At 47.1% G+C, this 60948-nt stretch overlaps 22 protein-coding genes across 22 annotated transcripts; 10 read left to right on the forward strand and 12 right to left on the reverse strand.

Moving 5' to 3' along the window:
- Positions 1-4066: 4066 nt before the first annotated feature.
- Positions 4067-5530, reverse strand: N7500_009428 (uncharacterized protein; the record flags this gene model as incomplete). The annotated part of the gene is made up of 7 exons (XM_056680567.1): positions 4067-4162; positions 4556-4668; positions 4739-4815; positions 4849-5008; positions 5036-5164; positions 5234-5277; positions 5394-5530. Coding segments are annotated over 7 exons (756 nt in total), but the record flags the coding sequence as incomplete, so codon positions are not given.
- Positions 5531-5687: 157 nt separating this feature from the next.
- N7500_009429 (ankyrin repeat domain-containing protein) lies at positions 5688-7097 on the forward strand (the record flags this gene model as incomplete). The annotated part of the gene is made up of 3 exons (XM_056680568.1): positions 5688-6007; positions 6056-6473; positions 6549-7097. 3 exons carry the CDS (start codon positions 5688-5690, stop codon positions 7095-7097), a joined length of 1287 nt encoding a protein of 428 aa, XP_056527950.1.
- A 427-nt stretch (positions 7098-7524) lies between these two features.
- N7500_009430 (uncharacterized protein) lies at positions 7525-12383 on the forward strand (the record flags this gene model as incomplete). Its single annotated transcript, XM_056680569.1, has 4 exons — positions 7525-7589; positions 7811-8437; positions 8577-8668; positions 8719-12383. The coding sequence occupies 4 exons, from the start codon at positions 7525-7527 to the stop codon at positions 12381-12383; spliced, it is 4449 nt and encodes a 1482-aa protein (XP_056527951.1).
- A 196-nt stretch (positions 12384-12579) lies between these two features.
- Positions 12580-13815, reverse strand: N7500_009431 (uncharacterized protein; the record flags this gene model as incomplete). Its single annotated transcript, XM_056680570.1, has 3 exons — positions 12580-13329; positions 13406-13607; positions 13658-13815. Coding segments are annotated over 3 exons (1110 nt in total), but the record flags the coding sequence as incomplete, so codon positions are not given.
- Positions 13816-14746: 931 nt separating this feature from the next.
- On the reverse strand, positions 14747-18172 carry N7500_009432 (CHAT domain-containing protein; the record flags this gene model as incomplete). Its single annotated transcript, XM_056680571.1, has 1 exon — positions 14747-18172. One exon carries the CDS (start codon positions 18170-18172, stop codon positions 14747-14749), a length of 3426 nt encoding a protein of 1141 aa, XP_056527953.1.
- A 908-nt stretch (positions 18173-19080) lies between these two features.
- N7500_009433 (ceramidase) lies at positions 19081-20347 on the reverse strand (the record flags this gene model as incomplete). Its single annotated transcript, XM_056680572.1, has 6 exons — positions 19081-19240; positions 19301-19418; positions 19518-19799; positions 19869-20012; positions 20089-20168; positions 20298-20347. The coding sequence occupies 6 exons, from the start codon at positions 20345-20347 to the stop codon at positions 19081-19083; spliced, it is 834 nt and encodes a 277-aa protein (XP_056527954.1).
- A 981-nt stretch (positions 20348-21328) lies between these two features.
- N7500_009434 (uncharacterized protein) lies at positions 21329-22003 on the reverse strand (the record flags this gene model as incomplete). Its single annotated transcript, XM_056680573.1, has 2 exons — positions 21329-21577; positions 21635-22003. The coding sequence occupies 2 exons, from the start codon at positions 22001-22003 to the stop codon at positions 21329-21331; spliced, it is 618 nt and encodes a 205-aa protein (XP_056527955.1).
- Positions 22004-22455: 452 nt separating this feature from the next.
- On the forward strand, positions 22456-24372 carry N7500_009435 (caspase family protein; the record flags this gene model as incomplete). Its single annotated transcript, XM_056680574.1, has 1 exon — positions 22456-24372. The coding sequence occupies one exon, from the start codon at positions 22456-22458 to the stop codon at positions 24370-24372; it is 1917 nt and encodes a 638-aa protein (XP_056527956.1).
- Positions 24373-24584: 212 nt separating this feature from the next.
- On the reverse strand, positions 24585-25425 carry N7500_009436 (SDR family oxidoreductase; the record flags this gene model as incomplete). The annotated part of the gene is made up of 3 exons (XM_056680575.1): positions 24585-24756; positions 24810-25344; positions 25392-25425. The coding sequence occupies 3 exons, from the start codon at positions 25423-25425 to the stop codon at positions 24585-24587; spliced, it is 741 nt and encodes a 246-aa protein (XP_056527957.1).
- A 1133-nt stretch (positions 25426-26558) lies between these two features.
- On the reverse strand, positions 26559-27396 carry N7500_009437 (putative GPI anchored glycoprotein; the record flags this gene model as incomplete). The annotated part of the gene is made up of 3 exons (XM_056680576.1): positions 26559-27009; positions 27063-27193; positions 27280-27396. The coding sequence occupies 3 exons, from the start codon at positions 27394-27396 to the stop codon at positions 26559-26561; spliced, it is 699 nt and encodes a 232-aa protein (XP_056527958.1).
- Positions 27397-28421: 1025 nt separating this feature from the next.
- Positions 28422-30160, reverse strand: N7500_009438 (putative MFS transporter; the record flags this gene model as incomplete). The annotated part of the gene is made up of 2 exons (XM_056680577.1): positions 28422-29849; positions 29909-30160. The coding sequence occupies 2 exons, from the start codon at positions 30158-30160 to the stop codon at positions 28422-28424; spliced, it is 1680 nt and encodes a 559-aa protein (XP_056527959.1).
- A 528-nt stretch (positions 30161-30688) lies between these two features.
- On the forward strand, positions 30689-31557 carry N7500_009439 (uncharacterized protein; the record flags this gene model as incomplete). Its single annotated transcript, XM_056680578.1, has 3 exons — positions 30689-30712; positions 30769-30873; positions 30946-31557. 3 exons carry the CDS (start codon positions 30689-30691, stop codon positions 31555-31557), a joined length of 741 nt encoding a protein of 246 aa, XP_056527960.1.
- Positions 31558-31562: 5 nt separating this feature from the next.
- On the forward strand, positions 31563-33221 carry N7500_009440 (Zinc finger RING-type; the record flags this gene model as incomplete). The annotated part of the gene is made up of 1 exon (XM_056680579.1): positions 31563-33221. The coding sequence occupies one exon, from the start codon at positions 31563-31565 to the stop codon at positions 33219-33221; it is 1659 nt and encodes a 552-aa protein (XP_056527961.1).
- Positions 33222-34001: 780 nt separating this feature from the next.
- Positions 34002-35210, forward strand: N7500_009441 (DUF3431 domain-containing protein; the record flags this gene model as incomplete). The annotated part of the gene is made up of 1 exon (XM_056680580.1): positions 34002-35210. One exon carries the CDS (start codon positions 34002-34004, stop codon positions 35208-35210), a length of 1209 nt encoding a protein of 402 aa, XP_056527962.1.
- An 885-nt stretch (positions 35211-36095) lies between these two features.
- On the forward strand, positions 36096-38142 carry N7500_009442 (uncharacterized protein; the record flags this gene model as incomplete). Its single annotated transcript, XM_056680581.1, has 3 exons — positions 36096-36601; positions 36696-37580; positions 37635-38142. The coding sequence occupies 3 exons, from the start codon at positions 36096-36098 to the stop codon at positions 38140-38142; spliced, it is 1899 nt and encodes a 632-aa protein (XP_056527963.1).
- A 1345-nt stretch (positions 38143-39487) lies between these two features.
- On the reverse strand, positions 39488-40523 carry N7500_009443 (Tim17/Tim22/Tim23/Pmp24 family protein; the record flags this gene model as incomplete). Its single annotated transcript, XM_056680582.1, has 6 exons — positions 39488-39545; positions 39644-39867; positions 39965-40175; positions 40241-40249; positions 40337-40452; positions 40509-40523. 6 exons carry the CDS (start codon positions 40521-40523, stop codon positions 39488-39490), a joined length of 633 nt encoding a protein of 210 aa, XP_056527964.1.
- A 432-nt stretch (positions 40524-40955) lies between these two features.
- On the reverse strand, positions 40956-42077 carry N7500_009444 (rRNA-binding ribosome biosynthesis protein RPF2; the record flags this gene model as incomplete). Its single annotated transcript, XM_056680583.1, has 2 exons — positions 42021-42077; positions 40956-41964 (listed from the first exon to the last, which is right to left on the reverse strand). Exons 1-2 carry the CDS (start codon positions 42032-42034, stop codon positions 40956-40958), a joined length of 1023 nt encoding a protein of 340 aa, XP_056527965.1. The 5' UTR covers positions 42035-42077.
- A 1611-nt stretch (positions 42078-43688) lies between these two features.
- N7500_009445 (Major facilitator superfamily domain general substrate transporter) lies at positions 43689-45230 on the forward strand (the record flags this gene model as incomplete). The annotated part of the gene is made up of 1 exon (XM_056680584.1): positions 43689-45230. One exon carries the CDS (start codon positions 43689-43691, stop codon positions 45228-45230), a length of 1542 nt encoding a protein of 513 aa, XP_056527966.1.
- Positions 45231-45613: 383 nt separating this feature from the next.
- N7500_009446 (uncharacterized protein) lies at positions 45614-46461 on the reverse strand (the record flags this gene model as incomplete). The annotated part of the gene is made up of 4 exons (XM_056680585.1): positions 45614-45820; positions 45888-46013; positions 46072-46194; positions 46249-46461. Coding segments are annotated over 4 exons (669 nt in total), but the record flags the coding sequence as incomplete, so codon positions are not given.
- Positions 46462-47019: 558 nt separating this feature from the next.
- Positions 47020-54870, reverse strand: N7500_009447 (uncharacterized protein; the record flags this gene model as incomplete). Its single annotated transcript, XM_056680586.1, has 13 exons — positions 47020-47288; positions 47346-47706; positions 47761-48062; positions 48115-48265; positions 48320-48490; positions 48546-49674; positions 49720-49761; positions 49815-52030; positions 52089-52533; positions 52581-53947; positions 53994-54222; positions 54276-54451; positions 54508-54870. The coding sequence occupies 13 exons, from the start codon at positions 54868-54870 to the stop codon at positions 47020-47022; spliced, it is 7221 nt and encodes a 2406-aa protein (XP_056527968.1).
- A 932-nt stretch (positions 54871-55802) lies between these two features.
- On the forward strand, positions 55803-57851 carry N7500_009448 (alpha-amylase; the record flags this gene model as incomplete). Its single annotated transcript, XM_056680587.1, has 8 exons — positions 55803-56085; positions 56142-56245; positions 56298-56453; positions 56503-56611; positions 56669-56831; positions 56879-57044; positions 57102-57153; positions 57214-57851. The coding sequence occupies 8 exons, from the start codon at positions 55803-55805 to the stop codon at positions 57849-57851; spliced, it is 1671 nt and encodes a 556-aa protein (XP_056527969.1).
- A 936-nt stretch (positions 57852-58787) lies between these two features.
- On the forward strand, positions 58788-59661 carry N7500_009449 (GPI anchored serine-threonine rich family protein; the record flags this gene model as incomplete). The annotated part of the gene is made up of 3 exons (XM_056680588.1): positions 58788-59047; positions 59113-59315; positions 59468-59661. The coding sequence occupies 3 exons, from the start codon at positions 58788-58790 to the stop codon at positions 59659-59661; spliced, it is 657 nt and encodes a 218-aa protein (XP_056527970.1).
- Positions 59662-60948: the final 1287 nt, after the last annotated feature.

Genomic DNA, 60948 nt, shown 5'->3' on the forward strand with positions numbered 1-60948 from the left:
GAATGATTCAAGTTACTTAGTGGTACTCCAGTCAGAGTTATAGAATTCACATATATAAAATTGCAGAATAGATATATACTACAGAACTTAGACTTATAATAGTGTTCTTATACCAACTCCTCCTATATCTAACAATCTTGCCCTTAGTCTAATTTTCTAATCCGCCCCGCCTTAAGAACTCGAAATAAGACTAATATATACTAACACCACCAAATAGATAAACACACAAGCCCCTATTATATTGCACAGATTTGTTAATACGTTAGCATTCGCGAGAAGTAACCCAAAGGTCCCACTCCTACTTTACCCAAACAACACGTTCTTCAAATATAATTTAATCCTTCTTCTTATAGATAAACTCTCGCTAATCCTTCGATGATAGAAGGTTGGTTTCCTCTAAGCAATTTATGTATAGTGTATTAATATTGATACGCCGCTTAGCAGGGAGTAAATACGACCAAATACAAACAAAATAGGATCTAGGCTCGTTTCCTATAAATTTGATCTTTATACGATAGGAATCAATATCATGACAAGAGACGCAAAACCAGGTGACAATTCCCTTCATTCTAGGCGGTATTAGTATATATAGTATTTGTTAGATATTAACAAAACTTACGTTTAAGCCTAACAGACTTTGGGATACATAATCGAGGATTAATACAGAAGAATACCTACCTTTATATATCTAAGTCAGGCTGTAGACTAAAAAATCATCAAACTATACAAGTAATTTATAAAACAGCGCCAATACTTAAGTTTATAGTGCGACTCCTAGAGTAGTAACCCCAATCCACCTTAGCACCATACCACTAGATAGTACGTGTCACGACTCTACCTATCTATCTCGACAAAGCTATATATCAGGGGGTAGGGACACAAGCTAGCTTAGGAGCTAAAATTAAGTCAGGAATTAGTAGGACCTCGACTCAAAAAAGTGTGTCGCAGAGTATATCGCAAAGGGTGCCGCAAAGCGTACCGCAAAGTGTATTGCGCGCGTATTACCACGGTTTTTATCACAGTGTATCAAGAGACTTATAGACATTTAAATTCGTAGATATATATATACTGTACAAAATCGTCGCTTTTCACAATAGCTTAAGGCTGGAGATACCAATCTGTCTATCATCTTTCAATCCTTATAAATATTGGAAATATAACTTTCTCTATCTTCCTACTTCTCGCTAGTGTCTATATACACACCGCCTTAGGTGGTAGTCTCACGGTTATCGATTATAATCGCCAATACGTGATATAGTCTAACGATAACTATAGCTATATAGGATATTTATTATCTTTTAGTCTCCTTAATATAGACGATTGTTCTAGTACGTAATAGTGCCACCGATATACTATTAGTACTGACGAAACTCTAGATCTAAGCATGATTAAACATGGTATTCGTAAGGAGTACTCTAAGCTCGATATAGGTGTATACAGCAGCACAAAAGACAACATCCTACCTATTATATAGATAGATATAAACGAAAATAGGGTAGTTAAATTCTATAACCAAAATAGAGACAAGGCAGGGTATCGATTGGACAACAGATTTAAGGTTAGTAGCTTGTGTATTACTTCCGACCTATCTTCACTGTCTTTATCGGTATCTTCATCGCAATCATCTTTATCGGCACCGGAATCATCGGAATCTACACCTTCGATATCGGTATTATCTCTATCATCCGCTTTAGTATTATCAAGCGAAATATCTAGCTATACTAACTCTGGATAAGATAATTATAGGGTAGCTATATAAATAGCCTTATCCCTCAAAATATAATTTATAATATAGCTTATCCTCCCGCTCTTAGATTAAACGATTACACTCACTTTCTTTTTCTACTTAGATAGAACTGCGTTACCCGACCCTATAGTGTACAGAGAAAAGATCGATAGTATATAGATCTCTTTAGATATGGTTTTGCCTACTAGGTTTTCTATATCACTAGCGTGAATACAAAAGAGACTTCCTTTAAGTTTCGCTTCTCTATAAATATTATAGCATTCGAGCCTAGTGACCTCGTTTTATAAAACCGGGTTTTATAAGTAGATACGCTTGATTAGTGTAGGCTGTCGAACTAGTGATATAGGTGATACCAGGGCAATTACTTTACTCGCAAAATGCTAGATAGGATCAGAGCGAGATTAAGCACTAAGACCTATACTTCATATATCACTAATAGCCTACCTAGAACTAGTAAGTAAGCCTATAAAATATATACTCATAGAGCTATACTAAGGGGATATATATCTAAGGGTGTCCACGTACCTAGGGTTTGGTTAAGGAAAGTATATGAAGAAAGATATAAGTATCAACACTAAATCTATGCCTAACAAATATACTGTCAATCTAGCATCGTTTAATTATATACTAAGCACCTTCGTTTCTAGTAATAGTCATTATTAACGATAGAATCCTAGTCAATGCCCTACGCCTAGTCGTCATCCAAGCGTACAAATTCCATAAATAAATCATCTACGGGGGTTATATCCGAATCTTCAAAACTAGTTAGTAGAGTGCTAGTAAGAAAATAATCCTCTAAACTCGGCAATATTTCATCGCTTAAATTCCTAAAAGTAGTTTCTGCGGGCTCTAACTAAAGCTACCACTTTCTTTTTCGTTTAACATAGTTTGACCGGGGCTCTTCTATAGAATATATATCAAAGAAGTGCCACTAGAGATATAAGTTATTAATATACTTCCTTTCTTCGCAACACGGATAAGGGTAGAAGACTGCGGCTAAAGAGTCCGTTAACGCCAAGTGTTCGTCAATATAATTTAGAAGAGTTGATTTTACAACCTATTATTGGAATCTCTCGTCTAGTTTCTTGCTTTTATCGCCTAGGCAGAATAGACAGAACCCTAGCGTAATAAGTGTGGAGCGGAAAGTTAAAAGACCATATCGGGGGTTAAGGTTGTCGAGATGGTATTTGCAATGATTATCCTAGGAATCTTTATCAAGGAAGAGTTTAGCGTAAAGATAACAAAATTGAACAAAGCTACGCTATACGCGTCGATAGGCGCGCTTTTCGTTCCTATAGCGCTACTAGTATTGTACACTATTTAAGGATTTTCTTCGACACTATAGTATATACTTAGCTCTCCCTTATAGTGGAATACTATCTTCTTGTTAACTTTTTGATCTATAATACTCTTCGGGTACACTCACTCTAGTATAGACTTATTATATACTAGACAACGGCCTTCCTTAGGGGCTATACCGGGGTAGTAAATAGCATATTCTATCGATATATAAATAGTGACTATATCTTCTAGGCACTATCGACCAAGTTCACTATCTAGAGTAGCCTTATTTAATAAATTCTCGCTGAGATAGGAGCGCTCTAGTAGATATTTCTTATAGATATCGAAAAGAGGCGTTAGGTCGCGTTCGGAGAAGTCGTTCCCAGAGATATACTTAGTGTACGAAGTGTCCCACTAGTTTTTAATGAAATCTTTCTTCTAGGCGAGCAATCTCTTTACTTTCTTATTATAGAGACAATCCTATTCAAATACGAGATCCCTATTCTCTTCTAGTCTTCTAGCAATCTCCTACGTTAAGTAGGCAATTCTCTAATTGATCGTAACAATTTTATCGTTAGATTCGAATTATATAGTCGTAGCTATATTAAGTTTTAGCGGCACGTTCGAGTCTCGGTGATAAGATATACTTTGTTCTATATCGTGGTATTCGTGGTTAGGCTCTAAATCATAGAATAAGGCTTATATATCTAATACCTTAAGAGAAGACTAATATTTTAGATAGGTATTATGATTCTAGTGATCAAGAGCCTAGCTATAAGTAGCCTAAGAAGCCTTGGCTGAAATTCGTTAGTAAAATTGGGATATGATAGCATAAATATACTTACGGTCGATCTTATTTACAATACCTACTCGAATTCTATACACGCGTAACTAGTCTTTAAACCTATCCCGCTAGGCTAAGGTAGTGAAGTTATGCCGCAATAAGGAGAAGGTCAACGCCCTTATTGGGTTAGGTCCTTAAGTAGTGACCCTTCTAAAGAATAGTAAATCTTTTGTGGTTTTATTCTATTCTAAGGTCTATAACTCTCTTCTGTTAGGTGGCTTTGCGGTAAGAACCTTAGTCATAGTGGCAAGCCCTTTAAAGGCACTATCCGCTACCCTATAGACGATTACCTAGAAAACAAAACTTATCCTAAGCACCAGATACTCCCTAAACTAATTTTTTGGTCTAATTTTATTATATTAGCTATTTCTAGATATAATGATTATAGCTTATAAACTTATAAGGTAGTATCGTCGCGATAACGCTAGCCTTTCAAGAATTCGGGATCAATTATTACCTAATATATTAGAGATCCCCTTTCCTTGCTCTATTTAAGATAAAATAAAAGATACTAATAATTATCTATTAGTTTTGGTATAATTAGGAATTATAATTGTCAAGATACAAACCCTATAATATAAGTATTTATTTAATTTACGATAAGCACTTGATTCGACGATAGCCCCTACTCTTATACCTAAGCCAGTAAATAAAGAAAGAGAACTTATGGTCTACACACATACTCTCTTATATATATAATCGTGATAGTCATCCATAAATAGGTGTCGAAGTAGGTAAGCTATATCCTTTCTATTGACCAGGAACCACTCTCTAGGCTTTGTACAGAGCTTATAGTCTACTATGAGTTCGGTCCTAATATACTTTTGTTTTTGTTAGTAGCGAGCTCCTAAAAGGATAATTATTACCTCTTATATTAAGAACGTCGTCCTTGACTTCCTTGGGAAGGGATTGAGAAGTTTCTCGCTCCCACTTCGACGTAAAGCTGGTGAAGTGATTACAAGCTAACTATTAAGACGGAAGCTTTTTATATAATTTAATATAAAACTCTGCGAAAAGTTTCAAAAGTTCAGGAGTCGGAATAGGTAGGTTAGGAAAATTCGGGTCTATGGACTCGTTGCGGGAAATCCTCCATCTGCTGATAATTAGGAACCAAAATCGGTCAAATCCGAGCGAAGCTTATAGTGCCCAATTGTCAACTGTACGGTTATATTTTTCTAGCGTAGCAGGCGCTAGCTTAGGGTGGCATATAGTATTGCCCTTTTTTTCCTTCTCGTCTTGATAGTCACGTGTAAAGCCACGTGATATCGCACGTGCGAGACGCTCCTGGAGTGCTTTCGGGATATTCCGTTTAGGGAATATATTTTAGCTGGTAAAGAAATTCAAAGAAAATCATGGCAGACTAAGAGAAGCGCCTCGGGAGTAGGCTATTTGTATTTTTTTAGAACTGATATTGGTTTGGAGTGAGTTGGCCCCTATCACCTCAAGGGTGAGAATTGTCACCCCGTTCTCACCTCTCTCACCCCAGTCTCAAGACTTCTCACCCATATCACCCGCACTCACCCTAGAGTGCCGCTTGGGTGCTGAGGGCACATTGAGTATTGGCCGTGCAGAATATGTGGCTTAAGTACGGCTGAGCGGACGGGAAGCCCTGTTTTCCACACCCTATGGTCGTATGTGCTTATACAATATTGAAAGAACCTATATAGTCATTTTTGAAATGTTGATATTCAGGCGATACCAGGCGTTGGCCGCTGATATCTTAGTGGAGCTAATTCTACCGCTCCTACTCAAAAGTGGTGCTGCCGCTGACACGGAAGACGATTCTTTTGGCTGGACACCTTACATTTGGCTGCAATGAGTGGGCACGAAGCGATAGTCTGTACTCTACTGGACAAAGATGTTGAAGAAACGGCTAGATATACTGTTGGCGCGACCAAAGAAAATTACAACTGGACGCCACGACAATTCGCGGAAATCAATGGTCATACGGGGTCAGTCAACATCACTGATACGAGCGACGACAATGTCACCGACGCCATGTCTATTATTGAGGAATATTGGATAGCACTACACTGCAAATCAACCAACAAGGAACGGGGAATAGTGAAGCTCCTCGCCGACAACAGCATTGAAGTGTATTCTACTAGCAAGGATGAGAAGTGGGCACCACTTTAGTTTGCTGCAGACAACGAGCTTGGAACTGCAATCCAGCAACTACTCAGCAAGGGCATCAACTTCATGGCAAATGACAGTCAGCCCCAGCCGCATGGGCACGCCAGGTGCGGACATGACCTTGAAACTGCGATCAAGCGGCTACTTCAGAAAGACAGAAATCCCAGGGCAGGTTTTCTTGAAAATACCGCTATCCTGGGCCACACTGAAGGGCCTAAAGACGGTCACGCGGCAGCTACTGATCTCAGTGCCGGATTTGGGTCCCCACATAACGGGTCCCATGGAGAACCTCGACCACTACACTTGGCTGCTCACAGTGGGCACGAGGAAGTTGTAAGCCTGCTGATCGACGCGGGTGCTGATATAGATGCTGGATCCTGGTTGGATAAGACGCCGCTGCACTGCGCTGTCAAGCACGGCCAGGATACGATTATGTGGTCGTTACTCAACGCAGGCGCTAATGTAAAGGTTCGATGCCGGGATAGGTAGAACCCGCCGTCACACCATTCTGCTGAGCAGGGACACAAGATAATTATACGACAGCTACTCGACGCGCACGCGAAGCTTGAGGCTTTCAACAATCTTACTAGCGTCGTCGGAGGTAGAGTAGGAGCGACGTCGCTGCACCTTGCTGCTCTCGACGGGCACCCGGTAGTGGTACGGCAGCTGCTTGAAGCGGGCGCTGAAATTGAAGCTAAAACAAGAGGAGTCAATAGGGAGCATACACCACTACATCTCGCTGCCGAGAACAGACATCAGGAGGTCGTCAGGCACCGACTGACCGCAAAGGCCAATTTACATGCGACTACCACAGGACGCGGGATGCCGCTACATTTAGCTGCAACTGGTGGATATGAAGCGGTCGTGCAACAACTACTCGATGTGGGCGCCAATCCACATCTTGTAAACAAGAATACTCAGACGCCATATAATATCGCTGTAAAAGCGCGAAATTATAACGAGGCGGTCGTCAACCTACTACTCAATACAGGGCAACGGAAAACACCCCAGCAAACAATGACTGATTTGAAAAAAGGAGCAGTGCTACTTGAGGGATCCAGACATGAAGAACCCTCTCAATCAGGGATTTGAACCTTGAGCGCTATGCAACTGGGTGATGAGACGTTCTTTCATGATTATCCGGTTCTGAAAGATAATTCTTCCAATTGTTTCTAAAAGTGGTAGTAAGTACAAAGTTAACTAAAACAACAGGGGTATGTATCATGGAAAAGTGGTCGCTGAGATAAGCCAAGACCTAGGTAGCGGCGTAGTCGTTGTCAGACTGACCATCTCACCTTTTGTCCTAAACCTCCTTTGGATGCTGATCTGTATCCACTTCTATACGAGCAAAAGGCGCTAAAATTCGTGCTGTCTCTCTGACTACTAAGCCACGTAAGCTCTCTATCTCTATCCCCGCATGAATCTCACACCTCACTGTTGAATAAATAATCGGAACCCAATTGAGACATCATCGCTGAATACTGCTTCTTAAACCTTGTGCGGTCCTCTTCTGAAACACATGATGGGTACTGTAAGCCCTGTTGGGCTGACCGTATTGAGTGACCCACAAGATGTGGCAGCAGAGTGAGTTTCGGATCTTTTCTCTCTCGGGTTGTGCCGCACGCTACCTACCTTACTGACATATTCCACGACATCTCCAGCGTCATATTTGTGCACGGTCTCCAAGGACATCCCCAAAAAACTTGGACCTTTTACCCAAGCTCCTCGTCTCCACCAGATAGTCTATCGTCGGAGGTTGGCAAAAAAAGCAAATCTCGGGGACTAAGTCGACTACTGGGCCATAGTCGCAAGCGACAAGAGGAGGCTGCAAGTTCAGCGACACAGAATGAGGAAATCGGAGCAACAAGCGGCGTATTCTGGCCGGGAGATCTGCTCAAGGAGGACCTTCCTCAGGCTAGGATAATGACTTTTGGTTATAACACAAACGTTCAACAAGGATATCATGCGGTCAACCAGGGTAATATCTTCTCTCATGCCAGAAACCTCTTGTATGAGCTAGAAGCAAAGAGACGAAAGGCGCCAGATCGTCGTCTGATTTTCGTCGCCCATTCGCTGGGAGGAATCCTAGTGAAGGAGGCTCTGAGACGATCTGAACATGACCCTGATGAAGCTATACGGAAAATCTACAGCTCGACTATTGGAATTTTCTTCTTTGGAACGCCACATCGCGGTAGTAGGGAATGGGCATCCTTAGGGGAAGGGGTTGCGCGTGTTGCAGGCTGTCTTTTGGGAATGGATGTGAACTCTGAGGTCGTACATGCACTATTGCCGACCGGACCCGAGCTTGAACTCTGCCGCGAGTCCTTCGCTGTGCAATGGGAGCAGCGGAGAGCTGCTCTCGCTGTCCGTACTTTCCAGGAATCCAAGGGAATTTCTGGTATTCGATGGGGGGGGCCTGAATCAACTTGTGCGTATAGTAACGTCTACCCTCTTGTGACTTCAAATATTAACCGAGACCAAGATTGTCCCACCTGACTCTTCGACTCTTGACCATCCAAGTCAGCGTGCAAGAACCTTGGATGGAAATCATATGACTATGGTTAAATTCAGTGGGAGAAGCGACAAAGGCTACGAGATGGTGAAAGATGATCTTGAGGAGCTCATGACCAAGGCTATAGATATGGAGCTGACACCGAGCATTGGTACGCACTCTAGTCGGCTGGTAGATAGCAAGGACCTAAATCCATTCTAGAAACAACGAAGGACAGCCGTGAGTGTCTACAAATTCTACGAACTTCAGACTACGAGCAATACAAAGACCGAAATCCCGACAGGCTTGATGAGACTTGCGAGTGGTTTTTACACCACGAAAACTTTCACCATTGGCATAAAAGCGACTCTTCGACTCTACTTTGGGTTTCTGCAGACCCAGGATGTGGAAAATCGGTTCTGGCCAAGTATCTGGTTGATCATGAAACAGAACTAAAACCCACCGAATCCCGCGCTGTTTGCTATTTCTTTTTCAAGGATGATAATGAAGATCAGACCAGCGTTACTACGGCGTTGTCAGCCCTTCTGCATCAACTATTCTCGCAGCGAAACTCGCTCATTCAACACGCTATCAAGGATTACAGGGCAGAGGGCAATAAGCTCCCTCAGCTTTTCCAAAAGCTCTGGAATATCCTCCTCAAGGCGGCCTCTGACCCGAAGGCTGGAGAGATTGTCTGCATCCTGGACGGACTGGATGAATGCGCAGAGAAAGGGCGATACCAGATCATCGACCTACTCAGCACGTTCTACAAGCAAGCAATTTCCGAGGAGAGCAGTTCACGCCTTAAGTTTCTTGTCACCAGCCGTCCTTACTACGACATACAACGACGATTTGCAGATCTCACGCATAACTTCCCAACAATCCGACTAGCTGGGGAGCAAGAATCAGAAGCCATTGGCCGTGAGATAGACAAAGTGATCAAATGGAAGTTGTCGAAGTTAGCCTTGGAGCTAAAACTCAATGCCACGGAGCAAGGCACTCTTGAAACCGAGCTTATGTCCATGACACATCGCACGTATCTCTGGGCAACACTTGTGTTCGACATACTTTACAGAACAATCCGCCCCACAAGCAGGAAGCTGAAAGATATCGTCAGATCTCTTCCACCGACAGTCGACAAGGCATATGAAGCAATTCTTTCCAGAATAGATGATGCAGAAATACTACAGGCGCGGAAGCTGCTGTCCATTGTGGTTGCATCTAGCAGGCCGCTCACTCTGCAAGAGCTAAATGCTGCTCTCACGGTGGAACTCCAACACAAGTCATACGAGGACCTCAGAGCTGATCTTGATGACGAGGAAAGATTTGAGTCTACAGTACGAGACATGTGCGGTCTTTTTGTTACTATTCTGGATCAAAGGATATACTTGATTCACCAGACAGCAAAAGAGTTCCTCGTTGGAAGAGAGGATGTGCTTGATGGGTGGAAGCATTCTCTACACCCCGTGCAGTCAGAGCTAATTTTGGCAACGAGCTGCATTGTTCCGCTCACGTTCTCGGATTTCGATGACTACGGGATGCCGGATGAGGTCAGCCTCAGGGAATTACTTTCGAATTTTGAATTTCTTGGATATGCTGCGGTGTTTTGGATGGCCCATTTCCGGGAAGCTCAAAAGCAAGCGACAGAGGAGTTGTTGCAGCTGGTGCTGCAAATCTGCAATACTTCATCGCGAAGATTCAAGACATGGTCTCGTCTCTACGCGATGGCCGATCCATCCACTGCGATCCGCAGGTTTACAAATACTATGATCGTGGCATCTTATCTTGGACATGACACTATAGTCAATCAGCTTCTGAATGAAAGTGAACCTGATATTGACTCAAAGGACCTTGATCATGGTCGGACACCAATTGCCTGGGCCGCCCAACAGGGTCATATGTCTGTAGTAAGGTTGTTGATTGGGACTGGGAGAGCTGACGTCAATTCGAAAGATAATGAAAAGCAAACTCCACTATGGCTGGCTTGCAATACATGCCGAGAGGAGATCGCTTTGTTCCTCCTCGAACATGGAGCCGACCCCATGGATAAGACTGCTCGACCACGGTCCCCACTCCTTGAATCTGCCTTGCAGGGTTTGCCTAAAGTGGTTGACCACATTTTGCGATCTCTTTCAGATGGGGCACTACAGGGCATCATCGAGCATTACGACACTGATGGAAAGTCAATACTCAACCTAGCCCTCCTCGGCGACAATGGATCCCAGTATGCAATAGTCAAACTGGTAATTGATGCGCTAGGCCGGTTTCCAGACCAGAGGCGCAAATTACTATACCACCAGGATCATTCTCACTGCAGCGCCCTCTTCCATGCAGCTCTTAGAAACCACCCAGAGACTGTGAAACTACTAGCCCAAGTTGAGAAGGGGCTCCTGACCCAGAGGGGCTACTTTGACTGGAGGGATACTCCTCTACATGTCGCCACCCATTGGCAGAGCCTTAACGCTGTAAAAGCCCTCATGAATGCCGGTGCAGACCCAAATATACAACAACGCACCGGGCATACGCCTCTTCACATTGCCTCTCATAGGACAGACGGACCTGATGGCGCACAGATTCTAAAGATTTTACTTGGGCGCGCGGATCCCTTGATATTAGGCAATATGGGCGAGAATATCATTCACCTTGTTCTTGACTGGGATAGGGCGGTGCACTTTCAAATTATCGCAGACCAGATATCCTATTCTGATCTTCGTCAACTCTTGACCTCGAAGAACAAGGACGGTAATATACCACTCTTGCACGCTGCAGCGAGACTTAGCAATGCGGATCATGATTATGCATCCCGCTCTAAGACTTTCAAGGCCGTCTGCGAGGCAATGGTGAAAGTCGTGTCACATACAGATGCAGATGGCATCCTGAACTTGGTTACGGAAGGAGAGCGACCTAACGTTCTCCTTCGATTCATCGAAACCGGCTCTGCTGATCTTATGGCTGAGATAGTACCAAAAATAGCGGCATTCGACCATTCATTCCTTGAACCGACAGATATAAATGGCCAAACTTTGCTTATCAAGGCAGTCGACAGACGGCTGCTGCAAACAATACAGCTCTTAATTGAGAGTTCAATCAACGTCAACTCCCAAGACAAGCTCGGAAAGACAGCACTCCACTACGCCGCGGAGCGCGATATGCCAGAAATCGCCGAGCTCCTCGTTCGCGCAGATGCCGACTTGACCATAAAAGACAACTATGGCCGTATACCTGTCGATTGGTGCTCCAGCCGCAACAGTTGTATCTCAATTGTGCAGCCGACTAATGGCTCTACTATACCGCCCAGCCCGGTAGCAACCATCACTCCAAGCACTCGCTCAAGCCGGAGTTCATGGTCCATTACACTCGGTGCAGAGCTGAACTCATGCCACTGGAACCTCCACGGAGATACAGCCTGGTACTCTAACTCTGTGCCCAAGGTCGTGCGCGAAGACAGGTACTTGATCAGCGAGATAATCCCCGATACTATCAAGCTCCCTGTACCACGACTCCATGTGGTGATTGAAGGGCGCGACCAGGGATGGAGCGATGACCGCTGGTTTTCGGATCGACCGGAAGGCTCATTTACGAGTGACAGCTGGTTCGAACTTGCTATACTGCGGGACGGTGAGCTTGTCCTGCGTCGAGAGTGGGCACGGAACAAGCACCGCTCGAAAACAACACATCGGTTTGAATGTACCTGGTATGCGGACAGTCAGCGGAACCGCGAGCATCTTGACTTTGGTGGACGTAGGGCTGTCAGTGCAGATGATCAAGGGGAGTTTATGCGCAGGCTGACTGTTGGAGATCAAGTGGTGGTTTTGGCTTCGGCTGGCGGTGGTGGCTGGATGAATATTGTGAAAAGTGCTTCGATTGAGATATTCTTTGAAGACTGAGATTGGGTAGGTATTTACTCAAGTATATTATGATCTAAAAAACGGGATTCTGGTCCCAGATATTGAAAACTGATGCTTTGGTACGCTATAACTTGACTTGTGGACTCAACTATCACTTTTACCAATGAATCAAATATATACTCTCCAAGCATGACCTTCAGTAGTTCAACTACATAGCCATCTACAGGTCTTACCGGATATGACGCCAGTTTTCCTTCACCTTCTCTGCAAAACTGAAAAACTTCGCAACTCCCACCGCTTCTTCTATGTGCCCTTCAGGGTCTTGAACCAGCTGGGGGAATGCAATGCCGTTACCGTAAAGTCCAGTAACTCTCTCACTTCCGCCTCGAAGATGGAATCCAGAGGAATGCATGTCAAATTCAATCTCCGTTTCTTTCCGTTGACCGTTGATGTATATCTTCGGCAGTGATGACCGCTGATAGCCAATCGCATAGACGATGTGCGTGCATTTGGGAAGAAATTCTCGATAGACTGAGTCTTCGTTCTTCCCCAAATCAATCTCTTCGAGTCGGGTATGATCCAGCTGGTTCTCCATGACATTCTTTGCCCATTCTGCCGTCTTGCCTTTTAGACCAGAATTATCAAATATTATCCCATCCTTGGTGTATACAGCGTACGTGATAGGCCGTCTGCGGAAGTTGAAGGTTTTGACATCGCGTTGATCAGATTTGGAAATGTCGTACAAGTTCCAGCAGCACAAAATTCCAGAGTGGGAGTTTCCTACGACTGCCACAACTGACTTGGAGTCTTCTGGAAGCACCGACGGCAGTCTTGAGCGGCGCATACATTCGTCCACATCAAGGACGGTTAGATTGGGGTTGATTGCTTGATGTAGCGAGGCGGACTTTGGATGAGAACCGGTGCAGAGAAACACACGCTTACTCTTGACCTCGGCATCAGCCATTGAGACTGTCCAAGTCTCTTCCTGAGAATCCGTTAGTCAAGCCTAAACATGGGGTAGAAAAACTCGCATTCAGAGACATTTGTTCCACTTTGCCTACTTTCATCTCCACTTCTGGGCATTTGAGAAGCCCATCCCTTAGCATGCAAATCATATCACCGGCCAAACTGAGCTGACAAGTCGATTCTCTGTCCAAAGACTCCAGTTTTGTAATTGCATTGGATGCAGGGGTAGATTCAATGATTGAACGGCAGGTAGGCGAAGCGTAGATTGCGTCTAGGTAAATACCAATTTTGGTGTTACTGTGTTGATCAATTTAGCCTTTGCACAGAGTAATCAACATCTTACTCACGATGATATTTCCCGGTATAGTTCATTCAATCTCCCGCCTCCAAAAGTTCTATCCACCCAAAGGATGTTCCTGACTCCAATATCGAGCAGTGTTGCAAGTGTGGCTAGTCCGCCGGGCCCAGCTCCCACAACGACGCCTTCATAGGATGTAGCTTCCATTGCATTAAGATACCTTGATTTCGACCAGATTATGGGCCGGAGAAATAGGAGGTGAGAATTTTTAGAACCAGGTTGTGCGGGATATGAGGAGTGAAAGGGTACCTAAGCATGATGTCACTCTTAATTCACAAAGCCAGTAGGCTATCTCCCGTCAATAAGTAAGAGACTGATCAATCAAATAAAACTCGAGCCTCTTCAATTGGGATTGGAGCCCTTTTGTTGCGTCGCAAAAAGCAATCGAGTCAAAAAAGCAATCCTGACGGTGTGCTTCAGGCATCTTCATTTCTTTGCATATATAAATCTGGAGGGCGGAGACCCGCAAAGTGGTCAGAACCTTCAAAATACACACTATGATTACCCGAACTTTTACGCGATGTCTACTTGTTCTTCTTGGTCTACTTAACGATATAAGAAAATTTCAGAATGTGGAAAGGTAAGAGAAGGTGAATAATTCAATGAGCCAGCCACTTACCGAACTGACGTGAGAAATAGAAAAAAAGGAACACTTCCTGAAGCCTTTTGTCTTATCTAGTGATTCCTACGGTATTGAGATGGTAAGACACTTGAAGGTGATGAGGTATTCCAAGAAACCATCACAATGCTCTATGTAGTGGATATCATGGCACTATAAGGGAAAGGTGTCAGGACGTTTCTTAGAGCGCGGGCTAAAACTGTAGCATTACGATCTAGTACCGGAAAGAGCAAGTAGCAGCCGCTATAGAGGTCTCGTAGAAAGAGTCTTCCTATAGTCCGAAATTCATCGCTAATGCGGACAAAGATTGTACTCAGATGACGAATGCAAGGAGAGATTGGTACCATTAGATTCAACTTCTCGCCTCGGGCTCCAGGTCTTCGGCGAGTAGCACCCAGTCAGTTAGGTAGTGATGGTATCATGCACAGCTCATCATGAATGATCGTTCGATTGTTTGACTCAAGCTCCAAAGTGAACATATTGAGCCCACAGGTATGGATTTTCCAAATTCTCCTCGCGAACAGTCATCACAGCCGTATGCAACGCCGTCGCAACTGCCCGATTACCCTCTACCAACCCACCCTCGGTGATAAGTTCACGGTAAAAGATGGCAGCTACTTGTGCGCAAATCTCATCGTTCGATGGCCACATTGACCCAATTGTGTGTGCAAAGCCCGCAACTTGAAACCCACTCGCGAGATGGAGGGCTTCGTCTGCCAATTCGGACATTTGGTTCTCTGCCGTGGAGCAGGCCGAAAGGTATGCAAGCCACGCTTGTTTCATGTGAGACTCAGAGATCTTTTTGACAGTGAGACGATCAGTAATGGAATCGGACTCCCCTTGAAGGGCTAGGTAACTGTTCGAGGGATCGGTCATGTCGGACGATCCGTGGCACGCAAAATGAGCAATACTGCAATCTTGGAGGCCTTGGAGAACTGTTTCTGCACTAGGCTGAATCAGTGATTTCACTGTATGAGGTGTGGTGACTGCTTCCTGAATCGCTTGGCTCTCGGCCATTACGCCAGGAAGGTCGTCTTCACCAGGAGTTTTCGGCATTGTGACTAGTAACACCGACTGTGCGTCGAGGGTGACACGTGTCTTTTCCCTTGCAAATTGAAGCATTTTGATCGATGGCGTGTATGAGGATAGGACGCAACTTAGGGAGTTCTCGAGTGAGCCTGGAGAATGATCGCCTGCCGCGTGGAAGGGAAGGGAGGCAGCAAGGCCCGTGCCGATCCACCAAATGCGAGGGAGTGCACTATCGCTTGCAGGATAGAGAAACCCTAGCTCATCTAGCACCAGACGGACACAGTCGGACCACAAATCACGTAAAAACTGTTGAAAGGTATTTGGTCTGCCGGTTTCTCTCAGCTCAATCAGTCTCGATGCGCTGCGGTTCAGTCCCCAGGATCGATATTGATTAGCCTTCGATACATCAAAGTCCGGTAGTTGAATGTGTTTGATTCCAGAAGGCAGAATAATCAAGGCATCGCTACTGATGGATGTGACATTCACAACCACAATAGGACCGTCGGTGGCGTTTGCTTGTAAGGTCTCGAATGTAGGGGGAAGAAGGAATCGATCGAATCCCTCTAGATTCCGGATGCCCGCTAGGCAATCTTCCAAGCGTTCCACGGCTTCTTCGCGGTCTTCCAACAAATTTTGACGGGCCTCAAGCGGATCTTCTCGGCGAATAGGCATGAATGCCTTGTGACGAAGCTGATCGAATTCATTCGCTTGCTTGGGATATTTAGTGGACAGATCTGAGATATCACCCCGACTATCAATTAGGTATCCAATGATGAGACCTCTGCCGTGTTCCAGATACTCTAAAGCTCGAGCTGGATTATTGTCTGTTCGGAGGAGAAGAGAGGATGCATCCGCAGCTAGGCCCGACATTTGCTGAATGGCAAACTGCTGGTCCTCCCGGGTAAGGTAGCGACTGCATACTAGAGGTATGAGTTCCAGTGCTCTTCCGGCTAGTAAATGAGCTCTCTCAAAGTCACCATCCGGGACAAGAAGGTTGATTGCTCGACCGGCAGATTCGATACGATACCGTGGAGTTCCATTGTACGAATCGAAGGCTTGAGAGAAGTGCTTTAAAGCTGCAACCTTATCCTGCTGTTGATGTTTATGATCGTATCGGATTGAAAGGAAGATCCCTAGATTATTCAACCATCGTGCTAGATCGGGATGATGTTCTGGGGTGTTATCGACGGCATTTTCGGAAACTGAAATTGCCTCCTGTAAATCAATCGAATTTCCAGTTCGTTTATATCGTTTTGAGATGTAAATAGCTAGATTGTTCAAAAAATGTGGTAAGTCGGGGCTTTCTTTCGGTGTATTGTCGATGGTTCTTTGGGTAAGCCGGATCGCATTCTGTATATCCTCCAAGTCTGATGTTTGAGATCGATCAAATCGAGCTGCGAGGTTGCTAGCCAGATTCATTAATCGATCTGTTAGGTCGGGATAATTTTCTGGGGTAGTGGCGACGGCGTTTTCAGCCAGCCGGACTGCTTCCTGTAAATCCTCAAAGTTTCCGGTTCGATGATAGCGGCTTGAGAGAAAGGTTGATAGACTATGTAGCCAGTATTCTCTGTCAGGGTAGCTATCTGATATAGTACCGATGGCGGCTTTTGCTAGTCGAATTGCTTCTTGCAAATCATCGAGATCACCAGTTTGGTCATACCGGGTTGAGAGGCTACTAGCCAAAGAAATTGAGAAAAGTGCTACATCAGGGTGGTCGTGCGGAGTAACAGAGATAGCTTTTTTGGTCAAACGGACTGCTTGCTGTAAATCATTCAAATCCCCAGTCCGGTCATATCGAGTTGATAGATAGACCCCTAGCATGTTGAGACGTTTTGCTAGATTGGCGTGGTCTTTTGGGATAATATCGACAGATTGTTGCCCAAGGCGTATAGCTTCTTGCAAATCATCCAGGTTTCCATTTTGTTCATAACTGATAAAGAAGGTTCCCGCGAGATCGCTCAGCCGAAAAGCTAGACTCCAGAGGTCTTTCGGGGTAAGGTAAATAGCTCTTTGGCCCATCCGAATCGCCTCCTGTAAATCGTCTTCATTTTTCGATTCTTCATATCGGGTTGAAAGATAGGTACCCAGCAAACTTAATTGGGCCGCTACATCTGGGTGACTTTTTGGGGTAGCGTCGACAGCTGTTTTGCTCAGCCAAATTGCCTCGTTCAAATCCTCCACGTTGCCAGTCTGGCGGTATCTGGTTAAAAGATTGCTCGCCTGGGTACCTAGGCGATTTGGCAGATCGGTGTCGCCTTTATCGGTAACGTCGATTGATTTTTGACCAAGGCGAACAGCCTCCTCTAAATCCTCTTGATTTCCAAGTAGATCATATCTGCTTGCGAGGGTGAGGGATAGGTCGTTTAGCCAGTGTGCTAAATCCGGATCATCTTCCGGAGTAAGATCGATAGCGGTACGTGATTGTAAGATTGCCTCTTGCAAATCTTCCAAGTTCCCAATTCGATCATATTGGGCTGAAAGGGCGGTCGCAAAATTATTTGATCGCAACGCTAGATATTCGTCGTCTTTCGGAGTAGCATTCACAGATTTTCGCAAGAGGCTCACTGCATCTTGTAGGTCACTCAAATTTTCGGTGCGAAGGTATCGAGTCAACAGATGCGTCCCTAGTTCATTTATCCAATGTGGCAGATCGGGGTCGTTATCCGGGGTAGCGTCAACGGCTCTTTGTGCTAGCCGAATTGCCTCGTGCAAATCGTCCAGGTTTCCAGAACTGTTATATCTGGCTACGAGGGCATTCGCCAGCAAGGATAACCGTAACGCCAGATCTGGGTGGTGTTTCGGGGTAGCATCGAGGGCTGTTTGAGCAAGGCTGACGGCCTCTCCCAGATCATCCATTCTTTCTCGGACGCTACCAGCTCCCTGACTGCGTTAGTAATTTTCATTTGTCAGTTGTTCTTCTGTTGCTACAGACTGGTTTCCCCGAGTATTTCTTCCACACATAGCATCCGGGAAATTTTCTCTTACACGCAAAATTTGGACACCAAACTTACAGTTAAAGTCAAACCAAGATATCTCAGTCGATTCGGTGATTTATGATTCTAATCGTTCTGATCCAGGCCAATGCAGGTGAGCTTTATAGCCCTGGTATGGGACATAGCAAAGTGAGGAGTCGCCCTAACTATTTTCAATCATGACTGCTGACGTGGCTGACAGCGTGGATGTTTAGCCGTAATATATGCTTGGCTAAGTAGAAGATTCGTATTCCGGGGATCTCCGATGCTGTAGCGGGGCAACTAGATGACAATCAAATTATCAGCCTCAACGGGCGACTATTGAGACCAGCAATAACCCACTGAGTGTCCCTAATGGTTTTTGCTATGCGAAAGATGTCCTGGTCGGGTCGGACTGGTACGGCAACTGCACCATGAACTTCAACCCATTTTGGATAAGCCTCACAAACATCCTGGCAACGATCATTGCTGAAGCTAACAGATAGTCTGTCAGATAATAAGAGCGATCAGATTGTAGGGAGAGGAAGAAGAAGAAAAGATAGAAGGAACTAGATACAAGTGGTGCCGGAGTGATGACATGTGGCTAAGGCACCAACGCAATTGTACCAACCTTAGTGTATTACACCTTTTGCAAATACAGGATCCAGCAGTCAGGCCGGAATCTAAAACGTTAGTATAGGTCGGGATAGCTTGTACAATGGTTCCAAGCTTCTTGGACACCGTCGGCTGACAGTGCCCAAACTCTGCTCAAAAGGTTACAGGTCAAGTGCGTGCGTAAGACCGTGATCCTGCTTAATCCCCCTTCTTGGACACCGTTGACCCCATCGTCCTGGCGACAAGCGGAAGAGGCCAGACAAACTGGCCAGTCGGATCCTCATGTACCTCACCAGCAGTGAGCATGTCGATAACCACCACAGCAATGTATCCGCCAATGGCCGTGAAGACATGCCACCTATATCAATCGTTAGAGTGCGGAGCTCATAGGCAAGGAAGTGAATTCACATCGACTCACCATCCGTGGAATTCGAATAGGAAAGCCAAAGGAAGGCCGATGGAGTGTCGGATGGAGATCAGATATCTACAGGTGAACTCATCGACGAGCCAGATCATGTATCCAAAAATGAAGCTGACTGGATCTTGGGTATTAGTATGGATCCGTGGAGAATTGTTGTGGCAGGGTAAAAAGCTCAAGTACGTCCGCGGCGGTGATTGATAAGGGGGGCACCTACAAACTCCAAAACGAGTCACGTTCCTAACATTCTTTCGAACCACGACATTGGGAATTTGTCGCGAGATCAGTCTCGTTGTACAGATCACAATCAGAAGAACACTCGATCCAAAGGTCACCGCATGGAGAAGGAACTCGTCCAGTACCATATGAGCAACCATGACACAGGTAAACACGATGGAGAGGATGGTCCCCATGAGTCGGGTGTACTGCTTGCTCTTCTGGAAAGTGAGGACACGGTGCACGAGCGGCGTAGTCAGGAGGTGCATTGATAATTCATCCGCTGGAAAGATCACCCGAGAAAGGATGTCAACTTAGCGCCAGGCCCATATGGGAGCAAGCAAAAACGTACACATTTGCGTCTGATATTTCAGGGTCATGTGGTACCCAGCGGAGCAGACACCGACGCCCATCAAACCGAAGAAGGGAAGCGAACGACCCACTGTCGCTTGGCCATTTTTAATGATCCTCAACAGACCGTGAATACCCAGAACGACTAGTCAAGCGGGATAAGTTAGATGATATGAAGGCACGGCATTGTTTTTGGCATACCCGGTGGATTCCGAACGCACTGTATACAAGACTGCTGAGGGTGTTGATGAACTCCGCGACGTATCTGGTGATCACATAGTCCTTGAAGAGCCAATCCCATCTCAGATTAGCATTTGCAGGAGATAATTAGTCGGGAGGTTCCGAGACTATGCTGATATACCTCTTCACAGAAGCTAAGATAGGTGAGTTCACGGACAAGCATTAGGATGTGCGGCTGATCAAAACATACTTTAAATAGGATGTCTGGGGGCCCCAGAAGGGGTTTTTGGCAAGATCCATCATGAATGCCGGGTGGAATTATATACGTTCGGACGTAACACCCAATTGGAGCACAGAAGGAAAACACAATGACAGGAACAAAGACAGAAAATGAGCTTGATGAGTGGGGAGGTACAGGGTACTTTTGAATCAATCAACCCCTAGCCTCAAATCCCCCTTAACCCAAGTTGGCTTAGGGGCCCCCACAGGGTACGGCAGTCGGTAGCCGCCAGTGCGGCAGTGGCCTTTCTGCCCAACTTTGACCGCCCCCGGATTGTAATAACTCGCTTTTCGTTACCCTCCAATACCTAGCTTGGGAATCGTCTAGCTTTGAGCTCGAATTTTCATACCAAATCTATCAAGTGATTACTCTATTTCTGTAAAGAATTTGATAGCCAAGGAACAACTAAGAATCAGAGTAGATAAAAAACTAAGATCGACAATTAGAATAGTGAAATCAATAATATTAATATCCATCTGAAATATAATTTTGTACAATGTATACATACGTTATACGATGTATGATTCACGCAATCAATTAAGGAATCAAAGAAAATCAGAATTCAAGATAGCCTATTTTAAGGTGAAAATTCATAAACCACAGATATCAGATTGAAAGTCCAAGGAATTCCAGAAATTATAGTATCAACTCATAGTAGTGAATCCGAGTAATCTATAGTTATATCGGGGTCTAACTGGGTATTGGAAATTGAGGCATGGAGGACTCGATTATCAAGAATTAGATTATACAAGTATCGGAGTGATGCGACTTCTATAGAGCATTCGAGCGATACTGGTATATTAAATTGTACCAAATACGTAAATGCGTAATAGACTACTGGCAAAAAGTCCACTGGCGCACTTGCGACTATAGCCTGCCATAATGGCACCACGTACGCTAGGTATTATAAGTGTACTTGATCGTAATTTTAGCCGTAAGAAATCAAGTCTGTATATCTCTAGGGAATAGTGAATCAACAAAATCACTTTGAAACGCTCATGCTAATTCGCACTAGTCTCCGAAGCCGGCTGGTACTTCACGATGCGCAAATCTGGCTTGTTCGCAAAATAAACCGTCGCTCCAAGCGGCACCCTATCATTTTCGATGAACAAGATTTTTTCGGGGCCTTTGAACACGCTGATCACACCAAATCCTTCTGTGCGTGTCCATAATGGGAACACTGCGGTACTATTGTCACGACCCTGGTCTTGAGCTGCGAGTGTCTTCCGCGAGGCTGGTCCAACAAAGGTCTTCATAGATTGTCAGCCCTGGTTACATGAATATTAGGAGATAATCTTATACTATACCGTTGTCTCAAAGCTTATTCCTACTCCATTTGGTGAGGCACTTAGTCCCATGCCCGTTAGGAGGCGGTTTGGTTTATATTTCGAAACCACGACTGTGATTTCTTCCGAGTGTAGATTGACCACCCAAACACAAGGAGGGATATTTTTCAATTTACGGACTGCTGCGCCAAAGATTCCCTTGAGATGACATGAGCGACATTTTGATACAAAGAGAATTAGTGCCTTGCCTTTGGGGTTGGCTCCCTCCGTGGGGGGATAGCGGGGTACGTCTGCCATCATTTCCGGCTCTTTGAGATCCACGGCAGCAATTGAATCAAGAGATTGATCGCCATCCTCAGTGCTTATACTGGACTCGTGGGATTGATACATGGCTTGGAGTTCAGGCTGAAGAATCCAGGTTGAAGAAAAGGAAACGTCTCGTGAACGGTATATATACTGTGGTATGTTATCATCAAGGATCCACTGACGAATTGATCACTGTTTTTACCAGGTCGGTACGGCACTCAAGTTTCAAGATAGGCTATACTGGCAATTTCGGGCTAGCTTTCGAGCATCATTAGGTTAGTGTGTAGCACCCCCCCTCCTCTCTGCCTCATTATTGGCTGTGCTCCAAGTCAAAAGAAAGTTGCCGAGAAAACAATAGTATTGAAAATATAATTATGATAGTATTGTTCGTATATAATACCTATGCCGTAGTAATGCCACATAACACAAAAGGAGGGACTTCATGTTCGCTATCGAGCTTCCCTACCTACCTCGCCTGTCTATTAAATTATATCCCACCTTCCAAGCTTCCTTTCCGCCTACCGATCATATTAATCATGTCTTCCACCAAGCGTGCGCTACTGATTGCAAGTCCCTATGGGGATCTCGAGGGGCCAGAAAACGATGTTGAAATGATTTCCAAAGTCCTCCAAAAACGGGGATTCCAAATATATCAGTGTTGTGGCTCGGCAGCAACCCGCGATGGCATTTGCTCGGCTTGGCACGATCTCATATCCCGAATTTCACCTGATGATACAGTTGTCATCTACTATTCAGGACATGGCGGAGAAGCTCTTTTGGCAAAGAATGCAGATGAGCGAGATTCTGGTCAGCCATGGCGACTACAATTCATTGTTCCAATAGACTTCAAGGAGGTCTCTGGAGAGTTTCACGGGATATCAGAAGAGGAGCTGTCTCAATGGCTGCTTGATACTACAGACAAAACGCAGAATGTTACCGTCATCTTGGACTGTTGTCATTCTGGTCGTATGGTGCGTGATTCTCGCTATGTCAAAAATGCTAGACGGAGGAACCTCCCTTCGACTCTTTATCATGATATCGCTGGCCACATCCAGTCACTTCAAGATAATGGATTGCTTCGAGAGCGAATACAGCTGGGAGATAATCCTCACGCAGTGCGAATTGCCGCCGCAGCACCTTGGGAAAGTGCGTATGAATACGAAAATGATTCGGGGTTGCAACTCGGCGCATTGACTGAGGCTCTTGTTCGTGTGATCGAGGAAACAGATGATGATCACATTTCTTGGAGAACCGTCATGCTGCGTGTACAGGAATTAGTCAATATGTCCTTTCCACAGCAGCATCCACGAGTAGAAGGACCACACACTCGCTTTCTCTTCTCCCTGGATGGCCGAGCCTCCACTTCTTTTCCCATCAAACAAGAGGGTGACAGTACAGCTGTAATCAAAGCTGGCAGAGTTGCAGGAGTCCGAGAGAAAAATATATATGCGGTTATGCCGCCTGGATCGGAATATGTCGATTCACGCACTCAGATTGCCACTGCAATAGTCACAGATGCTAGCGGATTTGATGCTGTCGCAGCACTGACTTGGAGGGATGGGGTATCTCAATTGCCTGATGGGGGTGCACTGGCCTTTCTCGTTGAAGAAGCTCTCTACAAATGGCCAGTCTCTCTTACACCAGACATTGCAACGCTTCGAAAGCATATTGAGCAATCCAGGCTCATCAGGTGTTGCTACGATGACGAGGGGAGTCCTCTGGTTGAGATTCGTCAGCAACAAGGCAAACTCACCGTGACCAACAAGTATGGAGTGGAAATTTTCTCGCAGCGGTTTTATGGCAAAGAGCCTACGCCTTCTACGTACAAAGCAGCTGTTGATGTTGCAGACCGAGTGGCTCGCGCGCAACACTTCCTGGTTCAAACGTGTGACAGTGCAGAGCATTTACAGCATGATCTGGAAATCAAGATTGGCTTAGTGGACAACGGCCATCAAGGAAGAATCATCGATCCCACTGGCGAGGATTTCATCACTGAGAACTCCAATATCTTCATATCTTTGAAAAACCATGACGACCAAAATAGTCTGTTTGTGTCTGTTTTCGAAGTCGAGGTGAATGGTCAGATCAATGCAGTGACCGAAAATCCAGATGGAATCGATTTGCCCCCGGGATGGTCTCACACAATCGGTAGTACCAAGGCCAAGCTTGAAGGGCTCAAGGTTAAATGGCCACTCAATATTTCCAAACGACAGGCGGTCATCGATACCTTGGTTGTCGTGATTTCAAGCCGTCCTGTTAACTTGCAATTTTTGATTAACTCGGAAATCGCTACGCGACGGTCTGCCACAAATCAGTCATCTTTTGAGAGTCGCCTTCTCCGACTTGTGCATGGTGTAGGCCGTCTTATTGTGACTGAAAAAAACATGTCAAAAACCCGTTATGATATCGTTCAATTGCCTTTCCTATTGAAACCGGGTACTTCTAGTTCTTAGATTAGCCCATCATGTCCATGTAAATGTTAGCGGTGTTCAATTACCAATCATAATATCGTTAATTGAGTGTCATAGTGTGTCTTTTTATTGTCAATCGTGCTAGAGTAACTATCATTAGAGTACATCTAATTGGGACCAAACTCCATGGTGGTCATGAGAATTGTGGTACAAGTAGTCCCTTCCTTTCTCAGTCCCTCTGCGCTCGCCGGTGTCTACCAGGCAACAGTGGTATCATCGATGCTCCAAAGCTCCCCGGCACCGTTCTCCTTCGTCAACCCATCAATTTTGTTGACAATTGCGCTAACACTTTCCTCAATCTCTACGAAAGCCTCGCCAAAGCCTAATGTTCGACAAGCGTCATTCCCAGAATCCGTTTTGACCGACCTATAGAAAGATATTAGTCAACACATCGAGACAAACAATCCAAAACTCCATACCCAGGATTAACAGCCAACGTAGCGATCTGATCATGCTCAAAATTGATTTTCCGGACAAAAAAGTTTGCTGCAGCTTTACTAGCGCCGTAAGGCGCAGTAGTCCACGGGGCATCTTTCATATCGCCAATCGTTGCCATTAGAGTACTTATTAAGACGAAGCGAGCAGACGAGGATTTCTGAAGCAGAGGGAGAGTAGCCTGGAATAGACGGATAGGTCCGAGAGTGTTCACGTCTAGATGAGATTGAATCTGGGCAATGCTGGATTCGGCAACGGTGGTGAAAGCGGCTCGGTCGAAGATTCCTGCATTGGCGATGACGATGTCTAATGCCGACACTCCATGGCCAGACAATGATTCTACTGCGGCTTTGGCGTCGGTGTTGGAACTTGCGTCAATTTTAACAATGATTAACCGACTGCCTGTCCCCGTAGGGAGACTGGAGAGTGTTGGCTCCGATGAGCTTGGGTTGCGAACAGCAGCGATCACGGTGACATTATTGCGAGCTAGATATTTGCTAGCCAGAGCAAGGCCAATTCCTAGAATGGTCAATTTTAATTGAGAGGGAGGTCAAATATGCAGTTACCTTTGTTGGCGCCGGAAATCAAGATAGTAGACATGATGTGTGTTGAATACTTATATTCCGTATATGAAGATGACTCTTCCAGAAACTGATATAAATTATTTCCGAGACAACGTCTACTTTTTAGTACCCCGCTAAGTATTTATTAATAATACACCGTCCACCTACTCCGTACTAGCCTAGCTATTAGCATTGGTCATACGGAGTATAAAATGAGTAATACATTAACCACTAAGCCTATGGGATGGCTAGTTCATCTGTAACTTACGGTAAAAAGTGCAGAAGTCTCTACGGAGTATACTCTGTAGTACTTACACCTTTAGATATGGACGAAACTGAACCCCATATACCCATCCATGCCAGATAGCATGAGTGACAAAGGCCCCGAGAGATTCACCGGCCCGAGCGAACCGGCCCCGGTGGGGGCTTGGCGTGCTAAGTCATTTACTTCTGGTCCCCGAAGCCGGACGATGCGAGGCAACGCAAGGCAATGCAAGGCGATCAGCTGGTTTTTGGCTAAATGCTGTCTTGGAAGGAGTATAATGCAAGTGTTTTATTGTGTATATATTTTTCGGACACATACAAAAGGTATTTCAAAATTGGTACTCAAGCATACATAGATACATGTCGATATCAGACTATTGAATGAGGATCGTTTACAAAATATAGTGAAAACCGAGATAAAAATGACCGATGAGTACAAGTGCTTCTAACTTGCACGTACTCCGTATTTGAGTCAGCTTTGCATTACCGAGTACACAACAAAGCCAGGGACCAGGCTTGGCGGAGCACGGCAGTGCATATCCAAAAATGAGACAAAGAGAGACATGCGGGTATCTTGCAGGAGTGGATAAAATTTACAGGGTTACTCCTAGTCCGGGACATGAAAAAGAGACAAAGAAAAGATTCAGAGATTGAAGCGGCGGGAAAAGGTATATTCAATGACTGAAGATACAGGTGTAAAATAGACGCTAGATCGTAGTCTGTCGTGGAGAAAGGTATCAAATCATTAAAGAATAATAGATGGACACATATATGAGGATACATGAGTACATCCATAAGAAGCAACGTCAGAAACCCCGGAATTAATAAATTGACAAGCAAGAAGCTTGTCACTTCCACAACCAAAAAGCCGCACAGGTGAAAAGCGCACGAGATCACTCATCGGGCTTACGCGAAAGCGCAGGCAAGAGCCAGGAAGGCGCCACCGACAGTCCAGATGCTGCCTGCCAGCTGGCCGGCGGCGTTGAAGGGAGTCGACGAAGCGGCGGGGGCACCAGTTCCGCTAGGCGCCACTAGAGGGGTGGAGCTGGAGAGACTAGTGGACGAGATGAAAGCCGAGGAGGACTTCTTGGGGGTCGGGGTGATAAGAGTCGACGAAGAGGTGATGACCGGGGCGGTGGTGGTCACAGCAGTCGTGGTGGTGGTGCTGACGGTGGTGCTGGTGGTGGTGGGGGCCTGGGTTGTGGTGGTCGAGGTCGGGGTGTGGGTGGTGGAAATAGTCACGGGCATCCAGTTCAGATCATGTGGGCCCAGAGTGCCCGACGGGGTCGCGGTGCCGGCGGAAGCCTGGCAGGAGGCATAAGTGGTACCAGCAATGCTGCAGGAAACAGTTCCAACACTGTTTGAGATCAGAATCCGGTTCGCGCGTGGACAGTCGGTGCTAGTACTTACGTTCCCTGGAGGTTGATGTTCTTCAGCTGCATGGAGGTGGGAGCAGCAATTGCGGTCATGCCATCTCCGACAATACCGCAGGCATCAGCGGTCTTGGGGCAGGTGATTTTGTAGGTAGTCGCATCTCCGTTCTGTGGAAGGTTAGTCCAAATCTCACGGACAACAGAGTGCGTTGACGGAAGAACGCGCGGATCGCGCAACTCGATCCGGTACGTACGGTTTCCATAATGCTAGCCTGGAGGTCCTGACCCGCAAAGCCGGGTAGGAGAAGGTTTGCGCTGTTAGCGGCAACAGCGGTAGCGCCAGTCAACAGAGCGATGGTGTAGAAACGCATGTTTGAAATAGATTGGCCGGGATTTATATCGAAAAATTGGTAATAATCAAGGTGAAATGGCACAAAGAATGAGAGTACACAGTACTTGAAGTAGAATCAACAATTGCTCAAAACGAAGGACTGGATTTAACGAAAGACTGTCGAACGACGAAAGAGTGAATGACGGACTGCTTGAGCCTGAAGGTGTGAAAGGAAGAAGAAGTATTAGAGTGAGAGACATCCTGGGGGTTAGGCGCGCAGATTATTGACTTGGCATAATATTGTCCGTGGGGAGTTGCCAAGATGAATTAGACACCGGGATTGGCCCATATTGGGGTCCAAGCGGATCGAGCATATCCAGGAACAGGGCCCCAGGGGTTCGAGGGGGGTTCAAGTTCGCAAAAGGGGGCAATTGGGAAATTGCCCATAGTGAAGTCCAAGCTTGGCGGGGACAAAATATTAGGAAACGTTTTAGTGGAAGTTTCGCGTGGAACTAGGCTGATCCGGGCCTAGGGGCCGAACTGACCCCTGGGTCAACTACCCTTTTGGGAAGGTTGTTTGTTGCTCATATTAAATGAAAAGATCATGTGAGAGATGGTTCAAGGTATAGATCATACACAATGTTAATACTACAAAACATTCAACTGCTTTGGAGAAAACAGAGGGTATAGAGTATGCCCTTGAGACTATTCAAAATATATCTCTCTTGATCGCCATTTTCGTCCGTAATTTCCCCAGGTCAGCCACCGACCCCTGCCCAGAGGACTAGCGCCCACGAGTTCAAATTACCGATGAAAGAGCCCGTGCCTGAAAGCGCAACATGTCAGATTAATCTTATGAACCATTTTTTCAGTCAAATAGTTTAATTTGTTTTAACCCACTTTCACCTGGAAACCACGTGTACTCCGTACGTAACTTGCAACCTGCTTGCCGAAGAATGCCGATTCAATATTTTCTATGCTGAGAATGAAATTATATTCACAGCCGATCCGATCAGATCCTGCATTACTTGGACAAATTTTCTTGAAATTAAAAACCGGAATTAATCACCGAGCCCTTCCGGCCGAGGGTCCGAAGTGGTTAATGCCCCCACACACAATCCCGATGACAAGCAGCATGCCGTTAAAACCCGCCATGATATAGAATGGCGTTCCCGATGATAGGATGTCAAAGAGTAATCCACCCACTTTGGTCAACAGCAGAATACCTGCCCCACCATATAGTGAATAGACGCCTGCGATGGAGCCTTTGAGGTGGGACAGATGCTCCAATCGACGGTTGACAGATCCGGCAAGAAGAGACTGGGCCTCATCAGGCTCTGCATCATTCTCGTCCCCTCGGCCACGTCGCTCCTCGTATAATTTTCTGAGTGTTTCATTGTCAATGCTGACCCGCAGGATGCCATTGCTCAGCACAGCCAAGCTACAGACGATTGCCCCGATTTGGCTGATTCCAAGCAGAGCCATGACAACAAACACTGCCGAATTGCCGTCGGGCCTTTCGAACAAAGGATTTGGGAGCATGGCAAAGAGAATATAGCCGATGATTCCCATCAATGCTGCGAAAAGAAGCGGGAAATTGTATCGTCGCGATTTGTCTGTCAGGTACCCAAATGCTGGTGCTGCAATCAGTGCCACTAATTGCGATACCCCGGTCAGTATGGATGCGACGATGTATGCACGTGGGCATGCTTTCTTGATTTCCCCTAATCCCGACCCAGGAACTGGTTCATGTTCCTCGTCGCAAAGGCCTGATGTCCGGTAGTAGTGATTGACCGCGAGGGGAATGAACAGTGATATCCCCACAGAAGAGGCGCGGGCCACAAAGCCTCCGACGTAGCCCAATCCAATGCTACGGTTTTGGAATCCCAGTGTAAGCGCAGTTGTCAACTGCTTCCAGTATGGTAATTTTGGCCCATGGATAGATAGATCATCGTCGTCTTCGTCGTCTTCGTCATCATACCGTTTCCACAGTACACCCCAGCTTTTGCCATCTTCTCCGGGAAGGTCACGGAGACCAATGAAGCATACAACACTGATAACAAGTGACACGGCAGCAACCAGGTAATAGCTGCGCTGGATCGCCTGCGATGGCGACAATCCCATTCTCTCAAATCGGGCTGCAAGCGGCAGGAAAACAACTAGTGCCACGAGTGCACCGCAGCCAGCGCACATGCCAACAAATCCGGAGAGTCGCGCAGATGGCGATGCATTGGAGTCACCGAGATGTATGGAATGACCATTCCTGGCACGCTCTGGTGTGATGGTCAACTCCGAAGATACAGATGCGCGATATGCCTGGGCGTTAAAGGTCGTACGAGTGACAGTCGGCAATACTGCAGTGACCATAGTCGACACCGCTGAGCCGCCGATACTGAAAAGCAACCTTCCCAAGAGAAGCTGGGGGTAGATATTTGTGGCTTGCACAAAAACTACTAGTGCGAGTGCTACAATAGCATAGCCTGCAGTGCATACCTATCTAATATCAATATCATGGATGTTATTACTCCCATATGGACCCGTAGAAAGCTTACATGGCGGACTCCGATTCGGTCCGAGAGAACACCCCAAAGCGGGCAGGCGACCAGGGCAAGAAGTTCATCCGCGAATCCCAAAGTTCCCACTGCGTCTCCCTCTCCATGCCGAAGCCCTATTAAATCCGTTACGACGAAAGAGATGGATGAGTTGATGTAGACTAGGAAGGCGATGGAGAAGGGGCACACCGCCAAGAGGTAAGTTAATGTTTGGCTGCGCGAGGCAGTAAATAATGCCGGTGATGAAGCCATCACCGAAGATGATTCATTGCTTTCGAACTGAAAGAATGAGTGCGGGATTCAGAGATGATGCTATCCCTTCGTTCGTTGCAAACTGGGGATGATCTGGACGGTGTCACAATGGTTGCTTCTTCCAGGGCGGACAATGTGGGACGTCACATGACGGAGATGATCAGATAAACACCGAAGATCGACGGACAAAAGCTGACGTCTAACGTATGTCGAACCCACTGAATTCAACAAAGGTATCAAAGGTTCTATATTCCAAAATAATTTGCTCTACTACAGTGAAATCGAATCTTGCCATTGTGGGCGGATATAGATCTAGGTGGCGGGCACGTGCTGGTCGCTGACGTAAGATGCGGAGAGGCGTCTAACTACGGGTTATTCTGGAAAGCTGTCCAGATCAAGCTACTTATTCCTCCCCAGTAAACGGCATTCACTTCGTTGCTCCACCAAATGCTACCTTGAGACGCCCATTTCCTTTTTTGTCCTTTCTTCGGTCCATGACCCTCGGCTTGTCCGATCCAGTCGATAGCCATGAGACTGGCCGCCTATGCTGGGGTAAGTACCGGAATTGATGGGGGAGACACCCGCTAACCTTGGAACCCCGTACGCAGGCCTCTGTGGTCCTAGCCACTGGTGTATTCCTAAAAGCTCTTCATCAGAGGTCCAATTTCTATTCGGCATGCGTCTATCTCTCTCAGAGTAGTGCGAATCTTATGGTAAGTTGTCCAGACTAGTTTGAGTTGTCGCGCTTGGTCATCATAGTCTCTAACTCATGGTTCCATCTCCAGATCCTCACGAATCTATGTCTTCTTGTCACCGGCTTTGTGCTATTCTGGCTCCAGCGACTTCTCTACGGACCCTTGCGACTAGTCGAGACCGAGCAACTTTACGAACGGGCCTGGTTCGCCGTCACAGAGACATGTCTGGCCATGACCATCTTCCGAGGCGAACTTGGAGGCTGGTTTCTGGTTATGTTCATTTCGCTGCTGGTCGGCAAGGTCTGGGGCTGGATTGGCGAAGGCCGCGTGGAATTCTTAGAGCAACAGCCGCCGGCAAATCCCTGGTTATTCCATACTCGGCTGGCGGTATCGCTTGTGCTGACGGTGTTATTTAACGCCTTCATGTTGCGGTACTGTGTGCAAACCGTGATTACGCAGGCAAAGCCGGATATGATGGTCATGTTTGGATTCGAGTTCGCCATCTTGACGATCCTCTCAAGCTCCACCCTCCTGCGATACGTTATCGCATTGACCGAGATCTCAATAACCCGCCAGCAAGTAAAGGCCAAGATGCAAGAACGACGGGATGAGATCCGCGTTGCACGTGTCGAGGCGATTCGAGAGCATGCCCGCACGGGCGCTGCCTCTCCCCTGCCGATTTACCTGATGAAAACGATATAAACGAGATGGAGATTGATGTTCCCGGATGGGAAGAGAAGGGTCGTTGGGTCTTCTACTTGGATCTTTTAACCGACTTGTTGAAGCTTGTGATTTACTTGAGTTTCTTTGGTATCCTACTCACTTTCTATGGTCTCCCCATCCACATTTTGCGGGACGTTGTGGTGACAATCCGCTCATTTGCCCGTCGCATTATGGACTTCATGCGTTACCGAAATGCGACAAGGGATATGCACCAGAGATATCCGGATGCAACGGCAGAGGAAGTCTCCCGGGAAGATGTCTGTATTATCTGCCGCGAGGAAATGATTCCGATTCAGCCGGCGCAACAACCACAACCGGAGGCCAACGCTCCTGGGGAGCCTGCACCCCAGCCTGCACCACAGCCGGCTGCTGGAAGCCAGCGTGTTCCTGATCGTCTACGTCCGAAAAAGCTTCCATGTGGCCATATCTTGCACTTTTCGTGCCTCCGAAGCTGGCTTGAGAGGCAACAGAACTGCCCGACATGCCGACGTCCTGTTTTAGCGCCCACACGAACTCGAGGAGCTGCTGGGGCTGGAGGCAACAACGCACGCGGAGGTCATAATGGCGGCGTCCAGCCAGGCCAACAAGGTGCAGATGCACAGCCACGTGCTCGTGTCTACCAGTTTGGGCCCTTCCGTATTGGCTTTGGAGCTGTACGCGGAGATTTATTCAACAACCTCCACCCACAGGGTGGCCAAGGCCACCCGCTGCAGCCTGGGGCAAACCCGCCTGCGAATGCGCCCGGTGGACAAATTGGTTTTGGATTCGGCTTCGGGCGCCGTCCCCAAACCCCCACCCCAGCTCCCGGCCCACAAGGTGCAGCTCCGGGAGGATCTATCGCTGCTGAAATCAATGATCAGTTGGCGCAGATCGAGCAACGACTGAACCATGAAATTGCGACTCTTCGGGCTGCCACGGAACATCTAAACCACGTGCGTCAGCTTCGCGTGGAGCTAGAGCGGTTGCTTGCTCAAGCAAGGGCTGTCAACCAAGAAGCTGCCGGTCAACCAGGTGCCGAACAGGCAATCCCGCCCCCTAACGTGATTGCAGGATCTTCAGTCTTCGCTACGGGCCATCAATACAGCCCAAACCCAGCCAGTGATGTTCTGAACTCCGGAGACCCTCGTCTACCGGAAGGACTCACTATTCCCCCTGGTTGGACCCTCCTGCCTCTCCAGCGTGTGGATGATGGTGCCAATGGTGTGGCACAAACAGTACAGCCCACGCCTACCACTACAATGGTATCACCAGCTGCGCCAGCCGTGGGCGATGCTATCACTCCTCAGACCCCCACATTCTCCGTGTCTGTTCATGGTCAAACGAGCGAAAATGTGGGGGTAAGTGCACATGACCCCACCGAAACTACTCCTGTAAATAGTGCCTCAAGTCCACCGGTATTGCAACCCACGCCCACTGCTCGTTCGGTGGATAATCGTGCAGAGTCCCCGTCTCAAGAATGGACCGACGTTGCCCCTAGACGGTCATTTGAGGCCAAGTCGTCTTCACCCATCCCTACTACATGGGGTAGTAATGGGGAATCTTCAAATAGTGCTTCTGGTCAGACTGAGACTCACCCCGAATCCGCATCCAACGGCAAACGCCGGACTGCATCAGTCGAAGAAACGGCCGATGAAGACGCTTGATACTTTGCTCCTCTTTTGATAACCCCCTATGTATTTGTCTTCTCTCCCGGGTTCGCTCGGCCCTTTCTGCTCCCCAGTTGTTTACACCAGCGTTTTCTGCATGGCGTTGTTTCGCGAGCAAAAGATCATACCCAGATTTCTTTTCACGATTTTTATACCACGATTGAATCTTCTGGTATTTTCAATGATTTTCCAATGATAATGTGTATACGGAGTACGCAGTGTAAAGTTCAATGAGGAAAGTCCTGACGTAGATCCCGAGTGTACTTGTGGCTGAGACAGGCCGCGTGGCTGAACCTTGGGATCCTGAAGAGATCGTCCCGTGTTGGACAATGTCAAACGCATAATATTTTATATTTGCATTGCTTCATCTCACATTGATATGTAAGGTGTACTATCATGATCAATGGTCTCTCTTGTATCTTGGTATATGAACACTCACACAGCTCCATCATCGCATTGAAAGAAGCTTCGTCATGGCGGCATAGCCCCGACTCCACTTGCATCTGATTTGTCCAACTCCCCCAGACCCTAGTCCCTTGAATCTAGATCGGGTTTCTTCTCCTTCACCCCCTTACACTCTCGAAGCAATGATATCCTGAACTATGTAAGTCATTGTGTGCGTTCAATTGCTCCATTTCAATGCTTCGGCGCGTTGCGATCTGCCAGCACCCTCACCCCTATGCACACGACACAGTGGCATACAGTGTGACATGAGAACTAATCCGCATCTTGTGCAACAGATAATAATCCCGTATTAGACTATCCAACCCTCCGTCCATGCTTCTCCCACGCCGAGCAGTCATCTTCCTCGGCGCCTGCTTCTTCCTCGTCTTGTTCCTCACATCCCGGAGCCTCTCACGACCATGGCGTGACGTACCCCAAGTCGTCGGCCTAGGGGACCTAGTCTCATCATCCAATGCAACAGAAACGTGGAACACAACCCGAAGCCACACAAACAATGACCTCTACGCCCCGCCGCCGGACTTCATCCGCGGGACCCCCAAGCCCCCGGGCTACAAATACTCCAAGACCTTGGTCGTGACCCGGACCAAGGGGGAAGATACCAGCTGGATCGCTCAGGAACTGCCAGATTGGGAACATGCCATCTATGTTGCAGATGACCCCACAGCACCACTCCACCCGCCCAAGAACAAAGGCCACGAGGTCATGATTTACCTCACTTACCTCATTGACCACTACGACAAACTCCCAGATGTGGCGGTGTTCATGCACTCGCATCAATTCGCCTGGCACAACGATAATCTGTTCGCCGGAGATGCGGCGCAGCTGCTCCGCCGCCTCAATCTAAACCGTGTCGTCCGCGAAGGCTACATGAATACTCGTTGCGGGTTCGGCCCGGGTTGTCCAGCCTGGATGCACCCCGGCGCGGTCGAAGAAGATGAGTCCAAGCAGGAGGAAATCATGCTGGCCCGTGCCTGGGGGGAGTTATTCCCTGACCAGCCGATCCCGTCTGTCCTGTCGCAGCCGTGCTGTGCGCAGTTCGCCCTGTCGCGCGATCGCATTCGTTCTATTCCGCGGGCCCGGTTTGTGTTCTATCGTGATTGGCTGCTGTCAACGGATCTGAGTGATTATATTGCCGGTCGCATCTGGGAGTATCTGTGGCAATTTATCTTCACGGGTGAACCTGTTCTCTGCGTTGATGAGAATGTGTGTCTGTGTGACGGGTATGGATTTTGTTTTGGCGGAAGCGAGGAGTTCAATGCTTACCGAGAAGTTGAAACGAAGAAGAACGAGATCCAACACGAATTGGATAATTGGATGTGGTTGTCTGACGGCATTGGCTTTGATGACTCTATTGGACCGGATGATATTGATAGTGAGGGTGGTAATATCCTTTTCAATCAACTTCAAGAGAAGCAGCACGAGGTTGTTGAAATTCTTGCTGCTGCTATGGAACGTGGCAAGAATCCCCAGTACCGTGCCCAGGAGGCCGGTCGTCCTTGGAAGGAGGGTGATGGGTTCTAAGCTGTCTTGACTGGATCAAGCGCTGCTTTCTCTCGCCTTTTTTACCCTGCGACTGCAAAATCTTTTGCGGGCTAATGATCTATATGCCATCTATTTGCCATTTTCTCGAGGGCTACTTTTGGACCCATGTTCTCTCATCTGTCAGTACTCATGGTTTCAATTGACTGGAACAAGTATTCTGTCATGGTTATCTACGCCATGCTTCTTTTTTTTGTACTATTTGGTGACTGGTTTCTTCATTTGAATGTACTTATAGAGAGTTTCTTCATTTTGCGACTCGGGATTCTTATGACAGGGCTATATAAAAAATAGAAGTGGATAGACATGGCCATTAAGCCACTCTATATTCTCAAATTCAAAGTCAGACATATGATATAGAATCTGTATCAATAGGATTTTACGGCGATGGTCGACACTGAGATGGGAAATCCGGATCACGTGAGACCCTCGAAGATTTCAGTTTGCACTGTCTGTTGTTCCTTCAAACTGCACAAACATCATTCCAACCGTCGCGCCTCTTATCAGCCAACTCGAACTAAAGCTGTTGAAGCTTTTCTGATTATTTTATCTTGGACTTGTTTCTCTTGTGACGCGCTTCTCACCCTCTTGGGTGTGGCGCGCTGGGACACCTCTGTTCTGTCCGAGCTGCATTTCCAATTGGTGAAGCTATTCATTAAGTTCTCTATAACAAGTGGATAAGAGCCTCAACTTGGGAGACATACCGTCCTGCAGATATATTGGGGATTTTACGCGCGGTTTTATTCTTCTTTAGATCCGCTGTGTCCTAGCAAAATTCTCTGCCAACTTTTTTTTCATCTCGATCCTTCACACACTATCAGCTTATCGAACCGGGCGTCTACAAGCACCTGGCCCTCAATCGACATCATGAGCTCTTCTACCAGCCATCACATTCCCACAACTTCCTCCGATCTACCCTCCCAGCAGACAGCGACTGCCCCGCACCTCGACCCAAACGCGCAACTGTCCAACAACGGATATGCACCCAACGACAACCAGCTCGCGGGATTGGTCGAGGCAGCCACAGCCGCCGCAGACCAAGATGTTTCGCAATGGGCCGCCGCCGCTGCAGTCGCTGCAGCAGCTGGTGCAGCCGGTCATCACCACCAGATGGATTCCTACACAGATATCGATCTCTCTGAGAACGGGTTCGGCGACGCGAACTTCGGAACTGGCATGAGCAGTGGAAGACATATGAGAGTACCCAATCACAACGACCAGTCCCAATCATCGGGGCTCACGCGAACGGCAACAAAAAAGCGCAAGCGAAATGATGATAACCTCGACCCGGCATTGGCTGGCGCGGGTCTCTCTACCGCGCAGCACCAGTCGCATTCCACACAGCAAACCCCCCCATGGCTATACCGGAGAAGGTATGGACATTCGTCCCGAGCAGCAGCAGTCCCTGTCAGATGCTCGTGCGGTGGGTATACATTCTGCGGCGGCGCTGTTTCGCCAGCCTTCTAGCAATAAGAAGTACACTCGGCCTCCGATTTCGAAAATGTTTTCGTCCCTTGAGATCTCACCAGAGAATTTCTTGCATCTCCAGGCTGCTGCTAAGAATTACATGTTGAACGATGAACACCCTGAGAGGCGGGATTGCGTCGGTCAGCGTGGAAAGGGCGATACGGAAATGGTCAAGCTTCGCCTTTGGAACTGTGTTCGTCAGTTCCTCGAAGCGGAGGGCAATGGTGAACGGTTTTTCGGAGAGAATGTCGTTAATGAGGGCATGGGCCCGAGAGCTTACATCTGGCCGCGCGACCAACACAAAATCATCTCATTGGTCATTCCTTTGCTCAGGCGGATGGTCACCAACGAGAGGCAACGCCAATACGCAATTGAGACGCGCAAAGGGGGTGGTGCTGAAGAACGTCGCCGTCGCAAAACGGAAGATTTCTCGAATCTGAACAGCCCGCGCTTCTCTCCAGAGCAGCATCTCCAAATGCAAAATCAGTCGTCCCATCGCGATGACCTGTCGCAGTCAATGCCTCCTCCCCCACAGCCGATGCAGCAATCCACAATGGATTCGGGCCAGTCCGTGGGCCTCGGTCTGACAGACCTCTTGCTAGACGGATACACAGTCGACTGGGAAGAGATCGCCCGATGCTATGATTCATATAACCAAAGCTACGAGCTCGATAACCTATGGTCTCTCTCCGGTCTTCAGCAACCCGATTGGCGGGGGCTCGTCGCCGCAGTCGACAGCCATTACCACGTTATTCACAATGGAGATTACGACTGCACATCCGTTTGCGAAAACGCAAACATCAACCGCATCATCCACGCAGACACCACCTCAGGTCTTCAATGGCGCATTGGTGGAACCCGCAACCTCCCAGCCCGAGACGAATTGTAAGCCATCCATCTTTTCTGAACATTGTGGAATACCAACTAACAACCCCATAGCGCAAGCAGTATCACCCGCGACGTATCTCGCATTATTCGCGAGAACATCGCCGCTCGACACGGCCAGCCTACTCAAAACCCTGACTCTCACTTCCAACAACCCTTCACTCCTCTCCCTGAAACAACGCCGGCCAACACAACCACCCTTTCTCACAGCCAAGGCCAGACCTCCCTCCGCGTCAATGTTCTACAAAACGGAAAACGCATCCTCCCCAGATTCGATCTGCCGGCAGGACAGTGTCCCAACATCGACACGGTCAAGCAAGCAATTCTCCGTCGATACCCCGGCCAAATACCCGGCTTGCCAGCGTTCCAGGGCGCTGGGCATGAAGCTCGCGAATCCGCTGTTGTGGATGGGTGGAAAGTCAAGGTCTGGTTATCGGACGGATTACTACCTGTACAGAGCCAGAAAGATTGGACTATTGCGATTCTTTCAGCTGATGCTGTTGACTGGATGGATGGGGAGTTAAAGGTTCTCATTGAAATTGGCGAAGGCGATGGACAGTAGTGTTCTTTTGTATTTTCTCCCGCTTCTATATCCCTGTCGTTTCTACTCTGTATAATTTGTATCGCTATACCCTCAGTTCAAAAATCCATGATGATTCCTCTTGAATATCTTGAATATGAGTAATGTACATCGATGCATGTCAGTCAGCATAACCTTCCAAGGTTGTAAAAATCATAAAATGTGGGGCGGATAATTAAAGTGGGCTACGCTAGTCCTAATTGGGAACAATATCTTCCTACAAGTATCTCGAGCAAACGACATATTCAACGCCTCGCCCCAGGTAGCCCAGTGGGAACCACTTAGGACCTTACGCCCAGTAATTGCCCGTTTCGACGGACTTTGTACCCGTGTAAGGAGCCGGAGACCTGCGGTTCAACCCTCGTCCTTTGAACTTGATCAACTTAAAGGCGAGACACGACTTCACGATTTCTTCCCGTGGTCAGGGTGCATGTAAGTCATTGGCCGATGTGACCGCCCATCACACCCCGTCGGCAGCAGAGTACCCAGGTTGTAGAGGTGGCTCCGTTGGGAGCCCTTTTTTTGTTTTTGTTTTTTAATGTTGATGCTGTATATTCACTTGTAGATTGATCCTCTGGCGGTTTAGTCCGTAATCATTTCTACCCTTCCTTTCACCTTCTCTTTTATTCATCTTAGTATGTCTACTCCTCTGATCTTCTCTTCTTGTTTTGCTTTCATGCTGTTGGATCCTTTTTCCAACTTCTTGTTCGAGGGCATTCAACCCCCTATCTCCTTCCTTCTCCCCTGAATTGAAACATTAACTCTCCGACTCTCACCAGGATGACTTGGTAGATATGCCAGATCCTCAGTGACTATCACCTTACTCAATAAGAGCCAAAAGAACTGACAGCCTTCCCAACGCAATCCCGAGTGGTTTTCCATATATATATATTTCAGCTTCCCAACTAATTACCCTGAAAATCCAAGATAAAAGTTACTTCTTAGCTCAAGTCTCTACAATATGATATTCAACAGCCTATCGCCCATCAACAGCGAGTGTATGTTCCAAGAAGAGCGTAAAAGACCAAATACTGTATGCTCAATCGTCATTTCGACCAAGTCCATGACATGATCAAGTTGACCAGTATATCATATTGCCAATTACAAAAGTCTCCACACAGTAAGTGAAAGTGTTGAAAGCTTGATATTGTGATCAAAAATATGCAAAAGAAATCCCATGCCTCATAATACAGGGTAAAAAGGTAATGATGGGCAGGGCCTGGAATCATGCATATATCGAATGCGTCCTACCGAAACACCCAGAATAACAACCGCTCTATACGCCGTAACGCACACAAAAGCTAAGAGAACCGGTCCCGCTAAGAGCTCATTTGTTGTGTAAAAGGAGCGTGCGGAGGGAATCCCAATGATCCGAGTCGCCATAACTGTGGTTAAGATAAATATTAGCTTTGGGAAGAGCAAACCCGAGCCTCCAAATTATATGAAGTGAGGCAAGACCATGTGGAAGGGGATCGAAACTTACATATACACCATACTACTCCGCAGACTCGACGCCAGCGTCTCCGGGTGCCACCGGAAAATGTACATGACCATCGCCCAGGTCATACTAGCGAAAACAGGGTAGGCATTATTCGTGATCTTAGTGCGTGCGTCAGATGTGATGAGGGAGGAGAGCGGATGCATGTTGGGTTGGACGGCGAGCTTGGCAAGAGCGAGCATCACGCGCGCGAAAACATAAATAACGATCTAAATTCGAATTAGCTCTGCCAAAAAAATCCGGGGTTTATTCAGAGTCGAAAATTGAAATCTTCTCCGCAATCCGGGAGAAATTCATATTACATACCTGCTGGCTAATACTGCCCGGCTGTCGTCCGAAAACTGCATACCCGCCCAGCAGGCCTGCAAAGAAGGTATCATATCGGCCCTCTTTCCCGGTTCCACCTGGTATATTTCGGAGGAGAATCATCGAGGCCTTGTATATCATGGCAAATACGGAGAGGTTCCGCGCATGCTGGCGGGTTGCTTTCAAAACAAGTTTTGTTTTTTCGCGTATTCTAGATAGCGAAGCGATCAGTTTCGTTCTGCGAAGAGCAAGGGTCGAGTGTGCGGAATGACCTACGTTCCAGATCTAAACAAAAATATCATTCTAGAAGCAGTCGGTATCGGTCAGCTGTGCTCTGTAGTGGGGATTCCGGCTGTCCGAGGTCCAACATACACCAGCGCATGTGGAAAGCGAACTTTTGATCCGTAGACGATTCCATTGCGTGCACCCTTCACTAATGACAGTAGCGGCGCGAGTTCGGGTTTGAGGACGAGCGCATCAAGCTGGGACTGGGCAGGAGCATGTCAATACTGTTGTTTATGGTCGGGGTTGCTGCGGAACTCACGAGCAGGGTGTCCATGGCGTCTCTGGGCCTCGGTAAGAGGTCGGACTCGTTTCGGAGTGTTTATAGGGGCGATGGACAACGAGAAGAGGCCAGGAGAACGTCACAAATCATGAGGAAGAAACAAAGTAAAAATAAATGTTTCTCGCGGCTGGAGATGTTGGGGGAGGGGGACGGCACTTAATCGGCTCCGCATCGAGAAAGGGCCTCGGCATGTGAGAACACAGCCGACGTCATGGTCACGTGGCTGTATATAAGAACTTGGCGAATATACGGGCATTTATTGTTAATTCTACTGTAAGATAATGGATGGAGGAAATGTCTCTATTAGATGTAGAGGTTTTTAAAATAACTTTTCATATGCCGTAAGACTGCTCATACAGGCGCAGAAAACGAAATCCCGTCCGGCCCAAACTCCTTAGCAAAAGAAATTATGCAAATCGATCGATCTTAGTTCTTGCGTGCCTTCTTGTGGCTCTCCTTCTCCTCGATCTCGTCGTCGGAAGACACAATATCCTCCTCCATCATATCAGCAGATGGCTCCTCCTCCTCGTCCGATGATTCCATACCCGCCCGACGCTTGAGACCCTTCATCTTACGAGTCTGCAGGTCAGACAGATCCTGCTTGCCGAGGTGAACACGGCCGATCTTGTCACCCATCGAGTCCATGGTGATGTTCTTCTTGGTTCGGGCCTCCTCGTTGGGACGCTTGCCCTGCTTCATGGCCTCCTTCTGCACCTCAGGAGCAGCCTGGCGTGTGCGACCGACCTTGAAGTCGAACTTGGGACCAACCTCCTGCAACTCCACGCGGGGCAGCTTGTGACCGCTGCGCTTGGTGATAATTTTGTACCAGCGCATGTGGATGACGGGGGAGAGGCCATCCTGGGGCTCTTCCGCACCAACCATCATCACGTACTGCAGACCCTCGACGTCGACCTGGGTCGTCTCTTCGCCCCGGAACATGTCGAGAAGAGTGCTCTTGAGAATAGTGTGTGCAGTGGATGTAGGATCGTCCCAGGGGCTACCAGAGAACAGCATCATAGGTCGCAGGCCGAGACCGACATCCATGACAAGTTCGTTGATGGGCGGGATGACCTCGCCATCTCGGGGTGGAAGGAGCATCAGCTCAACGAGATCGAGCAACTCTGAGTTGTAAACCCGAGCCAATGTAATGCAGTTGGGGCGCTTCTTGTTGTGGCTTCCGAATGCTACGAGTCCGCACTCGTTCTTATTCGCCAAGAATTCCAGACTCTCAGAGTTCTCATATGGGTGCAAGTTCTCATTCTTCTTGTGGAAAAGAATGTTGTAGGGCTTCGTCAAAGCGTGGAAGGTCTTCAACACGGTGTCCAGTGTTTGAGGGCATTTTGAGCCGTGGAAAATCAGGGTCTTCTTGGGGGGTTCGACAAGTTGCGGCTCGCGCGCTTTCAGGATACGCGCAGTGCGCGGGTTCTTGGCTTTTCTGTAGAGCAGGATATTAGGCTGGGATGGTAATCTCAATGAATTGCCAGAACTTACACTTCTCTCAACATTTTGTTGTGAATGATCGGCAGATTGACTTGGGGTAAAAATATCAAATGAGCGGAAAAGTTTTGGGTTGCTGATGGCTTGGCACTCTTATCGATAAGCCAGGTACATTTTGGTCACGTGCTGGAATATCAAGTCTGGTCTGTTTGGCCACTTCTTACATCCACCTACATTCCACACATGCATGTCTTCTCATGGTCGATTGTCTGAAATTATCATTATCAACCTGCGCCTATCGATTTGGAATCTTAATCTATTTAAGACAGACATCCACAACAAATGGATGTTTGACAACTTCCATATCTTGTGTGGTACATTCAATACGATTGTTCAGATTCTTCATAAACTAACGACCAAATTGGTAAAGCATTGGGAATTATGTCGACATCGTAGGCAATATCGATACAATCATAAATTCTGCTGTATTTGAACCCAACTATCCAGCATCAGAGCCCAACTTTCACTTATGAACTATCTCCAGCGGCTATATGTCCTCGCCAACAATGAAACGTTCACCGCAGCACATTATTATTCTGAAGGCGTGATTACTGCTACATCTTACTAGTATATCTTGTAGGAGATCTGGCCATAATTTTATCCAGAAGTGAAAGAGAGAGACTCAAAAGACACCCGTTCCATTCGACTTTTGTACACAATGAAACACCCCACTCCTCATTTCAGGGAAATCGTGTGTTTATATAACTTCTTCGTAAAACTCCCAGACAGTACACTGCCTATTCATATCCAAGCATTCTTGCCCAATGTGTACTTTCATCTCTTCCATGGCGCCCTGTCGATTCTTGACGGAGGTGAGCTCGAAATTCGAGGAGCTACATTGCGTTTGAGCTATATCCTTACGGTGGTCGATTCTGACATGCTGAGTCAAGGTCTAGCCAGACAACTGTGGCTTTTTCTGTCTTCCCCGTTGACCAAACAAAGTGACTATCATTCGAATTACGACGCGGATCTCATGGTACACACACAGTTTTGGAGATGATTTTTTAGCTGGAAATATAGGAGCGAATCAAATTGGACACAGCAGATTCGCCGATGACAATGAAGCGTCGGTGCTTCTGAGAAATTTTGTGATCAACTTTGAGCGAACTCGTGTATTCAAGCACGTAGACATCACACTAAGCTTATCATTGTAGCAAAGTGCGATGCAGTACAGAAACCTTTCGAAGTATGATTGAGGATTGTAGAACAATAGGGCCGAAATATCAAGGAATGGGCCTTTGTAGTATTTCAAGGAGGGCTTTGTGCATATCAGTCTCTGAATGTAATATAAATGTTATATAGTCAAGTTTTCTATCTTTACAGCCCATATCGCGCCAAGGTGCCGAATTTGAAGCCCATAGCCATTATGGTAGGCTACTGACGTCGTGGTATGCTGATCACAGCCGGTTTTGGGTTGTAGGATGTCCTTGGCCAGGTCGGAACATTTGTTTATGGCAATCCGTGAATCCACACTTCCCGTTACCCCCACGAGCGTTTCCGCTTCTGGCATCGTGTGTATTCCCCGGATTTCTTCCCCAGATATTGCCTCCAAGATATCCCCGCCCCCGCTTTAGATTTCTTGTTTTCTCCGGCCTCTATATCAGCTTGAGACTGACTCCTTATTTCAAGGGGTAGATCAAATCCACATCGAGTGTAAATACTATGTTTCAATTCTTGAGATTCGATTGGAGACGCCATGGGTGGGCAATCTTTTACTGTGGTGTATCAGCAGTTGGCGCTCTCTGCTACGGCTATGATAATACCTACTTCAATGGCGTCCTGGCGATGCAACAATTCAAAGATGACTACGCAGCACAACGCGATTCAAGTGGTAGCCTTGAATTGTCGTCCTCCTTTCAGGCAGTGACTGCCTCGGCTATCTACATCGGAGATTTGCTAGGTGCAATTATTGCTGCGCCTGTGAATGATCGCTGGGGCCGGAAAGCCACATTCTGGCTCGCTTCTTTCTGTATCTTGATCGGCGGTATCTGTCAAGTGGCGGATACGATTCATGTGGAAGCGATTATCACCGTTGGGCGCATTCTCATGGGTCTCGGAGTTGGTCAATTTACAGTAACATCTTTGCTATACATTGGCGAAGTTGCACCCTCGGAAATTCGTGGTCCAGCTCTGATGATGTTCCAATTCCTTCAGTCTTGGTCACAATTGGTTGCATCTTGCATCAACCAAGGCACAGAGAGTCTCGACAATAATTCTCTGTCATACAAAATCCCCATGGGTGGCCTTGTCGTGTTGCCCTTGATGATGTTCGCTCTCTTGCCGCTTATCCCGGAGAGTCCCACATGGTACATGTCCAAGAATCGCCGAGAAGATGCCGAAACGAGCTTTCGAAAAATCAACCGGAGTCAAGCTGATTACGACCCAACCGCCGATATGGCGCAAGCTGAAAACGCCAAGTGCGTTGAAGAGCAACACTCTGAGTTCTCTTCGTGGAAATCGTTGGTTACAGATCCGGTTGAGAGAAGAAAAGTCCTGTTTTCAGCAGGTGCGATGTTCAGTCAACAAGTATGCGGTATCCTGTTCTTCTACGTCTATGGTGTGGTGTTTGTGCAGGCCATTGGGGTCCAAGACCCGTTCCTTGTGCAAATCGTCGTCAATGTGGTCCAAATCATCGCTGTTGGTGCTTCCGTCATTACTGGTAACAAGACTCGCCGGCGTGTCAATCTTATGGTTACTAGCGGTATGATGCTAGTGGCTTTCCTTGTAATCGGGGGCATCGGTACAAAGCCTTTGACGACTGCAGCACAATACGTGATTGTCGTCTTCTCATTTGTCGTCGTCATCGGATTCAACTTCGGTCTGGGTCCCTTGGCCTACACCGTTGCACGAGAGATGGCAGTTGGCGTCAATCAAAATAAGATTATGTCAACGAGCATTGTTGTCTTCTATTTTACCACGTGGCTCATCTCTTTCACTGCGCCTTACCTCTACTATGATGCTGGGCTTGGGCCAATGGTTGGGTTTGTTTATGCAGGTACCACCTGTCTCGCTCTTCTCTGGACTTGGTGCTGTGTTGGAGAGACGGCGGGTCGGACAAGTTTGGAGATCTCGCTTTTCTTTACTGAGAAGGTTCCAGTGCGCTTGTGGAGAACACATGTTTTCCCAGAACACTCCATGGACGAGTTAAAATTGGCCCATAACGAGAAGTCAGAAGTAGAGCATGCAGAGTTTGTGATTTGTTAGGTTGATTCGAGGGCGAATCAGCTAGATGCTTGCAGTTGATGGGTATTACCTCAATGAATCCATTCCAGTACAATGATGGCGTCAGATTGGATGTTGATGATTATAAATTTGATGAAACTCAGGTCCAGACGAATAAGACAACAACTTTGTTTTCAGATTCTCTTTTCTCTCTTCCCATCTCTACAGTCTAGATCGAAAGCTCCTAGCTTATTTTGTATACGCGGCGTACGGCCAATTTCCGTTATATCGATTACCGAAAGGAAAACAAACAAACATACAACAGCATGTCTAATCGCCACTCTATTTAGGAAATTGTGGGCGGATATAGTAGCAAAAGATTCTATCTCCACATTCTGATCGAAAAATCTGTACATGGTCTAAAATCACAAAGAACCGCGCTTCGTCCATCGCGAGTGAAGGGATCTGGTGCTGCGCGCTTTATGAGTAGCCTTATTGCCATTGCTATAATCGAGGTCAAATGCCCAGATAGCCTGGAAGCAATGCGCATCTACCTGGGCTTTCTGGTTGCTGGCCTGGACGTTGTATGAGCTGATGGCTGGGAAGAGACCGATAATGTTGTAGAAGTAGGCCTCGAGGGGTATCAGCATCTTATCGGCAATATCTCATATCACAATCAAGGCCAATCAGAAAACTCACGTCAACGGCAGTTTGCAAGACCCGAATTTCAGAGGGAATTTTGTTATTGGTTGTTTGATTGAGGGATTTGAGCTGGGCTGCGCTGCTCGATAAAGCATCCGTGAGCTCAAGGAGGGATTGTACGAACTAGGGTCATTCAATATAAATATTGTGACTCTGATTTTTTTCATTGTCATCAACCTACATTTGAGTATCCCTCATAGACAACCTGCTCCTCCGCCTGGTTGGTAATGATCGGTGTGTTCGTCATAAACTTCACGTTTGCTAGGGCTACAGTCACAATCGTGTCCATCTCGGTGTAGATATCCTGGATCTCATTATGAGCTATCATTCATGGCCCTAAAAATAGACCCCCACTTACCGGAATTGGACCACCGTCCAAAGTGGTGTTGATTTCCAATACGAGATCCTTGACAGCGAATCCTTGCTGTGCTAACTCATTGAGAGAGTTGGCAATCTCACCCGACGTCAAAGCAGCGAGTGTCCAGCGCGTGCATAAGCAGAGGGCCACGATGAACGAGAAAAAGGGCGATGCATTGAACGAGAATGAGAGACTGGTAAATGCATTGAAAAAACTGGAATAAAGAATGAATGAGGGTTATATTGAAAAGAGTGTGAGTAAGAACCCGAGATGTAATCTGTAAAATAAGGACCATCGCGATATGAGAGGACTCGGAATAATCAGTCCCCCTGACTAGACCTAAAATGGACGCTTATGATTATGCTCACCACTCCATACCCTGTCACTCTTGTCTGATACTGGCCTGTCCTATATTAATTTTGGCGCGAAAGTGCCGCTTAGCAGAAAATGAAGTCTCGGGGAAACAGCTTCGAGGTAAAAATTAATGATTTGATTTGAGATCGGAGTCATCGCTGCCTATTCAGCATCACTTAAACATGAACATCAAGTTTGGAACACTTACAGAACTTGTAAATCAGTAGTTCTTTCTTATACACTATGTACAAATCCAAAACATCGAGTGACCTTCACAAAGTTTACAGTGTCCCAGTAAATACAACCCATTATAGTATAAGTAATCCTCTGATCACAATACCTATGCCGCACAATGTCAAGCGGTCGCAAAACAAAAGAGAAAAGAAAAGCAAATCGCAAGTCAAGGTAAAACAGCAATCAAGGCTTCGTGAGCTGTTCCTTACGATAGAAGAAAATGCATAGCACGTTGATGGATAGCATGAAAAGTAAACAGACCCAGAAGTCTGCCTTCCCCAAGCCAGCTGCGACACCAGCAGAGAAATCAGGGAAAACATCACCAGGGCCCAACTTATCCGGTGCTGTCGCGCGGGCGAGGATAGTCGCAATGGAACCGACCACCTGTGCGGCTAAAAGTGTGAAGGTGACATGGAATCGAGTCATTGTGTGGAGAAGAATCATTCCGAACCCTGTTTTGACGTGAATCAGTTTGCGTTACGTCGTGTTAGCTGCGAGAGGAAACTTACCGACACCCTGAAGGGAATCCAAAACTCCTAGCCAGAGCCAAAGTGCTCTACCAAGGATAGCTCCAGCTACGGGACCACCGGCCCAGGGGATATATGTCGCTATGTTGGAGGTTGCCCATAGGATCTGTGCCCACCGAGGAGCACCAAGCCCGATGGCAAAAATTGGGATGAACCAGGCATGTCTCTTGGAAAAGACGTGGAAGACCCAGAGAGCTGCTGCCCAGACAATGATGAAAAAGAAGAGGACAAGGAGCGCGATCTGCCACACTTCTGCATGCTTGCTGGACCAGAGATAGAGCCAATTTCGTCCGTACGGTGCCGACAGCCAGTAGTTTGATATGAACACCATGTAGAAAAACCACTGCAAAGTACAACGTCAGAATCAAGATTAGCTCGCGGAGCGCTGGAGACATACAAGAATGATGCGACGGCGGAAGAGCGATAGATAGAATGTCGGGACTTGACCTGGTGCTTGTCTATAATATGCAGGAAGTCCAAAGAAGACCAGGGCTCCCAGCAGCCACATGAGACCGGCGAGTCCGAGTCCAATTCCGAGCAAAGCACCTGGATTGGTTATTGCAAGGCTGAATTGTGTACTGCCCTTTTGATTGAGAGTTGCCATCCAGCTGCCCCAGTACCAAAGGAAACTGATGAACAACTGTTGAGTGCCCTGGATAACGGTGGCTCTATAAATCCAAGACCTCAGGGGAGCTCCGCCTAGACAAGAAAGTCAGATAAGCTCTATATCTTCTTAAGAGTTGTTGCCTACCTTCATCTCCAAAGTTGAGGGCGAAGAAAATTGAACCACTCGAAGACGCAAAAGAATACAAGCCGATTCCCACGTTTTGCAGCCATGTTTGACTCGTGCTGTTGTGTATGGCACCGGGAAGACCGACAAACAAAAAGGCAACCCCATATATCTGCGGGTAGTTAGCTTGCGAACTCGTACATCAGATAGAGAGACTTCAACGTACGAAGAATGGAATCGTCAGTACATAGACTGAGGGGACCAGACGGAAGACCATCCACCATATGATCGAAGAGGCAAGATAAATGGATGCCAAAATGTATAGCTTTTCAGCGGTCTGTCCAATCTCACCGTTCAAAAGGGTGATCTGATACGAGTTCAAGGCAAGGATTTGGCCCTAAATGATGCTGTCAGAGGCTGTAATCAAAGTTTTTGGTTGGGTTCAAGCTCACAATAGCGAGGAAGATGGAGTAAACAGGCCAATCACCCAGCTTCATCAGCATAAAACGCTTCAAACCCGTGGGGGGAACATAGTCATGTGGAAGAAGGAACTGCCTGGTATTAAGGCCTGCACCTGGAATGGTGATTGGCGGGGTCTCTGGTCGACTGGTTTCATGAACCTTGAAGCGAAAGACAGAGGGAGCAGGAGACGGCAAGGGAGATTTGCCCAGTTTAACATCGCGGTATCGGTTAAACCAGTCCTTTTCACTTTTCTCGAGGAATTCTTCGATACAGAGCTGGCCCTCGGAGTTCTTGCCATTCAGATCCGTAAGCTTCTTCTCAAACTTATCCGCGTACTCATTATTTGCATCCGTGAAAAAGGGATCAACTTTCTGAAGCTTGTAGTCTTGCTTCTCTCGGACTATATCATCGACGCTGACCAGACTCATCATGGATGCTCTTGCCTCTCTTCGACCCGGCAGACCATCTTCTGATCCTGTACCGAGAACTGGTGTGCTAGCACCGGACCGAGCGAAATAAATATTAGGTGTCCCAAGTGGTGATGGAGAAACACTGCCGTCCTCTTGGACTGCCCAAGAAATAGGCTCGAGATCTTCTCCATCGCTTGCCGCAGTGTAAACAATTCGTGAGTCTGTGAGAGGGTTAGAGTACAAGGGTCTGCGTCTTGGGTCGGTGTCAAATTCAGGCTCGTCGGGCATATTTTGACTGGAAGATAAATTTGTCGGCGAGAGGGCGTATTCAAAACCCGGTCGAGGTCCAGACAGTCTCGTATCAGTCGTAATTGGTCTGCTTGGCGGGACAGACATGGTATGGCTGCGTGAACGGCTCTGTTCGCGGCTGTTGTCTGAGCTCGACGAGACTTTGGGAATGCTTTCGGGGACAAGGGTGCTGCCACGGGAAATTCTCAATGAACTGCGGTCGTGGCGTTTAGAGTACTTCACATGTTTTTCAATTGAGGTGGTCTGTAGCGTTTCCAGATCCTCAACCCACTGTGCTACGGGGAAGCGCTGCTTGCCGGATCGTGCACGCATGAGCGCTCGTGTCTCCTGGGATGATTTTAGAGCGTCACTGATGGCCATCTTGAATTGTTTAATAAGATGTTTTGTTGTCATAGACTCGCTGGAATGGGTTAGTTTGAGCACATCATGAGAGAAGGGAACTCACATTGTGTACCACCATCCGGGCATCTGCCCAAGACCACCAACACTAAAGAAACATATATTAGCACTGGTAATAGAATTACTCCAGGTCAGCCTTACCGTGATCCCACGCCTAATGCTCCTTTTCGTCCGAATTCCACGGCCACGAGACCAAATGGTTCATCGCGCGAAGGAATCAAGGCAAATTCAGCGCCACTGAAAATGAAGGGTGGTAGTGCAGTAAACTCTGGTCTGGAAAAGACCCGCCCAGGGTAGAGCTCTACAAGTCGATTCAGTTTCAACGCGGCAAACCTTCCGTAGAGATCAATGACTGGACCGATGCACATCAACTGGACCTTGGGGTGAGCATCTAGAATGGAGGGAAAGATGTCTGCAATGAGATCAACGCCCTTTTGCATAGACCAACGACCGACAAACACAAATAGCTGGGCCTCTGGATCAACGATGAGCCCTGCCCACTCCTGTGCTTGTCTCTTAAGCTCAACACGACTGGCTTCAAACTCTGCATCGATAACAACGTCTTGGAGATTGTGGTTTGCGTTTTGATCCCATACGGCGATGTCAGATGGATCGGGGTTTGGTAGCGCCCCAATGTTCTTAAGACCCCAGAAAATAGGATATCTGGCGTACGATCTCTTGCCATATTTCTTGGAGACACCAACGGCGCCGAATCCGTTTTGGTGGATTTTCAAATAGTTGGCAGCTCCATGAAGAAGGTTGAACACCTCGCCAAACTGCACATACTTCTTCACCAATGCTTGATCAAGATTATAGACACTGCAAACCTCTCGATTTTGCTGTGGAGTTTGCATTGGCCAGAGTCCTTGAAATTCAGCATTATGTAGAGATAGGCAGCATGGAATTGTGCGAGGTAGAAGGTAGAGAGGGGCAGCGGCGCCATGATAATCGTTGATGTGATAAAGGTCGATAGTCGGGAATCTCCTGATAGCCTCAGCAATACACTGATTCCAAGTAGAGTAGAATATGGCTGAGTTCAAGTCATCCATACGGGCAGGGTACGGCTCTGATTTGGACTGAGCTCGGAACACAGGCGCGTCCAACAGGACGTACGTGATGTTGTGGAGCCGATGATACTGGACATCTACTTGGTAGTTATTCCCGAGAACGGTGATTACCATCGGCTCACGAGGATCGTCCTCAGGATAGTCAACTCCTCCAACACAAGGGACTACCCATATAAGATCCTGCTGGGTTAGGTGCTTCCCCATCAGCTGGGCCATCACACCGAGCCCACCAATCTTGATCTTAATGGCCCAATCCTCAATATCGTATTCCATCGTTGCAATGAGCACGGTTCGTCGGCAGGTAGTTACCGTTGCACCGACGATGCCTCCACTTTCCGATGGGAGCGAGCTCACATCGGCTAGAGTATGTCTGGGATTGGATTCCCTGCTATTAGCTCGATGGGTCATCTTTTGAAAGACGCTCACCAGTGGAGCGAAGCTTGACATCTTTTCGGTGACACCGATTTGGTTGAACTTGACCTGGTAAAAAGCCTTCAGGTAAACATAAACCGTACCGACAGCGGTGGTGACAGGCACAATTGCTAGCACGATGAATATGGCCAGTTGAACCCATCTGGATCCTGTAGGCGTGGCGTAGACCTTGAGATCGCCATCACCAACCGACAACTTGAAGGAAAGATAGGGCGAAGGGGGTGGGATCGTGACATTGAATACATTGCTCAGCAGCGTGACCGGAGGGACCTGGTCTAGAACGTTGTCGCCATCAATGTCCCCATATACCTGTGTCTGATCGGGCAGGCCGTCTTCGTTTAAGCCCCAGGCGTTGAACGCAACCTGCACGGGCCATTCGCCCATGAAGTGAATTTCCCACAGACCAGTGACGTTGCTAAGAGCCATTTTGTTTGAATAGCCAGCGTCATACCCGAATTGGTTAAACTCCCCTTCAATGAAGAGATTGGGGAAGCGACGGGGAGGCTTGTATTCCCATTGCGTGTCTCCATGCTGCCAGTGAGCACTACTTCCAGTCAACTTGCTCCAGTATTGGGCAAGGATGTGTTCTCCTTCCCAGGCCTGCTTCGTAGTGCCGGTCCAATTTTTGCCGGGGATTGATGTGTTGAAGCCGGTATAGGTCATCCAGGCACTGAATGTAGCTCCAAAGTCCAGCGAGTATCGCCACATATCTGCGCCGGGAGCCTGTGGCATTACTGAGATTGGCTCAGTCTCAGACGACGGGTTGTCAAACAGTAGCGTTCTGCTGTAGTTGGCTAACTGTGGCCATACCATTGGATTATTTATCTGTCCAATACGGAAAAGGAAATGGTCGGTGGACTGCCGACTGCATTAGCATTGTCGCCTTCTCAATTAATATAGCGAGGAATATACTCACGCCAGTGGAATTATTTCCATCTGCTGTGGTCACATTGCTGAGCGTGAGTCTGTGGACCCCTGGAAAGACATTTTCCAAATATATCTCGTAGCTGAAAACGCTAGTCAGTGCCCCAGGCCATGTCACAACGTCAGTCTCATGAATAGGTTTACAAGAGACCGAGGTTGTGTCAAGCTGTGGGCTCTCGTTGTGAAGCGCTTTGGACGTGATCGTCAGCGAGTTTGTGATATCCCTGCAATCCATCTCCTGAGAGAATTCGAAGCCAATTCGTACCCTCTCCCCACTTGTTCCCTGGGAAACAAGTCGAGCATCATGTCCTGGGGAGAAGCGTGTTATGTATGGGGAAGGCTGCACGAATTTGTGCTTTGGAACGAAGGCTTTGAACCCCCAGGCAGGCATGGTTAAGTTTGGATAACATCCATTGGGAATGTCAGATCCTTCAAATCTACTCATTGTTAGTAAATGTATTTAATTTCAGAACAGCAATCATACCCAAGCTTTGTAGAGCTCTTTGTCAGCGTAAATTCCTCGAACGGTGGAAAAAGGTTTTTGACTGTCGTTCCCGTGGGAAATGGCGAGATCAAAGCGTCCTTACTGCTGCAGTTGAACTGATGCTCGACTGTTTTGTTGTCATTAGAATAAACCAGCCAGACGGTCTGGTTCCCCTGGCCTTGGCCATCAAAATTCTGCGCATCCACAAAGCGCGATCTCATGACACTCCACATCCCAGTCTCGGTCGCTGTTCCATTACTGCCTGGAAGGTAGATGTCAAAGGTCTGGTTGGACAATTGCTGCAAGTACCAGCCATCATTCAAAACCGGATAGTTTTGACGCATCTCAAACATCATCTTGATCAGGCCTCGTATTGGGTGTGAAGGATCGCGATGATCGAGACTGACGGAGTCATCTTCACATCCTGTCAGGGAGCGGTCGAGCGGGAAATCAACGTATTTTGAAGATCCCAGCTTGTAGCATCCGTGCAGCTGCCATGCCTGAGCAGATGACATGGGTCCGCGACCGAAAACATAGTTGTCAGCCTGGCTGTCCAGTACATAGAAATTCTGTTCCTCGCCCCAGGAGAGAATGGGGATTCCAGGCATGAGCAACGTAGCGATGTAAAGACCAAGATTCTGCTTTTGTGTCCCGTTTTTGATCCCTGGCCACCTGAAGACATCTTGGTTCGTGACACCAAACAGGTGACGAGGATCGAATTTTCCGGTGTTTATGTTGACCATATCATTAGTCTCCACAAAACTATTCCAGGTCTCCACAAAGTTGACGGGCGGATCTCCTTCGGCAGTGTAGATGCCGTCTAGACTGAACGGGACGATGTTAGCTTGAGCGAACTGAAAGACGCGAGGGAGAAAAGCTAACCCTAGAAACCGGCTCAGACCACGATATAAAGTGTAATGGAACGCCACCCCGTCTAAAGTGGACCTTTCCGCAGGTCTCAAGAAAAGATCCTGATTTGACTTGTTTGTCTGGTTCGTCATCATAAATGCTTCCGTCATGTTGGGGATGGTTTGATTTTTCTGGTGACCGCGACCGATATAAAGCGAGCCAAAAGAGTTTCCCGCAACAATCTCTCCAGGAAGAAAAAAATTGTTCTTCCCTGCCTTCTTGGCGGCGCAATCTCGCATATACTCGGACCATTCTCCAAGAGAGTCGAGGGTAACCTGTAAAGCCTTGTCAACGCGGTATCCATCGATATCAAGCATGGTGATGGTTAGACACGAGAAGTGTTTGATCTTGGCTAACACATCCGGCCGCCATTCACGTAGACGATCTTGCACAAATGCAAACTTGGATATCTGTCCTTCCCATTCCGTGTAGTTTCCAAAAGCGGCAACTTCTCCATACTATAGAGGTCAGTCACCCTCATTATCGAAAGGAAGGGCATATTACCTGATCAAATTCACTATTCCGACATGAAGGACCAAGGGCTGTGGTAGTCAGACCGGTACCTTCATCATTCCAGAACCGAGGATAATCCCATGGACATTCGCTCTCAACTTCATTTCCAGGCTGAAAGTCCCAGTAACGACGATCTTTCTTCCATACATAGTCGTACTCGTTAGGATTTATTGGCGCAGACTGGTTCAAGAAACCCTTGAAGCCAATAAGATCACCCATTCTATTTACAATCAGCAGACGACATCAGAGGTTGCGCAGACGGGTTTCACATACGTTGCAAAGGTATTATCAAAAATAACATACATCCCCCGTCGATGGGCCTCAGATATCATTGTACGCCAGTTCTCGATTGTACCAAAGTGATGGTCTAGCAGAGTTAGGTCAAGCGGAGAGTACCCATCCGCAGCCCAGGGGAAGTTGATAAACGGTGTCCCAGCGAGATAGACGCCCTGGATATTGGTCAACATATTCTCCACATCTAGTCTTCCTGGGGCAACAAACACACCTTGATACCCATTCCCTGAAGGTAATCAAACGTATCAATCAATCCAAGAACATCGCCGCCATGACGGAACTCATTGGAGGTCAAGATGTGTTCCCACTGTGTGCCATTTGCATTATCGTTACTTGGATCGCCATTAACAAATCTGTCGACGAATATGGTGTAAAAAGGGAATCTCCAGTTATCTGGCGAGGGGTGAAATGTGTGGTCTTGCCATCGGCCCGAGTAGTCGAGGGGGTGTGTCGCTGTCTGATTTTGATTGATATTCCAGTCTGCTTCTTCTGGGAGGTATGGCAGGGATTGTGCAATAGGTACAGAAATTGCAAGAATAGCAAGATAACAAGCAATGGAAGTGAGCAACCCCATTCCGAACAGTGAATGCCACTATAGTGACATTCAGAAGATACGCTGTTCGAACGTCGACTGCAAAGAGGAAACAACCACAATGTGCATACCAGGAAGAAAGCGATAACTCATAAGACACCGAACAAGTCATAGGGCACAAATGCACAAGAGAAACATGTATAAGATAATTAATACTCTGGACCCTTCCAGGCCAATGCGATATTTGATTCTGAGCGCGAAAATACCAATCACTGTTTTGTAAATCAGCACAGATACAGGGATCAGATGAACCGCTGGGGCCCAAGTCCCCCGCCAGCATTGTCTTACAGCCGCAATCCATAGCAAAGTATCTCCATACTCTTGAGTGCTAATTTTGGAGGTTGCGGTATAGGACCTCTGGAGGTATAGGGCTAGACCAGTATACGAAGTGGGTCTGTCTTCGTTAGCTTTTGCTTATATGGAGAATTACTCATACGTGTTTGCTGCAAGGCTATACGGGCTGTCAAATCATATCCTAGAGGTATATCCATCATAAAGTGTATATTATGTCAGATCGGCTATCCTGCCTCGTAGAAGATAGGACATGTCATACCCGGTACAAGACTGACCTATGAGGATTCGATGATAAGGATGTGGCTCACTGTTGCGTCTCGTTCCTATATCATATGTTGTTGTTTCAGCTAAGGTTCACGGCCACTCCGTCCGAAAGCCATCTGTATGTCCTTGGGATGATCGCGGTTCGGGATTCTTTAAGGATCTAAGCCTCTGTCGATCGGGCCGACAGAATATATTACACGGACAGCACAGGTCGTGTTTGTATTACGCGTACAGTACGATACACACGTAAATCATTTTCATATATATTGTTAGTCAAAATTTAAGTGGCCTTTTTCATTGTCTCACATTTCATACTCCATTTGCTTTTCTTTTGATCTGTCATACGAACGCCGACAATGTGGTGGTGGAAGTTTTTGGCGATTGCTGCCATCAGGACAGTATATGCGGCTTCCCGAGACCAATGGCTCGGTCGGTCGGTCTACCAAGTAGTCACCGATCGCTTCGCTCGATCCGATAACTCAACCGCCGCTTTTTGCGATGCAGCACTGGGAAAGTATTGTGGAGGGAGTTTCCAGGGCATCATAAATAAATTGGATTATATACAGGAACTTGGGTTCGATGCAGTTTGGATCTCTCCCGTGCAAAGTCAGGAGTCAACTCGCACGGCGGATCTCTCAGGTATGGTCATTTTGGATGTCAATATATATAGAGAACTAACGATTGATGGATACTAGCATACCATGGGTATTGGCCAAACGACCTGTATGCCATCAACTCCCATTTTGGCACTTCTGATGACCTCCGATCGTTATCTGCAGCGTTGCACGCGCGTGGCATGGTGAGTTGCCGGCTGCCATGTCTACTAACAAGACTGACAGAAAAAAAAATAGTACTTGATGCTGGACATTGTCGTTGGTGATATGGCATGGGCTGGAAATGCCTCCACTGTTGACTACAGCACGTTCAATCCATTCAATGATCAGAAGTATTTTCACGACTACAAGCTACTTTCTGAGGACCCCATAAACGACACCTGTGTTCTGGATGTAAGTCTTTCAACGCATATCAGGAAATTATTACTAAAACCTACCTCAGTGCTGGTTGGGAGACAACACCATGTCCCTTCCAGATCTGCGAAACGAGGATAAGGAAGTCCAGCAAATTCTGGGCACCTGGGTTTCGCAGTTGGTTTCGAACTACTCCAGTATGCCTATACGTTTTTTCTCTTTCCAACAGATTGAATAACAGTCATTCCTTATAGTTGATGGTTTGCGAATCGACAGTGTCTTGAACATTGCCCCCATCTTCTTCTCCAATTTCAGCAAGTCAGCGGGTGTTTTCACTATGGGCGAAGGCGCTACAAGAGAGGCATCCGGCTACTGCTCTCTGCAGCCCAGCCTAAGCGGACTGTTGAACTATCCGTTGTGAGTAGCCCATCAAAACTAACATAGCATGTATTGACAATTTTTAGGTATTATATCCTCTCGGAGGCATTCAAGACGACTAAAGGGGACCTCAACAGAATTGTACAGTCTATCGACTACATTAGATCACATTGCGAAGATGTACTATCCCTGGGAACTTTTACATCGAATCAGGATGTGGCTCGCTTTGGCTCGTATACTTCGGACATATCGGTAAGTCGAATGCATGCAGTATCTTACCAGCACATATTGACTTTTACTCCTGATTAGCTGGCTCGCAACATTCTCACAATGAGCATGCTTGCTGACGGTATCCCCATTCGTATGTTGCGCCCCCCGCGAATCTAAACGAAAGCCGAAGACGCTCATAAAAACAATACAGTCTACTACGGGGAAGAACAGCACCTGTCAGGTGGATTCAACCCTGTCAATCGAGAGGCCCTGTGGCTTACCAAATACTCGACAAACTCGACCTCCCTCCCTCTGCTCGTCCAATCGTTGAACCGCATTCGATCATATGCGAGCGGCGACGGAGAAAAGTCCACGGTCGCCCCCAAGTCAGGGGGTGACTATCTATCGTACCTCTCATTACCAATCTACAATTCAACCAACATCCTAGCCATGCGCAAGGGATTTACCGGTAATCAGGTTGTGAGCGTCGTGTCCAACCTAGGAGCCAAGCCCACCAAAGCCACCAAAGTCACGCTCAGCTCCGACGGCACAGGATTTTCATCCCGACAGAATGTGACGGAGCTCTTATCTTGCAAAACATTTGTTACTGATTCAAGCGGAAATCTCAATGTGGACCTCAGCTCGGATGGAGGGCCTCGGGTGTACTATCCTACTGAAAGCCTGAAGCGAAGCACCAATATTTGTAAAGCTCATACTCAAACATCTACAACCTCCTCATCAATCCCAAAGACTTCCTCCGGTGTTGGGATTCCTTCATTCGGTTTGTCATGGAAGATGGGGACATTGATAGTCACGGCTGCATTAACCACGTCCTGCGGTTCCATCTAGTCCTCTAGACCGCCATTTTTTCTATTCTGATCTGGTTTTCTGTCCTTCATATGGGTTGTGGATGTTGTGGACCTTCTTTTCGATGGTTCGTTTCTGCAATTGTTTTACTATAGACAAGATACGCCGTACACTTAATTCTGTCCCTTTCATATACATAAATCTTGTCAACTACCACGGAAACAGGGAATATGCTGAATAGCTAGAACTTGTACTTGGAGCAAAACCCGCGAAGTTACTTTTGACTGTTGGGCACACAACATAGTACGGGCATACAGACGTAGCCTGGTGAATGTTACCAGTCATGACCGGTATTCTTTGAGGACCGTAAGTAACAATACAGTACAACGAAAATAAATTTCCAATTATGATGACCTCGATCCCGGGTCCTGTCGGTATACAATGCACTTCTCAACTCTAGCGCTGACCTAACGCAAACCCTTGCTCCGTAGCTGGGTTGGAAATCTTTAAATTCTTCGATTTGCAAGGATCAGGTCCCAATGCGTTTTGGGGGCTTGATTGGAAAGATAAGGTGCAATGCTCGCTTTGATAGACCCAACACACAGGCAGGGCTTTGAGGGCAGCAATGACGCTCAGGCAAGCAGCCGCAGCACAACAGGGTGGGTCGCTGATGCGTGATCCTAGCAGTGCCCTTTCGTTATTGTCCTACGTGGACACCAGATCAGCGCCTGGGATTTTCCAATCTCTCCACAAGAGGCTCAGCTCATATCCTAAATTATACTCTGCTGCTATGCAAGGTCTGAACTATCTCGTATTCTCAATGCACTCGGTTTCAGCTGAAAGTCAATGGTTTCTGCATACTTACAACAATTTAGTACCCAGTCTATCGACCCAAGATATCTAGTCTTTTCCTCAGAAATAGGGGGACATCCCCCCCCAGCTCACTCTTCAGTAATTCAATCGTTCCATTCAGCCAAAATGCGCTACTCACTTCCCATCACTGTCTTGGGCCTCCTCTCGACGGCTTTTGCCATCACCATCACCACTCCATCATCAGACACGGTGTGGGATTTCTCCACCCCCAAGACTATCAAATTCACTCGCGAATCCGGTGATCCTTCCGTGATCAGTATCATCCTTCGTACCCAGGATGGCTCCTTCCAGACGAAATTGGCGGATAACGTCAAGACCTCTGCCGGTCAATACACGACCCAGCCTAACCCTAGCATTATTGACGGGTATGTAGAAGATAAAGTGGGTGAACAGAAGAGAAAAATACTAATACCGTTCCGATATGTCTTAGATATGGCTACGAGATACAGATAATTGACTCTGCGGGCCAGCTCGCCGTCAGTGACACTTTTACTGCTAAAAAGGGCGCTTCGGATGATGGTACCATATCCTCGTCTTCTTCCACCATCACTGCCACCACCACCTCTTCCACCACCACCTCTTCCACCTCCACCTCTTCCACCTCCACCTCTACTTCTTCCTCCGAGACATCCAGTGAGACTACTTCCACATTCTCCTCCTCTACATTGACATCCTCGGCGTCTTTGACACCCACGCCGTCGACTAGTTCTTTGTCTACCTTAGGCATGATGCAACTCCGCACAATGTTATAAGTCATCATACTAATATACCTTTTCCCATCGCAGGCTCCACCACCTCTTCTTCTTCTTCTTCTTCTTCTTCTTCTTCCAAAACCGCGTCTTCCACTTCTTCCGAGACTTCATCCACTAGTGCCTCCGCCTCGGCTCTGCACTCGACTGGTGCTGCATCGTCTCAGTTTGGCGCTCCCAGGGGAGCCATGACTCTACTCGGTGCTGCTTTTGCACTCTTATACGTTTAAGTAAGATCTATCAGACAGTATCTGTGCCTGAAGCGTATATGCGATTATTTTTCGAAATAGGCGGAACTAAAGAGAAAAGATGTCGTTACGGTTGAGGATTGAACCCTCGGATGATTGTTTTCTTACAAACTGAGCAAATTCTTTGACTATTGTTTGTCAGACACGGGGTATAGATACACAACTTCTCCATAGATTGAACAGCAGAAGCTTTTTCCTTCTTCACCTCTCCTCCATGGCCTAACGTCTATTCTTACTATTACAGGCTTGTATCAGGTTGGAGCAAAATCGAATAGACTAACTAGTACTATCTATGTGTTAAATAGAGTTGAGCGATCCTGCTGAATTGCAAAGGCTAGGTTATGCTACAAACAATATCATATCATTCTATACGCCCCTATACTCTTTTCACCTTTTGAAACCACTCGATGTAGGCTTTTACGGCTCTGAAGGGGGCATATGATCAATTGGCGGAGTCGAAGATACGTATCCATCGGGCTTAAGCTTATTAATAAATCTGACTCTAGACCTAACCTAGTACCAAATATTTGCGATCAAAACAATACATCGGTGAGAAGAATCAATATAGGAGGGACGGGATGCATCAGCGATTCAGGAGCATGTACGATATTCAGATCTACTCCGTGGAATAGTGATCAGAGCATATGAAAGGACTACGGGCGACTATTGGGATAAGCGATGCATAACTCTCTTATTGGTCAATATTGCCAGGCACTATTCAGATCCATTCTCACGTTACTCCGTACAAGAACTAATTATGCATACCGTTATCAAATTGGAACATGTTAAATGAGAGCATAAATTCGAGTTCGGAAAATTTAAGTTCATAAAATTGAACTGTGTTCTATTGTATGTTGTACATACATGAGTACCACTGAGCATTGATCTCAAACTGTATAAAGATAAGAATCGATTATTTTTCCGAGCCAACATATCTCCCAATTGCATGAATAGTTACGGTATATATTATATTTCGATTTTTTATCCTTCAATTTTTATGCTAAACGTGTATCTATCGCTGGTCCCAATAGTCACCCTAGTAGGGCAGCAAAGTGTACTTCGGGGTGAATTTTAAAAAAATAAAAACATACAACAGTGAGGATTCGCTGGTGGTCACCCACCCAACTACTAACTCACCGGCGTGTGGCTTAAGTACGGCTGAGCGGACGGGAAGCCCTGTTTTCCACACCCTATGGTCGTATGTGCCTGATATTGCTTGAAAACAAATTATAATCGCAAAACACAATCCTTGAATACCAAGATAATTCC

This window comes from Penicillium coprophilum, assembly GCF_028826855.1.
Source record: "Penicillium coprophilum strain IBT 35676 chromosome Unknown utg000006l_segment0_segment0, whole genome shotgun sequence".
In the NCBI taxonomy this organism is placed as follows: Eukaryota; Fungi; Ascomycota; class Eurotiomycetes; order Eurotiales; family Aspergillaceae; genus Penicillium; species Penicillium coprophilum.